Source organism: Phodopus roborovskii, unplaced genomic scaffold (assembly GCF_943737965.1).
Source record: "Phodopus roborovskii unplaced genomic scaffold, PHOROB, whole genome shotgun sequence".
Lineage (NCBI taxonomy): Eukaryota > Metazoa > Chordata > Mammalia > Rodentia > Cricetidae > Phodopus > Phodopus roborovskii.
This window is the reverse complement of record NW_026126549.1, coordinates 18338354-18410442: the sequence shown is the minus strand read 5'-3', so window position 1 is coordinate 18410442 and position 72089 is coordinate 18338354. Positions and strand designations below refer to the sequence as shown.

Below are 72089 nucleotides of genomic sequence, written 5' to 3'. Positions count from 1 at the left end.
TTGGGAAACTATGAGTCAGCATACTTCAGTACTTCCTACCTATAACTCAGTTAATCAAACAGCCACTAAATTGGTAGCCTGACTATTCCTATTTGCTGAAGAGGAAAACGACACAGAGCATCACATTACAACTCACTCAAGAGCAAATGACTGGTCAACAGCGGTGTCTGTTTCTAAGCTAAGAAACTGTGGCCTTCAAAGCGACCTGCTACTGGGGAAATATTAAAAAAAAGAATTAGTTTATATAGAGGAATTTCCATACAGTACACAAAAATAGAAGTCAACTGAAAAGAATTTCTACTTTAAACCATCCTCTGAGGACATGGAATTCCACTACTTCGCCATCATAAGCAGGCCTTCTTGTCCTATCACTGACTTGTATACAAAATCACTTCAAGTATAGGGCTGTTAGAGTAATTCAGGGGAAGTGTGTGTTGTATATATGATGTGTACTTGAGGTGTTTGCTGAACTAATGGACATTGAACCAATCCATCAAAAGTTTGCCATGTTTGAGTTGGCAACAGGCAGAGAATGAACCTTTCTAGCTATTTCTTATCAGCATTTGCTCATAAATACAAACACTTCTAGAAGAGTTTGGTAGGTTCTTGTTCCTCAATATCAGCCCTAGATCCATCCTAAAAAGGGTCTTCTAGACTACATGGCCTATGACACCAAACTTGTAAAATTCCTACCAGAAAGTCCACATCCTTTAAGCTAAGGAGCCCTAAGTCATTTGCTTCCTCAACCTTTGCCCAGTGCATCTTACTTCTTGCTAGGGCTAGACTAAGATTATTTCATCAAACATCTTGTGTCTGTCACTATATGCTGAGGGTTCTTGCTCAAGTGGATTTTCTAATGTGCTGATTCCAATGCCAGGATTTAATCTTCTAGAGCTGCCCTTCCCATTGTCCTCCTCTTCATTTGCATCTGGCAAAGTGAAGGAGAAAGAGCCCAGATGGAGCTAACACTTTTATCCACAAGTAGCACTCATAGTGCAGTGGTGAAAACACAGGGTCACGTCAAAAAACCAACAAGATGGCCTTGAAATCAGTTTAACTGTATGTCCCGAAATAAGCATCGATTTTTGATTTATTTACTATCTGTGCTGTCGAATCTTCAAAAGAAGTAAGCCTGAAAAATTCTGTAAGCTGGTAATGTATAGAATATTATACAGAAAACTTATAGATCTAGTACCAAGAGAACATAGGGTTCAGGAAGACAGGTTGCCTTAGGTTGGAATGCTGTCTGGCTTATATAGTGGGGTTCTTGAGATATTAGAAGTTATTTCCCCTTACAGTTCAAGTCTGTGAGGGAATCTGGTGAAGATTCACACATTCAGTAGAACACACTACAGCAATTGAAGGGCAAATTTTATACAATGCTACAGAAAATAGTTCTCAAATACAAATTTAAGACACAGGAAACATATAAAGAATACAAATTTAACCTGTTCTATACAAAAATTCGAGCAGCCATTTTTGTTTTTTCTCTTTTTTGTTTTATTTTTTTAAACAAATGGTTGTTTTACTATTTACCCCTTATTTTCATTCTGTTGCTTAAAGCCTTCTTTAAATAATAAAATATTGCAGATAAACTTAAAATCCTTTTTAAGATTACATCTGTTGTCCCAGAGAAAGCCAATTTTGAATTTATGTATATCCTCAGGCATTAAGCTCTACCTGTGTAAATACATTTACATAAAATATGATTATTTAGAATGTTTAAGATATTTTTATAGTAATCTTATTTAACTTCCCCATGAAATATTATACTCCCAATACATATGCGTACTCATTCTATAAGTCTATTTAGTCTGTTTAACAGTTCTTGACCATTTAATTGAATGACTTAATATAGTCCATTCATTCATTCATTCATTCAGGATATGGAAATTAATTGCAATTGTCTCCTAGTGCAGAGAATGTTACTGCAATAACTTTATGACTTCTAGTGACTTCTGTGACTGAATCCTTAGCTTTTCTATCAGAATTAAAATTTCTCCTTCATAGGAGAATATTGAAGTTGTTAAAATATTGCCAAATAAGCAATATAAGTTTGGAAAGAACGATGCCCAAATTCCCAAATATTGTCTATAAATGTTTGTTTTCATTTAAATGCAATATATATATATTGCAAGAGAGAGTAAGTATACCTTTTGTATCGAAGAGGCAGACATAAAAAAAGTTTAAATTAAAAAAAATCTTTGTTTTAAAAAGGATTTGTAAACAATGATAGTGGTGATGGTGTACACCTTTAATCCCAGTACTCTGGAGGTAGAGGCAGGAAAATCTGAGTTTGAGGCCAGCCTGGTCCATACAAAGAGCTCCAGGATATCCAGGGCTACAAGACAAACCCTGCCTCAAAAAACCATAAGTAAATAAGTAAATAAAATAAAACCTTTGTTTTTTTGGTCAACTATATGGCTTTAAATGATTTTTTCCCATGGTTTCAACTTTCTTCTCATTAACAAATTGTGAGATTAAACATTGCTCATATTTATTGAATGTTCAGATTTCATTTTATGTTAGTTGCATATAACCTTATTCATTGCTAAAACAATATCATCTATAGCATAATATATGGTCAGAACTAAATTCATTTTGAAATATAAATATTTCAATTGCCAGTGTTTATTTCAACATATTGCATAACAAAGAAAACTAAGCTAATATTTGGTAATTCTGATGGGAAACACTAATCTTTTTTCTAGATAATTTTTTTGTGACTAATACATGAGACTCTCCAAAGGGATTTCCAAGAGAAAATATCTAATCCACAGATCAAAGTATGACAAGCCACTAAGCCTCTGACAGTTCACCTTCCCTGCAGCTAAAGACAGCATGCTGCCAACTGTCCAGCTTTCATACTGCTCATGTAGGCTTAAATATCTGCTAATTCAGACAATGGCTACAGTCCATCAGTTAATAGTATTTACAACAAAAACATATGGCCAGTATTTGGAAGGCCAGTCATTAGCTAATATGACTCATTCCCAAATGACACAGAGATGATTCATGTTGTCAGTGCGAATTCTCTTTGAGTACCATGACATCTGCCAGAGTTGACCTTAAGAATAGATAGCAGTGGCTATTTATATGTTGATTACTTGGGAGCCCTGAATCATACTCACACATCATAAGTGCGAGGAAGAGGCATAGACTGAAACATACACCATAGCTCAAGGAGGTAATGTAGGTAAGAAATAGATAGGGAATCACAAAAAACTGGAAGTATAGAGACTGAACCAATTGTGCATGGCAGATATGGGGTTGCATTGCAATAAAATAGAGTCCATAATGGTAATTCTAATTATCCCGAATAGTAACTCAACATTTTTGGTTGCTTATATTATATATTCAGCCCAAGTCTTAAGATAATCTTGCCTAATACAGTTATTTGGAAGTAAAATAAGTATTAAGTGCACGACCATTTCGTGATTGTCCAAAACAAATCTCACATCTGCCTATAGTAATAAGAGGATTTAAAACTGAAAATCTTTGATGGTTTTACAGGAAAGAGGTGAATTGAAAATATTTAGAAAGTAGCACAGTGGCCCCAAAAATCATCATTATTTTCACAACATATTGGTACAATAGATCCACACTCTCAGTCCCATGCACTAAAGTGTCTTTCTTCATTCCAAGAAAGATTGCCCCAGAATCCAAGTCATGGAGATAAGCTTACTACATTGAACTACTGTGTTAAATTCATGACTTTTCAGTTTGTCATGCTACTTCTGACATGGAAACCTAGAAACAGCAATAAGAAAAGAAAACTACCTTCTGACACACACACACACGCACACGCACACACACACATATTCTCTATCTATCTATCTCTATCTCTCTCTCAATAACCATGACACATCTAACAGCAACAAGAGACTATATCAAAAATTTAAGACCTACCAAAAACTATTTAACCTTTGTTGTTGTCTGTTGTTCTGTAGCCTTATTAACGGATGGAGAATGCCTAGCATTTCATTCATCCTAAATTACATTTTGGTTAATACCCAGAAAAGGCAAACCCAACATCACCTTCTTCAAATGCCAAACTAACATGATGACTAATCCATGTAACATTCATTTAGTCAGTAGAATAGGAGAGCATTTACATTTATCTTACATTTGTTTACTGATAACTAGGTTTGCAAAAATTGAACCCTATCATGGATTTAGAATTTTGAACACTAAGATTTCTTCATCAAATGCATCTGTCTTCTCATCCCACCATAGTTTCTCCCTGACCTTCTGGGCTGCAGCTTGATAACTGTGATCCTGACACCAACTGAGAATTCTCTCTACAGAAAACCATTCTACAGAGTGAACAGAGACATTTTCACAGAGATGGAAAACCTTTTCTAGTAGCTAATAACTCAACTGCTGAAAAGTGACTCTAAATGAGAGAACATGGGTGGAGATCTTTTAATATGTTGATTATACATTAGAAGGAATAATATTAGAAAATAATGAACTAAGATAGGACATAGAACACTATACACCAAAGAGAATAAGCCACTGAAAAGAAACGTGCTGAAGGAATATTTAAACAGAAATGAGGTATGAACCTCCAAGTGCAGCCCGTGAGCCATTTGGGGAGTGCTGAGAATCCCGGTCCAGAAATTTATAGTCTTCATTTCGAGGACATCTTTTAGTACCTTCTGGGTGATAGAGTTTGAACATGTTGAGTTTGTACTTACTGAAAGTTATTTTTAAAGGGAAAAGTGTAGAGGCTGGGGAGATGGCTCAGCTGTAGAGTTCTTGCCACACAAACATGAGGAACTGAGTTCAGATCTCTAGCACTTGTTTGAAGATTCCAGTGTGATGTGCACCTGTAATTCCAGTGCTGAGGTTGGCAGGGGTGGGGACAGGGAGGGGTTGGATTGGAGGTGGGGCAGGGCAGAGACAGAGAGATCCCTGGGCTTGCTGACCAGACAGCTTTACAGAAGTGTCAATCTCCAGTTTCAGTGAGAGACGCTGTCTCTGAAAATATGGTGAAGAATGATCCAGAAGGACATCCAATGTTGAACTCTGGCTTTCATATGAGTATGCACATACATGTGTACTTACAAACATGTATATACACAGAAAGAAAAAATAGCATTGTTTACATAATTTTGCATGCTGAGTAGGGCACTTAACACACTGACAAATACATAACAATAGTCTTTTATTAGAGCTAAACAATATTATATTAGGAATACATGTGAAATAATGTACAATGTTATTGATAACATGAAGTTTTTATGACATGACAAAAGATTACCAAAAATATGATAAAATTAAATAAACACCTACCACTTGCATTCCTCTAACATGAATAGAGGAGTAATTATAAGCAAAAAAAAAAAACCATACAAGACATAATTTTTAAATTTTGTCATATGAAAACTTTTATATATTAAGGGTTACTGGGAAAATTTATCCAATTCTCCAAGTCTATAAAACTCATTAAGCACCACAATAGGAAATAGAATTTAGCTCTCCTGATAATAACCCTACATCATATTTAATAGCATTGAGAATTCAGTTTTCTAAAGATTAATTACAGTATATTTCATTTAAAATTGAAATAAGAATCAAGTAATGTTTGATTGATAGGAGTTTCATGTTCTTTTCAGTAGTGATTTAATAAGTAAAATTTTCCCATTATAATACCCCAGTTGATAAATCTGCAACCAACCACCAAACCTAAGGCTGAAAGTGATCCAGAATTATTTCAGTATGTTCATGATAAACTGCATTTCCACAAAAATGTGAAGTATGGGAAAGGCATTCATTAAATAAATGGCACCAGGAAAACTGGATATGCATACACAGACAAATTAAATGTACACTTTATCAAATCATAAAAAAAATCAACTCCCCAAAAGCATACATATAGGATGGAAAATTCTAAAGATTTTAGAATGCAAAAGAGAAGAAAAAATTTATGACAATGGCCCTAGAACAAAAAGTCATAGACATCAAGTCATTTACAAATAAAAGCAAACCCAAATGAATGAGATATAGCAATAAAACTGCTGGTAGTTAACCAACCCATGAAACAAAAAGTTTTGCAAACTGTGTATCTAAGTATCTATTGTGAGTGGCAGTCCTTCAGTTCAAGCAACTGGCATCTTGGGGAGTTTGTCTGTGTTCTCTTGCAAAAAGATCACACCAGCTAGGCTTGTTCAGTGTTTGCACTGGTTCATGGTTGGGGGGGGAGTCATGAGACCCTCACCTGAGTATCCAGCTGCTCCCTATCATCTGTTGCTGTAACTGCCATAATAGCATATGGCCTGAGATTCGGGCTAGAGTAGACCTGGGGAAGACCAGGAAAGACTCTCCATCTATGTGGCTACAGGGAAAAGGTGTGTGCCACCACTGCCTGGCCTCTATGGCTAACTAGTGTGGCTAGCTTTGCACTCTGATCTTCAGGCAAGCTTTATTTGTTAGATCATAAGCAAAATATCACTGTAGGGTCTGTTATGAAATAGCTGGATAGCTGGCAGCTGTCCTAGTATGCAGATATTGTTGATGTTAGAGGCTAGCATGACTATTCCTCTCCTCTCAGTTGTGCTTAGTTATTCTTGATCATGAAAACAGAACCAGATGGCAGCGCACACTGAGACCACTAGCAGAAATTAAATGGGTTCAGTCTTTAGTGACTCAAAGATGCTTTGCTTTGAATGAAAAACGTGTAGTCAAAAGATGTCAAAACTGAAAGAGATGGATGCAGTTATTTTAACACTTCAAGCTTTTTGGGTGCAGTTCTGTGTGGAATCTACTCAGAGTAGGGGCAGTCTCCTGATAAAGACAAAGATCTCTGTGGCTGTTGAATATGAAGAATGAAATTTATGGCATAGAGGTATGTTGAGGGAACATAATACAGGGATGTTCCAAAGGCCCCATCCGATTAGAAACTAAGGAGCTGATTTGAGTACTTAAAGAAAAAAAAAAACAACAAAACAAAACAAACAAACAAATCTAACAAAAGACAATGATGGCATCACTGTGATGAGAAATGTAGTCAGCTGAGAACTTGAGAGATTCTGGTATATGAGAAATATAATGGGAAAGGACTTTGAGATGAAAGAATCAAAAAAAGCAAATCAATCCTTCATCCCTCCCTCTGTTCCTCCCTCCTTCCCTCTCTTCCTCCATCCCTCACTCTCTTCTTCCCTCCCTCTCTTCCTTCCTTCTTCTCCTTTTTTTAGAAGATGATCAAAGATGCCAAGGTTAGTATGAGGACAGCTACAGGACAAAAATTCGTAATTGTTTCAGGGATACAAGTGTGAGAAGGAAATCTTCACAGAATATGTCTGGCCACCAGACTATGGGACATTTTAACCACAGAGAGTGGCAAAAGTTGGCTGTGTGAAAGAGGCACTATCAAACTTTTAATCTTACAAGATATCTTGATTCAGCTACCCTCTGAAAACTCAAAGTTGATTTTTAACTCAAACATAATTGATAAATTTCCATAGTCACCCACAATGAAGATAAAACTAAGATGAATTAATTTTTTAAACAAATTCAGCAAAATGAAAAGAACAGTACATTCAAGGTTGCTTAAATGATGGCTGGAGGTTAGGAAGTAGTTGTTAATGCTCCTCAACTGTGTGGTATGTCACTCAGACTTCAGGGACATTCAGGGTTTGGACTGAAGTGAAGGTAGTGACTGGGACAGGCTTAAGACCTTACATACTAGAAGTCAAAGACAAGGCTATCCCTGAATGTGTGATACAAAATTACAGGTGTGAAACAGCATCTGAGATAGACTCTAGGTTCATTGCCATTGGGAGTCCCAACTGCATTGTTCTTTATGGTTTAGACGGAGATTGTGTGCCCTTCTCTGTCTCACAATCACCCATTGTTCCAGTTCTAGAGGATTCAATACCTCTTCTGATCTCTTCAGGAACCAGACATGCATGTGGTCTCATAATACATGACAGAAAAACATTCATACACTCAAGTAAGTAGATCTTTTAAAAGTCTCTCCAGATTGGTGGGCAAGAGTTATCTCCATTGCCTGTTCAATAGAATGCATAGAATCATAAAATACTGTCTCTACTATAAAAAAAATTCTGGAATTATTTAACATAGAAGCAGAATAAAATGAAAATTCTAATTATAGATACAAGCTATTTTTATAGTGTGTATTTTTAAAAGTCATTCATTGCTATCATAAATTTAACTGCTGTTTAGTTAATCATCCTAGCTTTCATTTGTTGCTGACACCTTTAAATCAAAACCACAATATTATAAATGTCTTTACAGAACCACTAAATGTTTATTACACCTTGAAATAGCCATCCTGAGGGAAGTAGATTGAAGGAATCTTTTACTTGGCTGTAGAGAGTGGAAACAGATAAGCAAAGGATATGTATTATTCTCTGCATAGTCATGATTTAGAGGTAGAGATTCAAAACAATGACTCACACTTACCTTCCTATAGATATAGATGGACACATGTAAATACTTATTAATATGTGTTTATGCACAGGATAATCTCAGCATATACTACTGGCAACACAGACCTCTGATTCTTCCATTGCCCTGCAGAAGGGAACTGGAATGGATGATTGTTACACTGTTACACAAAGTGGCTAAAGTGCATAGCATGCCAAATCCTAAAGATCTTGTGGAGGCAAAGAAAAGTTACTAAAACCCCAAAGAATGGCTTTGGTCTGAACTACATAAAAATTCATGAAATGCACATTATCAAAATCATGTCCACGTTGCCACAGATTAAGAAGTAATAGGGACTGGGACCTTTCCTACTTTGCTGATTTTGTGTTTGGTGGGAGGCATGGCCTTTACCATGGTGGGCATGTAGAGAGTAGAAGACAATTTGCAGGAGTTGGTTCTTTACTTTTACCAACTGGGCTCCAGAGTTTGATCTCAGATCAGTAGGCTTGGTAACAAAACAACAAAAGTTCTTACCCACTGAACCATATCACTAAGACCCAGCAATGTTTTTCAAAGTACACTCTTACCTTAGAATGCCTTTAGATTTATTGAAAAGACAGTCCAACTAGACAGCTTCCCTGTACAGATATCAAGTCTCCACTATTGTAACATGAAACAGTGTGCTGTATTTGTTATAATTAAAGAATCAATGCTGATCATGTTATGGCTTACTGCTCCTTCCTTAGTAAATTTCCTTAACATTTATTTACCTAATTCCTCTTTGTGCTGCAGAGCCCTACCCAGGCTATCACATGACTTTAATATGTTCTGTTTAGTCACCTTGATGGTCTTCTACTGTGGTGTTTTTTTTTTTTTTTTTTTTTTCGTTTTGTTTTGTTGTTTGTTTTGTAGAATGTTCTCAGGACGTTTTTCTCACAAGAACAGGGTTAGCTCTGTGTTACTGTAGTCCACTGTCAGCAGAATAGACCACTTTGAAACCTTTTTGCTCTTGTTTTTCTCCTCTCAAGAAATTATTAAATGTTCACTCATTTTTCTGGCAACTCCGTCTCCAGCATGTACAGCATATGTTGTAATAATTCAGTCATACTATAAAATAAGTGTCATAAGAGTTTCAAGTACTTTCTCTTTGAATTTTAATAGACTGTATAAAAGAAGGAAAATAACAAACTAAGCTGCGTTGATGATGATTAAAAACAACTGACCATGATAGATTTTCCTTTTAAGCTTAATGATTTGACTTGCTCATTAATAACCAACATATTTGACATCCATCTCAGAGAACTAGTTATGACCATTGTCTATGCTGTGAACTAATGAATATGTGCTTCTCTTGAAGGAATTTCTATGTTAATATGGAAAAGTATTGCTATTGTTTTGAATAACTTTGATCTGAGAGGAATTTGTTCATTACATTATTACTTTTTTTTGGCAGGGCTTTCATGTGCCATTTTCAATATTTTAGTTTATTTGCATGAGAATATAATACTAGTCTGAACATTACAGCTATTAATATTTGGAACTATGGCTTTAATTTTCCATTATGTCACTGACAATTTAAAGAGTTCATGTCTGTAGAAACTGGTACTTCAGATATCTACTTATAAACACATTTTAGAAAACAAAGAATCTGGTGAAAATGATGACGTCCACTCCAAATTTAGAGGTACAAGTAAATATGCAACTTCATCATCTGCCCCTCCATTGGTCTAAGCTTTCTCTTCTCTCTCCTCAAGGACATTGGACATGGATGCTTTGCTGATTCAAGTCACAATTTTTAATTAATTGAAAAAGGAATATCTACCTTTCAGTTTGAGAGATCTGCCATGCATATCATATGAGAAGGCTCTCAGAAGTACAGCCAAGAGACAACCCCTGAGCATCAATCTACTAGAACCATTTTAGCAACATTTTTGTATGCTAAGAATGCAAGTTACCCTGCAGAGAATTTAAATTTGAGTCTGATTATAACTAGTTCAATTCTACTTCAAAGGTTCATAACAGGGCTTGATTTCAGACAATTATGGTTTTTCCTTCTCCTGAGCATCAGGTCTGAGTGCTCTAGAATACTACACTAAACACATTTGGAGAGAAGGAAGGGGTCAGACTTAATGCTATGCAACTTATCCAAAATAGTCATCACTATGTTTGATTCTCAGAGCTTCATAGTTTCAGCCACAGAAACGTCCCTCATTCAAAGTCACTAAACCTCTCCAAGCCCAATAGCTTTCTTACTAATGTTTCAGCCCAAACTAGAGTCATGGAGCTGTTCTGTTTCTGAAATGACCTCATGTCAATTTTCATGATACCCTCCTAGTGACAAAGGGACTGGCATAGTTGGAAGTTCCATTCTTCTATAAACTTTCCAGTCTAGTCTCCTAAGCATTGAAGATGTGTTTTACTTTTTGTTTGTTTGCTTTTTGTTGTTGTTTTAATTAAGATGGGGAAGGCTTTTCTGTGTGTTCTGTCCTGGTAAACTGGATCTTGAAAGAAAGTGTGTGTGTGTGTGTGTGTGTGTGTGTGTGTGTGTGTGTGTGTGGACAATGTGTGTGTGTGTGTGCGCTTGTGTGTGTGTTTGTGTGGACACAGCTGCATATGCATGAATTCATGTAGAAGCTAGAGGCCTTACTCTTTGTGTTTTTAGGCAGGGTCTCTCACACTGCTGGTTCACACTGGCTGTGCACTGAGCCTCATGGATCTACCTGCTCTGCTTTCCCAGCACTGGCAAGTGTCAGCACTGTAGGCTTTTGAAATCAAACACAGGTCCCCATGTTTGAATGACAAACACTTCATCACTCTACCTAATCTGGACTTGTTATTAATTTGCTTTCTCATGTTCTGTTCCTTACCCCTATGACCTCTCCCTCTATTCATAAGGCCCCTCCCCATGAGAGTAGGCAATAATATCTGAGAGTCCCTCTCAGAGGAGTAAAGCAAAACTATGAAAGGAAGGAAGGAAGGAAGGAAGGGAGGAAGGAAAGAAGGAAGGAAGAAAGGAAGAAAGGAAAGAAGGAAAGAAGGAAGGAAAGAAGGAAGGAAGGAAGGAAAGAAGGAAGGAAAGAAGGAAAGAAGGAAGGAAAGAAGGAAGAAAGGAAAGAAGGAAAGAAGGAAGGAAGGAAGGAAGGAAGGAAGGAAAGAAGGAAGGGAGGAAGGAAAGAAGGAAGGAAGAAAGGAAGAAAGGAAAGAAGGAAAGAAGGAAGGAAGGAAGGAAGGAAGGAAGGAAGGAAAGAAGGAAGGGAGGAAGGAAAGAAGGAAGGAAGAAAGGAAGAAAGGAAAGAAGGAAAGAAGGAAGGAAAGAAGGAAGGAAGGAAGGAAAGAAGGAAGGAAAGAAGGAAAGAAGGAAGGAAAGAAGGAAGAAAGGAAAGAAGGAAAGAAGGAAGGAAGGAAGGAAAGAAGGAAGGGAGGAAGGAAGGAAAGAAGGAAAGAAGGAAAGAAGGAAAGAAGGAAGGAAGGCTTGCAGACAAGACAAGCTACTGCCTGAATGGGGTTTAGACCAATTAAGGCACCTGGACAGGACACTCTCCAACCTGTTAAGCTGTGTGCAGGCTGTGCTGTATGCTCCTGGTTTCCTATCCTTTCTGAGCTGTCAGCCACGCCAGGTTGAGACTTGATGTTGTAGTTATTTTTGAGTCTTCATTTTGTAAATTTTTCCTTTTTTTCCTTTCGGGCATCACGGCATCTTGGCAGTTTGGAGCCAAGGAATACCACAATGTTGCACCATGCAACAAACCTCACACAAGATATTTATTGGAGAGAAGAACAGAATGGGAGCTTCCTCTGAACAAGAAGGAAGGGCACACTTTTATAGGATCTTCAGAGCATGCTCAGTTAGCTAGGGGAAAAGCAAGGCATGGTGGGAGGTATTGCTTGGCCATTAATGCTGAGCCATGGGGGTGGGGCTGTCCAAGTCTGCCGGTTGGGAATCAGGTCAGGGGCAGAGTAGTTTTCTTTTGGCCTGTTACCCTATACATTTCTCCTCTGTTAAGTAACTACCCCTCACCCTACTATAAACTCATTCTACCAATAAAACTCATTGGTTCACCAACTTGGAGTTGGGTGGTATCTGTACTTTGGTTTGTCACGGGCACCCTATCTGGGGAGAAGGCCTATGTATTGCTTCCCCCACAGAAAAGGTTTCGTCACACAACATAGTTGGCACCCAAACTGGGACATGGCAAAACCAAAGATCAGTTGGAGAGTCACTAGTTAGAGAGTGCATAGTCCTTTCTCTGGGTAGCAAGGCATGCAGTTGCTGAGAACCCTGAGGGGAGAGCATTGGTGGGTAGAATTCTGATATAGTTGTCTTTCCCTGTATGGTGTGTGCTTAATGTGCCTTTGTGCCGTGGCAACAGTTGTATGTTTCCTGCTATAGACAGTGAGTCATGCAACTAAGGCAGAACCATCAGGGTTAGGAGGGTCTGTGCGAGCAACCCAGCATGGAGGCAGTCTTCATCTATGTGGTAGGGAGTGGCATGTCTGCTTCGAGGAGTGGAGTGCTTGATGTGAATGAGGAAGATGCCCTAAAACAACCAGTAAGGTAGAGAGGAAAGTTTTCAGGGTGATGGCTGTCAGCAAGCAACAGCACAGGTTGCCTACCCTCTGTTGTGTGAAGTTAGAAATGCATCTGAGGCTGGGATGGCAGCCAGGCGGGAACTTGTTTGTATAAAGTAGCAATGGGAACAAGAAAGGGAAATGTGCTAACATCCTCCCTGTTAGCCTCTGCTTTGACAAGTTGGAAAAATGAGGGGATAAAAGAGAGGTGGTAAGAGATAGTCCTCAAGTCAGGCCTTTATTAGAAAAAGAGGAACGTTCTGTGATCCCAAGCACAGATGTGAACTTTACAGCAGTCAATCACAAGACATTAAGGTGATCAGCATTTAACTCCTGAAATTAGGGGAGGCTTTCAAGCAAGAAATGAAGAACAAACAAACAAACAAAAACAAAAACAAAAAACCTGTCATAGCCAGGCTTGTGAGGCTGTAGGACATGGGAGCAGATGGAATAATTCTGCTATGGAGGCAGGAAAACTGAGTAATAGCTAATGCAAAAACAAACAAAATTAAAAAAAACTACTTAGAGGCAGCAGCTACCTCAGATAGTAGGAAGAAAGCCAATCCCTGATGGACTGGCTCATCAGAGGCATTAGGGAACACTCATTTATTTCCATCTGATATCCTTACAGTTGCCTGGGGATGGAAGATCACAGATTAAGGAAGGCACAATTGATGAAACCAGGAATATAAGAAACAGTGCTTGAACTACAGTCCATTAGGACAGATAAAACTATGTATACAAAGGATTTTTAAGCCCTCTACATATACGTAACAGTTCTATAGCTTGGTCTACTTGTGGGACTCCTAGCAGGGGCCATCGCTGGTGCTTTGATAGGCTTTGGGGGAACCTGTTCCTCACACTGGGTTGTTGTACAAATTCTAATTGTTCTTGGCAACAAAAACTCGGAGTCAGCTATCGGGGGTGAAAGCTGAAGGATCAGAGAAGCACAATGGTCAGACTAGAGTTCTTACCTCTTCCAGTGCTCAGAACAAAGGGGTGATCCTGTCCCTGTGAACACTCAGAATGAATCCCACTTTACGAATCCCCAGACTGCATCCCTTGACTCAGACTGCACTGAGCTCCTGTCTCCTCCTGCCTCATATTCCTCTCGCTGCCCAGCATATCACTTCCGTCTTCATAATGCTGGGATTAAAGACATGTGATTCCAAGTGCTGGGATCACCTTTATGTGAGCGGCTTCTCTTTTGGACTGGATCAATTTCTTGTAGCTCAGGATGGCCTTGAACTCACAGAGATCCATCTGCTTCTGTCTCCCAAGTTCTGGGATTAAAGGTGTGTGCCACCACTGCCTGGCCTCTGTGGCTAAATAATGTGGCTAGCTTTGCACTCTGATCTTTGGGTAAGCTTTATTTGTTAGATCATAAACAAAGTATCACCCCACTGGATTGTCTTACCAAGACTTAATACAAGGGGAGGAGCTTATTCCTACCTCTACTCCTTATACCAAGCTTTGTTGACACTCTTTGGAGGCCTGCCCCTTTCTGAACAGAAACAGAGGAGGAGTGGATTGAGGTGAGGTGGTGGGAGGGGTGCAGGAGGGAGGGGAGGGGAGGGGAGAGGGTGAGAAGACAGGGGAGGGGAAACTGCAGTCAGGGTGTAAAACAAATGAAAAAATTTGATTAAAACAATGGTTGATTGAGCAGGGACCTGGAGACTGGTATGGATGGGACTTCATTGGTTTTGCTGAGCCCTTTGGTGGGCCAAGGCCTCTATAAAGTAGGAAAAGCTTTGACCGATCTCAATAACTTAGAGAACATGTACATAGTGTCCGTAACATGATGAGAGAACAACCTACAGGAGAATTTACTTTTAAAAAGATAAAACATAAAGAGATGCACCTGGGTTACTTGAAGAAAAATGTGGTAAGACTTGTGTTGAGCTGAACTGAAGAGCAGAGAAGATCAAAGGCCAAACTGTGCTTTGAGGAGATCATGGAAGGCCTAATGTCTGAGGAGAAGTTTACAAAGGACATTTGTGAGAAAACAACCCAGGTAAAGCTAAGCATGCCTGTCCCCAGACTATGGAGGGTACATTTCTGTCTAGCAGAAGGTTATGCTAGGTGTGGGAATGGTTTGTCCATCTAGGGTATGGGGAATGGAGAGGCAACAACTATGGCCAAAGCTACAGTGCCAAGCCAGAGTCAGTCTGACTCAGAGAGCCAGCTGGGACAGCAGGGAAGAGAGCAGGACTATGCTAAGCTTTGGCCCTGAATAGCTCTGAGCAGATTAAGTCAGGCCCACTGAGTTCATCAGTGGTGGATAACTATAGGGAGGCTTGACAAAAGAACTCCACAGTACAGAAAGATAATGGCTCAGAGAAAGCCACTGAGGTTTGCTGGGAGTCAATTGAGTTAGCACCTCCTAGCCGTGCTCGGTAGCCAACCTTGGCCTGTGGGAAGGCTAATTAATGCTAATAAATGGAACCTTTCCCTGCTGTATTAGACTTTGCTAATGTCTAGCTTTAGTATCTGTTTAGTTGTAAATCACTGGGATCACTGAACACTTGCTGAGAATAGGTAGCAGCAGACTTCAGAGTACTTCACCAAGGCCATCTTTGTAACCCCATTGCTTGTTATGAGATCATGATTTGCGATGTTGCTTTATCCTGCCCATCCTCTATGAAAGGATATATACATATATATTCATGATGCTAGCCTTGGGGTGTTTTACAAATTCAAAAAGCTATTGGGGAGAAAACCAGGTACCATGGTACTTCCATCTACTTATAACCCTCCTGGGACTGGTTTAATTTTTTAAAAATTCCAAAAGGTAACCTACATGGATTAAGAAGGACACTCCTAAAAGCCATAAGGGTATTAAATACAAACCCAGTGCTAGAGGTAGGCTGCATCCCTGTTAGCTGTTTGTAAGGAGACCCCTTGGGGTCCTGAAAATCATAAAGGCTACTGATACTGCTGTTGACTAAAAGTTAAAACTCTATTGCTAAAGACATTACATACACATGTTTTAACTCAGGGCATGGAGAAATTAAGTTGTGATTGAACTTGAAACTCCCACCAAGCTGGCTGGCTTTCAGAGTGCCAGAGGGGGCTATGTAGACTACTAATGGGCAACTGCCACCAACATGCCAGCTTGGCTATGGACCCTATATGCTAAAATACCAACATGCCAGGCAGGATGTGCCTGCTTGTACAATAGTGACTCAGTTATCATGGGTAAAACCCAGTCTTCTGTATGGATTTAAGACCCTCTCCTTAAGAGGGAGTTCAAGTCTGATACTATGAGCAAGGACAAAAACCTGTGGCTGTGGGAAGCTCATAGGTCCCAGTAGAAAAACAGCTTCTAGAGTTTTGCTAGACTGATATGATGTGCCTGTTAATTGTTCTCTAAACATATGTGTTTACCCTTATAGGTCACCCACCTTTGTTTGTTTTTCAACTCATAACCATTAGTAATGCTCAAGAGGCTGGTTGTGACTACACAGTGATGCTATGCTATACTCATCCCCTTGAAGGCTGGAGATCATTACAAAAGAATGGGCACACACACACACACACACACACACACACACACACGCACGCACGCACGCACGCACGCACACACACACACACACACACACGAGCTTGAAAAACAGGAGCTAGGAATGTTGTGTAATAGTTTCCTCCAAGACTGAAATATGTCCAGCAGGGAAGTTCATTATACATGATGGTAAACAACTCAAAATAGCTTCAGGAAGTCCCTAAAACAGATCAGATTCACTAGGACCCTCCCTGCCAGAGTAAGCAATAAAAACTGAAGGGAAAAGACTCTCAGACAAGCCAAGCTGTCATAAAGACTGAGACCAGACCTGCTGCCAGGAAAAGCAGAAACCAGCTGCTTGGAAGGGGTTTAGACAAAGATCACTTGGAAAGGACACTCTCCAACCTATTGATCGGCCTTCAGGCTTTATAGTATGCTCCACATTCTCAGTATGAGCTGTCACCCATGCTGGGGTAAGCTTTGGTTATACAGATGTCTTTGAATCATTTCTCCTCCTACAAGTCATCACTCACCCATACTCCTGTAAGTAACCCCAATGAAATTCATTGATTGACCAAGTTGGGCTTTGGTGGTATCAGTACTTTGGGCTGTTATTAGATGAGCAGATGTGGTGTGTGTGTGTGGGGGGGGGTGTCTGTGTGTTGGGTCACCTCGAGAAAAGTTTTGTCACATAATCCTGCTAGATCAGTGAAGATGTCTGATGTTTAACTTCTAGCCTAGGCATGTTCTTGAATCTAAAATAAGTTTATTACTGATGCCATTCAATGATGCCATTGAATCATGCATTTTTATGCATCTTCCACTTATATTTGAATTACACATTTGATAAATATATTTATATCATTGCTCTCTTATTGGTATTAGTATAATATTTTGGCTTTTTTTCTGTTACTTGCTTTGTACTTCATTGTTTGTTTTTTATTGTTTCTTTTGTTTTGTGCTGATGGGCTTTGATTCCTTTCTCTTTTTCTTTTGTGTAACATCTATAGATCTTATTTCTGTCAGTAATGCAATTTATGGAACACATACACACACACACAGTATTAGTAACACCCTCCTTTAACTGCTTGTATTCAGATATCCTATATTTACTTCTCACCCACACAATATGCTTTCAGTGTTACAAGTATACCTACTTAAATTGTGTCTCCATTAATAAAGATTAATGGCAACTATTTTTAATACTTGTGTCTTTTAAAGTCGATGCTAGAAGTGAAAGTACCTTGCCTATTACCATTTTATAATGTTGTCTTATGGAGTTATGTTTCCCACTGGATTTTGCACTTTTGTGTGTTCTTGAGGGAAGCATCCCTTCGCTGGAAATTCTCTTAGAAGGCAGATCTAATAGTGGTGAAGTTCCTTAGACACTGTTTGACTAAGAAAGAATCCCACTTCCATTTCAGTGCCCAGTACGGTGGTCTTGTTGAAAACTTTTCTTTCAGCCTTTTCAATACATCACCCTCCTTCCTTTTGGCCTGCAGTTTCTGCTGAAAAATAAGTCTGCTCACAGTCTTCAATAGCAGCACCCTTACTTAACTTTACAAAACATGAGTATTAAAACTAGCTGTCGTTAAGCTGTGTTATGGAGACACGATATAAGTACATTGTAACATTGAAAGCGTTTCATGTGGTGAGAGATGGAAGTATAGGGTGAACACAAGCAGTTAAAAGCACAGTGCTGTAGTATTAAATAGTTCCCTAGTAAGTCACTTTATCCCTAAGGCTTGCAAAATTCTTTGTCTGACCTTTGACAATTTAATGAGCACATGATCCACTGCATCTCTTTTATGTCCTTGGGGCTTCTTGGAACTGGATACTGATTTCTTCTGAGTTTGGCTGGTTTTCAGACATCATTTACTTAACTGAACTTTCTATGTGCTTTTCCTTTTTCTTATAGAACTCCCATAGCACAGAGGGTTGGTTCTGCAGGTAGCTTCACTCACTGGTCCTTTGAACGATTGTTTAATCACCTGTCTTTGAGTTCCCAAACCTTCCTTCTAGTGCTGGTGAAACTGTGCTCAGTATTAAACACACTTAATTAACTCTTGCTTTGTTCTCTGGCATTCCAATCCCCCCCCCCAAACAAAAACCCTGTAGGCCCTACCTGCTGTCAGAAACAGGTAAATCTCAAGCCAATACCCCAGGCTGCAGTTAGCAAACATGGAGTCTAAATGGGTGGCCCATGTTTTCCCAGGTAAAGGCTGTAGAGCTGCTCTCTCCTGACACAAGCTGGACAGTTTGAATGGCAGGTAAACCTGTGCTTCAAAGTAAAGAAACAGGATATAATACTAACCACAATTTAGAATTCTAGAGCGTGGTCACAAATTAATATTTATAAGACACTGAGTTCTGGATTCAATAAATCTGGTAAAACCCAGACACATGCTTTTTAAAAGTTGCAAACATGGCTTATTGCACCCTCTTGTTTTGAGAAATATCTGATGTTTGTTGAAGGCAGGGCCTTAAGATGATAAAGAGAGGCCAGGTGGTGGTGGCACACACCTTTAATCCCAGCATCCAGGAGGCAGAGGCAGTCGGATCTCTCTGAGTTTGAGGCCAGCCTGGTCTACAAGAGTTAGTTCCAGGGCAGCTTCCAAAGCCACAGAGGAACCCTGTCCCCAAAACAAAACAATAACAAAGATGACAAATATTTCAGTTGTTGTTGAAACCACAATTCCACAAAGAGTCATTGCTGTTTCCTAGGTCAGATCTGTCTGTCACCTAAGTCATTCAAGATTTCAGCCATTTCACCATATGGCTAAAGTGTGACATGGTGCAGCCAAGCCAGCAGCTGTCTCAGACCTATAAAAGGGTCAGAGTCCTGCAGTTTACAGAGGGAGGTGGCAGTTGCTCTAAACCAAGAAGCCAGTGTTCTGAATTAGGAAAGTAATGCAAGTTTATAACATAAACTCCACAGACAGTTTTAATACTGCGTTTTAATGCTGCTCTTTAATCTGCCAGTGATGATATTTGCCAGGGCTGCTTGGCATGGAGGCTGGAGGCATGGCACTAAAACCCCTCATTGGTGAAATAGTCACACTTCTGACAAGCTTGCAAAGAAGCAGTGTGTGTGTGTGTGTGTGTGTGTGTGTGAGAGAGAGAGAGAGAGAGAGAGAGAGAGAGAGAGAGAGAGAGAGAGAGAGAGAATGTGTATTCGAGGATATATAAGGGTGTTCATGTGTGTACAAGTTGGTGGATGCCCGCAGACAACCTTGGGTGTTGCTACTTAGGAGATGTATTACTGCTCTGAGGGGAAAGGTTCCCCCAGTGGAAGTGTTACAGCTCTAAACTGATAAGTACTCTGTCAAGGCAGTTTTGGGAGCCAGGGAATACCACAAACTGAAAATGCACAGCAAACCTCACACAAGAGACTTATTGAAAAAGATACTCGAGGGTAGTTGCCTCTGCTTGGGCAAGAAGCAACAGGGAACTGAAGTAGAGATGGGCTTATGTAGTTTCTTTGGAGAGCAGTTTTCTAAGGTGGAGATTTCCAGTGTGGGGATTGGTAGGATTTCAAACCAAGCCCAGGGATTGGTGGGATTTAATGCTCAGAAATTGTGGGTTTTCATGCTCAGGGATTGGTGAGTTCGGGTATGTTTTCAAACCTGGAAGTGGGCTTAGACCTATTACCCTACATTCCACATTTCTCTGTGTAACCTTGGCTGTCTTGGATCTTACTCTGTAGTCCAGGCTGGTCTTGAACTTATAGAGATCTGTGTGTCTCTGTCTCCATAGTGCGGTTACTAAAGGTGTTCAATAACATTGAGTTTTGAAGTGGGGTCTCTCATTGGCCTGGTGGCTTTGGGCTGGCTAGGGAGGGAACTATGGGAATCTGCCTGCCTTTCACCTCTCCATGGTTGAGATTACAGGCACTGTCACCTCAACCAGGCATTTTTACATGAGTTCTGGGAATTGAGCCCATCCCTCCCTGCTAAGAGCCGAGCACTTCACTGACTAAGCAGTCTCAACAACCCAGAAGCAGCATCTTCAATGTGATTAAATCACATTAAAAAATCTGACTTAAAGTTTTACTAAAATATGAAGAGAATTAAATGAGAATTGCGCCTTTCCTCAAGAAGTTGATGCTGATACTTAATATTTGCTTAAAAGTCAGATACAAAAATCTCTCCCTTTTGGTGCTCTTAAACCTTGGATATGTCAAAATCTGATGAATCTGTGTGAAAGTAAATTACTTTGAGAAAATTAATAACAATCTAAAGTTCATTTCTAGTGCACAATGATTTAAACTCTTAAATTTATCTCCAATAAGGTGCTTTATTCAACTTCTTGTGTTTGATAGTGATCTTGAAAACATAGTGAGCACCTTAAGCAGTCATAAAATTCAAATAGTACAAAAGGCTTTAAATTAAGAGAGTAAAAATCCACTTCTCAAATGAAAAATAATTATATATAACATGCATAAATTTTCATTACCAAAAGTGTAATATCAATTTAAAGCAAAGCAACTCAGCTTCCTTTCTTAATCCCTATTCTAACTGTATAGAAGTTCAAGATGTATAGACTTTTGGCCTGATTAATTTTTGTGTATGATATTTTTATTTATCTGCAAGGATTTTTTTTAAATAATAAAGTTTATAAAATAAAAAACTCACCTCTTCTCATCTAATATTATACTTACCTTTAATTTAACTAATTTAAAAAAATTCTTTCCAAATGTTTGCATTATCAATGTATTTTTTAAAAAGATACACCTATACTGTTTGAATTATTATTTTGTTAATTGTACATCAGTAGGCATTTGTGCCAATCAGCTTTCACTGCTATTCAAAATACCTGAGACAAATCATCTTAAAGGAGAAAAAGTTTACTTGGGGCTTATCGTTCCTGAGGTTTTAGTTTACTAGAACCATGGTCAACTGACTCTTGCTTTTGGGTCTATTGCTGGGCAGAACCCCATGGCTGGGAGTATTCCCTGGAACACAGGTTCATAAGTCTTGGAACTTGGGAAGCAAGGAGAGAGAGAGAGAGAGAGAGAGAGAGAGAGAGAGAGAGAGAGAGAGCGAGAGAGAGAGCGAGCTGTTATAAAATGCCCGAGTTGGGTGGATACTTACACACACACACACACACACACACACACACACACACACACACACACAAAGTTGTTTATTTACCTGACAGTTTGAGAGGCTGAAAGTTATAGATCACATGGCCATATCTGCTTGGCTTCTGGTGAGGGCCCCTAGTCTGCATCATTCTTTGTAAAAGCAGTGACAATAGAAAGAGGTTTGTTCAGGAGGAGCCAAGCACAGCAACTCAAGAGTGAACTGGAGTGTGAAGAAGCTATAAGTTCTTATGAATCCTTACCAAGTGTGGCCACCCCAATGGCTGAACTATTTTCCAGCAGACCATTGCCCCTGAAACATTGCCACCTCAACATTGTACACTGGAAGCCAGTGTACACAGGCAGCCTGGAGGTTGACACACTCCAACCACGACCAATCCTTGCCTCTTTTCCTGTGGATGACACTACTTCACCTTACCGAGATTAAACGCAGGTCCAAGTGCCCCCAGCTTGTGGCCAGCACACTGTCCCTCACAGAGTTCATGTGCCCCGTGTTTCAGGTGACTCCTCACATTCCTGTTCAGACTGGCTGTTATGTCTTTGACCTTGGTGGCAATTTCTGCTGTCCTGTGTCTCACTCTTGTGGTCCCTGCAGCCCTCCAGAAGTTTATCCCTAGTCTTCTTCCATTTCTACAGCTGCCCAGTAAGGGCATGGGCTCACCCAATCCCCTGCTCTGTGCAGTCTACACTTTCACATTGGTTTTGCCTCTTTAGTGTGGGGTTGAGAGAAAGGAGCTATGAGTATATACATATCTTCTGTCAGGTTATTTTTTTTTTCTTTTTTTAAGTTTACACTTAAAATCAACACAACAAAGACCCAAATCACTGTGCTAGAGAGATGGCCCTATAGATAAGAGCACTGGCTGTTCTTCCAGAGAATCTGGGGTTCAATTCCCAGCACCCACATGACAGCTCACAACCATCTAACTATAGTTCCAAGGAATCTGATGCCTTCTTCTAGGCTCTGTGGGCAGCAAAAACAAACAAGGTGCACAGACGTACATGCAGGCAAAACAACCACACACATAAAATAATAAAAAAGTTAAACATCCAAATCATATATTATTGAAGACGGTTTTATTGAGTTACAAGATAGAGCACATAAAAATGAACTGAGTAAACATTTTATTATTCATTGAAAACTAGAATCTTCACATATTAGAAAGTATTTTAAGTGACTGTTAACTACTTATGTAGTATTTGAAATCTTCACTATTAAGGCATTTGGTTATGTACTAAATCTTCAAATTAAACAAAACCAGCTAAAGTGTATATGAGATGAAGCAAATTCAAGCCTTATTAAACAAAAGGAACTTTTGCCTGTGAAGGAAATGTAGTACATGCTGAACACTACTCCCCCATCTGAGTCATGTAGTAATACTGTGGACTGTTTGGTTTTACTTCCCACATGCAACCAGAAAACATTGTACTTGTCATAGAGGTCTCCAGAAGGAGACCACATGCTATGCTGTATGCCACTTTCTGGTGATCCTGGGCAGCAACTGTGGGCAGCATCCCCGAGTCAGCCTCATGACCATAAGGTGAATCTCTCATATTTCATGGCTCACTGTGCTGAGACATATGGGCCTTGAAAGCTTAGTTATAGCAAATGCACTCTTCATGTATAATATTTTCAATTTATGATTGATTTATGAAAGGAACCCTCCCTGGCTGTCAATCAAGAAGCTCATGTGTCTTCCTTCGTCTTTCCCAGGAAGGAATCAAAGCCCCATAAATAGCATCCTAAAGTTTAAGCTCCTCTAACATTATCTGATTATAAATTTCTTTGGTCAATGGAACATAAGAGCTTTTCAAGTTATCCATGAAGTAAAGTGGGTCAGTGATCTTCAGTGGATGAAACCCTTCTTCCACCAATCGCATCTTCTGCAGCTTGAAAGTCTCTGTTGTTTCCATCTTATCCTAGGAGACAATTATAGATCTCAGTGGGACGTCATTAATATTCATGGAGGCTGCCTCAACTCCTTACCATATTTTGTATCTACTTAACTTCTTTATATTAATTTAACATTAGAAATAGAAAACTTTCATTCACCTGTAAGCTTTATTGAAATATTAGCTTACTGAATACACAATTATTAATGCAATCAATAAAATAAGCATGCTTGAAATACACATCCTATTTCATATCAACAGCAAAACAATATTATGAATGTTCAATATTGTAATAAGAGTTAGAGTTATAAAAGACAAAACTTATGATACAAGTTTTCTCAGGAGGTTCTGGTAATGTGTATCTCCGAGTGAAACAAAAGGACCAAGTTAGCTTTAATTCAGCCATATTGAGTGCTATCACATTTAAAATTTTTTGTTATGGGAAAAACTATCTTGTTAGGAATGTGACTTTAATTTTTCACAAAGCAGTTGTTTTATTCATATGGGCAGAAGTAAGTTTTAGTTCTGTGTTTTCTCACATTACTTATTACTATAATTAGTTTGTTCTATGTATTTTTTTTTGAGACAGGTGCTCACTATGTAGCCCTTCCTAGTCTTAAACTCATTATGTAGAACTCAGACAGCCACTTGCCCCTGTCTCTGACCCTCGGGTGCTAGGACTAAAGGTAATTGCAACCAACTTCTGCTGCATAAATATTTTGAGATTTGAATATGAAGCTTTAAATGTTAGGCTTTCTGTTAATTGTAGCAAATGAAATAAAATTCATAACTGTAATAACCAGTGTTTTGTTTGTAAAATTAATGATATTAAGAAAGTTTCTAAACACTGTCTTCAGAAGATATGTACAAGATACAGTTTTGACTTGCCACCCTTGGGGAGAGCATCTGTTTGTTCAGAGGTCCTGGCTAAAGAGGAAAAGAGCAGCTCTACAGAAAGGATAAAGATAAACCACAGCATCCTTATTCTTCTGACACAGCTTCAAGTCTAGCATCAAACAGCATCAACTTGATATCTTCCTGCTTTTCATTCTCAAAATTTACTAATACAAGTAAAATTTACACATTACTTAAAGGAGACAACAGTATTTTGCTACGACCCACTTTTGGGTTCTGGTTCTTACATTTGACAATAGATTTTGAAATTGTAAAATTACCTGAATTCTTAAGAATCTTGGACAGGCATAAGCTGGTAGAGATGTTACAACTTGGTCATACATCTTTTCTAAGTCTAAAGACTTGTTTGGCTTTAGAATAATAGAAGTCATTCCTGCTTTTCCTTCATAACCTTGGGGGAGGGTTGAAATAAAATCGATATTATTATGTGAATTTTCAGAATCAGCCCTGTCACACCCTCACTGCTACAGAGACACTTGGTCGGTTACAGAGGAAACAAAGCGGCTGTAACATAACTTGAGTCTGTGTCTTTCCCTGACATACATCTAATTGCTAGAAACAACTGAACAAAGGGAAGACCACACTTTGCCCTTGACTGTACTACAGAAATGAAACACAGTAGATTATGTATAATTTACATCCCACCAACACAAACATTAAGAAAGGACATATTTATTCAGAAGTAACTATAGCCCTGCACAGATGTACATTTTAATAATTAATGAAAAACAAAGGGAATATGTGAAGCTAAGAAAACTAGAAATGGGTTTCTGACTAAGGCACATTGCTTACTGACTGTCATGCCATCTGCAGACTGCAGAGGGCTGATGCATCTCTCCAGTCCTCAGGGTCAGTTTCTGAATCTGTCCCCTCTTTCCTCTGCTGCATCCCTGCCCTCCCCTCCACCCACAGGATAGCAGGAAACACTGCCCTGCCATTTGTACAAAAGGACACACTTCGATGACATTTAAACTAGAACGTGGTCCTGTTCAGCGAAATGCGCCAACAGATGCCATAACAAGAAAACTGAGATGATTACAAAGATCAGCTTCAACAACTTTCAAGCTGTAAGTCCCTGACCAGATTTTCTAGCTCCTGCCTAAAGACAGGCAAAAACAGGAAAATTTCTCTATATCCTGCCTCTAATGTGTCCATAAGGTTTCTTAGTTTACTCAGGGGCATTGCTTGCCAAGACAAGATGAAAACATTTTAGAATATTAATTTTAATATGCACAATTTTAAGTATTGATTAGGAAAGTAACGAGACCTAAAGAGGACATGTGTGCTCTCTTCTACAATTCTCAGAGTCATCAACATCCACATACCTGGCACAGGCACACCATACACATTTGCTTCCTGTATGAAGTCCAACCTGCCGATCACATCAGCGACCTCTGTGGTTGCAACGTTTTCTCCTTTCCACCTAAAAGACAGGCATTTCCAAGTGAGAGCACAAGCATATGAAGAGCCGGTTCCCACTTAGGGTTTCAGTGACTTGCATTTGGAGCTGTGAAGCAGCACCTAGTGGCCAAAAATAACTAGTTTCCAAGTAAAAGCCATGTCTACAAAAGCATTTTGTTCAGAGTTCGATAAAATCAGCAGCTGTGGCTTGGTTAAAATAACTTAGAGTTTTATTGGTATAAATTGTTCATCGTTAAATATTTTTTTAAAAAGCCATAAAAATAAATGGAGATAAGGAGGATATATCTGTACAAAAATCGCTATTTTGCGCAATAATAAAAATTAAGTTTAAAACTGTATTTTTTGTAGTAGTAGTTGAAAGAAATACTACACTTACCTCAGTACTTTAACTCACTTTAATTTCTAGGTATTGACTCTCTCAGTTCTGTCTTTTTAATGAAGACAATTCTAAAATTTATTCCCTAGTTGTCTATTCATTCACGCCCTTGTTAAGTACCTACTCTATGCTCTTGACTAGTCTATAGTCATTGCACAACAAAGTAAAATAAAATTTTTAGGCAGGCTAAGACAAGCTTGAGAAATTAGAACATAACATGTAAAGACAAGAGGGTGGCAGTCTCAGTTTCAAAATCTTTTCATTCCATCATAAATAATTTCAGGACTGGTGAGACACTTCTGTGAATGGAGGCACTTGTCTCCAAACCAGAATTCAATCCCTGAAACAGGCATGGCGGGAGGAGAGAAATGACTCCCCAAAGTCACATGCATGTGTGGCATGTACTCTCCCCACCAAGACCAAATGGAGACATAAGGGATAAGAAATGAATGAATGAAAAAAAAGAGAAATGAGTGAATGAATGAACGCTCTTACAGCTTTTCTGATTAATCCTCTCACCATTACACAGAGTACTTCTTTTTTACCCTAATTCTAGTTTCACATGTCACTTCTGTTTTTTATAGCCTACTGATTTGGTACAGGCTGATTAGTTTAAAACAATTATGGAGTTTGATATCAAGACTCAACTCATAGAAACAGATGGTAAGTGAATCTTTGAGTGGGGAATCAGGACTCCGTATGTCCTGTAGTAACATCAAGGTCTCAGCACTTTCCACACAAGAGGGGTTCACAGGCACAGGACCAGTGGACACCTAGAGTCATTCCTACCTGAAAGTGTCTCCAATACGGTCCCAAAAATAAAGGAAGTTCTCATGATCTTGGACCATTAGGTCTCCTGTATTGAAGTAAACATCTCCCTTCTTAAAAACATCAAAAAGCAGCTTGCTTTTTGTGTGCTTGTAACAGCCAGCATAGCCAAAGAAGGGATTTTTCGTATGTACACGAGAAATAAGAAGTCCAGGTTCTCCTGCAAGAGAAAGGGTCATTTTTTTGCAGCCATCTGATCTGACAATTATCATTACAGACACTGCACTGAATCAAGTTATAGCAGAGAAACCCAGCTATTATGGTTCTTATCTTTCTTTGTACTTGTTTCCATCCTACTTAATGCCATTCATTCTTTGTGCTTATATCCTTCCACAAACAGCTTTGCAAAAGTCAATGACAAAAGAATTATATGAAAAGGAAATGTGAATTTAATTCTTCTTATATTCTGGGTTGACAGACTAAAGATAATGTCTCTTGGAATTGCACATATTTTTAGCTCAATTAATACTGAGAACAAATAACTCTATAAATTTAGTAAGCTAATAATAGCAGTACATATTAGTGACCATGTCAGCTCCACAATTACAATTGTATTTAATTTTATTAGCAATTGTTTGAACTGTTATTACAATTCTTATTTCACTGACAAAAGAACTAATGCCAAGAAGGATCATGTCAGCTTCAAAATCGGAAAAAGAAGTAGATGTAGAACTCAAAATGAAGGCTTTATGGTTTTGGATCAAAGAGTCCATGAAGCAGGCTGACCCAATTAACACAGGAGTAGAGTGTTTAGTCCTCTAGGATGTTATTCTGGAAACACTTGACAGGGAAAGGAAGGGCATTGAAAGATTTCCCATCTCATGACCCTTATTAAGGCCACTCACTCTTAGACACTTATCTGAAATCATTATTCCAGTCAAACCTATTTAATCAAAGCTGTGCTTGCTGATCCGCAAGATGAGATTACATTTGAAATAAAGGAAAGCAGCTTCCACAGCAGCAGCCTTCAAGGCTGTTGCTACCTCCTTCTGGACTAGCTGCAGTGGTGTGAAGCATCCCATAGGGCTCTTAGCAAGGTTTGCACCATACCTCTCTGGATGAAGGCGTATGCTCAGCTCCCACAGATCTCCACTGACTCATTCTCGTCATTTACTTCCCACTAGCACCATCCATACCAGCATCGTCACCATAGTCATACTGCACACTCCATCCAACATCACTGTTCTTACAGCATTGCCCGTCTATCCATCCCCTTCTATTCACAAACCCCTAAGAAAGGTCTTGGTTACATTTTCTTTTCACCAATGCAGAAAGGAAGGCAGACATAGCAATGTGCCCAGTGTCATGCAGCTGTAGAAGTCACACACACATAAAAGTGGCGTGTACGCTTCAGGACAAGGCCCATCCCTTTAAAGCCTCACATATATTGTATAGTCAGTCTCTCAGGCTACACTTAATATTACAGAATTTAAAAAAAAAAAATCTTTTGTCTTCTTCAAAGTTTATACTGTTTGTTTCTACTTCTGAGAATGTAGATATTACTCTTTTTTTCTGCAAATTATTGTAAATGCTTGCATAGGTCATGGTGTTTTCATGTCTTTCCTGATGAGGCATAATTTACACAATGATACAATGTTATAATATAAAGTAAAATGCAGTGGCTCATCATGAGGATTCCAAAGTGGAGTCAGTCAGCATATTTAGAAATGGTGGAATTATGCAAGCATGTTCCCAAGGCTCAAGTTCCAGTTTCAGATTTCATGGTGATTATGAACAAACACACTACAAAGGACCTCAGGTTCTCCAAATCTTTTCCTCTTGGACAGTGTCTGTGGCATTGAATGAAAAGACATTTAGAAATGTTTGCTTTATTATTTGTGTGTGTGTGTGTGTGTGTGTGGAGTGTGTGAGTGTGTGTGTTTGTGTGGTGTGTGTGTGTATTTGTGGAGTGTGTGTGGTGTGTGTGTATGTATGTGTGTGGTGTATGTGTGTGTGGAGTATGTGTATATGTGTATGTGTGGAGTGTGTGTGTTTGTGTGGAGTGTGTGAGTGTGTGTGTGTTTGTGTGGTGTGTGTTTGTGGAGTGTGTGTGTGGTGTGTGTTTGTGGAGTGTGTGTGTGGTGTGTGTGTGTGGAGTGTGTGTGTGAATATGTGTGTGGAGTGTGTGTGTGGAGTGTGTGTGGAGTGTGTGTGGAGTATGTGTGTGTGTGTGTAGTGTGTGTGGAGTGTGTGTGTGGAGTGTGTGTGTGGTGTGTGTGTGGAGTGTGTGTGTGTGAGTGTGTGGAGTGTGTGTGTGGAGTGTGTGTGTGTGAGTGTGTGGAGTGTGTGAGTGTGTGTGTGGAGTGTGTGTGTGTGTGAGTGTGTGTGTGTGTGAGTGCAATCGAGTGCAGGTGCTCTCACAGGCCAGACATTCATATCTCTTGGGACTGGAGTTGCTGGCAGTTGTGAGCTGCCTGACGCAGGTGCTAGGAATTAGAGCAAACCTCTGTCTGTACCATTTCTCCAATCACTAAGATTTTTTTTAAGTAAACAATACCTTCTTTTGCAATCTTTCCAGTACCGGTAAGAGAAACAGAACAACTTGTTTTATCACACTGAAGTAAGATCTAGGAAGTCACCTCTGGTAGAGTGCAAGGCAGCCTGAGGGACTGCCTCATACTGGGATGTTGCTCACATCTACATAGACAGCACCTCTAAACAATTCTAAGTGCACATCTATATTTTTGTTTTTAATGATGACATGGAGGTAATTGGGACCTTTGTTTTCAGCATCATTTCTAAACTGAAATGTTTAGATAGTCCACCTTGAGAGAGGGATAAAATCGAGGAGAGTAGGAGGCAAGGAGTCATGAAGGTTTGTGTACACCATTTATTTGTCAACATGAGGCTGGTGAAATAAATAATGTCACTTCTGATTTACATATGGAAATGAGCCTCACATCAGCTAATTTGCCCACAGTTCCTAAGTGTCAAAACCCAAATTTAAATCAGAGGTGGCCTGACTTCTCCTTCTACCTAGGATGACAAATTAATTTAATATTATTAGTAATATGTGATATAGACATTTGCCATGATTACTGTTAGGGGATATTTAATCACAGTGTTAACCCCGAGTTTGCACTTGCGTTGATTAAATGCAATTAACCTTGGATCAGGAGGCTAAGTTAGTAACTAGCTGACAGGAAGTAATCATAGAACATCAGAGGGCACCTAGGGATGGAAGGACACAGGAAGTGGTAGGGAGGGATTTGGAATGGCACAGCCTTTTCTGGTTTGGTGGAGCAGAAAGGTCAAAGGTTTAGCTAGTTGCTGCTCAGATTCTCTGGGATGGCACAAATTTTCACCCAGCCTTTGAATCTTGAGTCTTATTTATAAATAGAACGATAGAGGTTTAGTTAAAGCTACCTTTAGTGGCAGAGACAGGGCCTGTGCCAGTGGGAACAGAATTCCCCTGGGTTGTAGTCTGAGTAGCCAGGCTGCTGCTAGAGGTGCAGGTCCTTAACTGCAGAGTCAAAGTTGCTGGCTGTAACAGCAATAGGTTAAGGCCCAGCCACTGTGCCAAAATTAAAGCAACAGACTACAAACTAGATGTGTATATAAACATAAATAAAAACCAAAAAGATGCCACTTTACAGTTTAACAATTTGGCACTTACACAGCCTAACGAGGGCTCTGCAGCCAGCAGGTAAGCCAGTCCGCCTGCGCTATGACTCAAGGTCACTTCCATCCCAAGCAGCCTTTCTTCCTTTCCTGAACTCAGCAACAGTCATGTGTGAATTCAGGTTCTTTGCTTAAAATGACATATTCATGATTCGTCTTACCCGTTCTCACATGGTGACACCAGCCTTCATCGTTCCTCATTGGTTCATCTTTTTGAAAGTCGTATGTTACCAACTCAAAAGCAAAAAACAGCTGCAAACCGAAAGGAAGCAAAAAACACATGAACATTGGTCTGTTTTTGCAACAACAGGAACTGCCAGTGTATTCCATGCTCAATTTAAATGAGGGAATTTAACTGGCAAAAAATTAAATAACGATTTGAAGTTGAAATGGAAGGCATTTGTAAGCAGGCCCCCTACCTGGCATTCGTTTTTTTCCCTTTGTGCTTTGCTTCACCTGAGCATTTTAGGCTTCACCACAGGGAATGAAAGAAGCTGCAGAAGGTACCCAGAACTGGTTTCCTCATCCTCCTCGCCATGCACAGGAGGACCTGTTTCTAAGCCTTTGAAAACATCTCCTCTAAAAGGAAATTTTAAACAGAACTAAACGATGAGCTCTGAATTATCAGGGTTTCTGTTGGTGGTGGTGTTTTCCTCCAGGAAAGTGACCAACTGCCTAAGAACTAGAGTAACTTGACAACTGTTTGGCTTTACTCTGGGTCTTTCAAGTCAACTCCTCTAGACTAATGTGTAGGAGTTTGCCTACCATTGTGGCATGAGAAGATGTGTTTGGTAGAATGTCCTACTCACTCAAAAGCCAAGCTAAAGGATGTCCATCTCTCTCATCTTCAAATGGTTCTAGCTGCCCCTGTGATGGTTACATCACAGTGTCATACTGAACACACCCATTCTATCAAGTCTGACCTGCCAGTGAACTAAAAATTGTTCACTCCAACTGCCTCATTATATTTATAAGGAAAGAGAGGTTTTATTTTATTGGCCATTTAAACATGTAACCTTATTAAACGGAATTAGAAAACAGATTTAACATGGAAGGAATGAAATGGGGTGAGATTAATTATAAGGTCAGGTAAATGAGGAGGAAAAAATGAGGAGGGGGTGATAAAAATGCACAATTAGAACAAGTAAATTTAAAAAATAAAAAGAATCACTAAGATAGATATAATAGTAATATCAAAATATAAGTAAAGCAATATCTGGTGCTTAATATTAGTAAAAATAGCTTGTAATCAGATCCACAATTCACTATCCAATAGTTTTTAAAATTATACTTAGTTATTTACTGTGAGCGTGTATTTGTAAATGTGTATGGGCACATGTGTGCCATCATACGGTGTGTGTGTGTGTGTGTGTGTGTAAGGGAGGGGGGTCAGAGTTGATTCTTTCCTTCTGCTATGTGGTTCCCAGGATAGACACCTTTATCCAATGAGCTCTCTCACCATCCCACAAGTCATCATTTTAATTCAGTTAAATGACAGCATCTAAGGAACAATGGCTCTGGGAGTACCTGCTACAACTACACCCATTTCTATCATCAGCTGCATAGATATCTATGTTGTTAAGGAACCAAAAAATTCTTTTCCTCAGTTAATACATGAAGAACTTGAAAAAAGGCACCTAGGTTATAAAGTTCAATAGCAGTTGAGCTGCACTGAAACTGGCTCTCTGTGTCTGTAGCTGAGAATTTTGCCTTGAAAATGATACCTGCCCCCTCCCTCAACTTCTTTTTCATTGTCTCCAAGAGCTTGCAGTGCTGTTCTTGTTAGGGATGTGCTCATTTGTCTCAGCAATCAGATAGTAACAACTGGACTTTTGAATGGGGTTTCTAAGCCCGTGCCAACAAAGCTGTGGCTGGGCTTTGGGTTACACAGTTGCTGCATCCCAAGAGCAGGAGGAAATGGAGGTCAGTCATGTGGGCTGCAGAGGTTTTCTGATTCTAGGAGATAAGACACATAGCCTTGTCCTTGATACTCTCCTGGGTTCGGACCATGAGCTGTTCCCTTGGCTGGATTTAGACTGTCCTTTACCTGTGATAAGCTGTCACCTAGAGTGTAACAGCTTCCAGTCAGCTGATCCCTTGTCATCTTCAATCCCAAGGGTGGCCTTGAGGCTCCTGGATTTGCAAATGATGTCAGAAATGTAGTCAGAAATGTGCACTGACTGCATTTGGTGAATTTTGCTCATGGTGGAGAGATGATTAGTTTACATTTAAGATGATTAAACAGCTTGCAAAAGTGTTAGGAAATGAGCTTTTTAATAATCTCACATTTTATCTTCATAGTATATCCTAGGATATGCTTTATGGAAGAAATACCACCTGCACTTCCTCCCTATTATCTCCTGTATATGTTGATAATACATACATTTTTTGTTTTCAGATTATGTTTCCACCCCATTTAGTGGCATAACGTGGATCTATTCAATCTTCCGTATTTAAATGGATTTATTGCTGGCCATAGAACTTTTTAAATTGAAGGTGACATTTTCTAGGTTTTGTTTTATTTTCAGGTGGACTAGATGTTTTCATGGAACATATTTTTTCCAGAGAAGTACGTCATTCTTAACACACACACACACACACACACACACACACACACACACTTCTCGGATTATGTGTAAAACTTAGAAAACTCCTATGTTGCCCTCATAGTGGGAGAGCAATTTAACATTTAATAAAATCCCTAGGTGAAAGACGAAGATATTTCTCATTTTTTGCATTCTGCTTGCATTTTTGATAGCTTCCTATGCCATGTCTCATCGTTAACTAAGCTATGTTTTGTACATCCCACAGTTCTTTTTTTTATTTTTTAGGTTTTGTTTTGTTTTTTGCTTCAGCATCACCTGTTATTTACATTTTGTTCACTGATTTCACTAGTGCACATTTCCCCTGTTATTCTACACCATACATCATTTCCTAGAACATTTTATGTGATATTCACTTCTATAGATATTCATTCTTCTTTATTTATTTCTTTGAGATGAGCATGTCTAGTTTTTAATTAGTTTGTTGATCTATGTTGCCCCTGAAACTTCCTCTTTTCAATTTTTGAAGAGAATCCCATTGTGATCTTTTCTTGAATTTATAGAAAAAAAGTATGTTTGCAAGCGTTTCTTGATCACTTTGCAGAACTTACTTTTTTGATGTGATTTGTATTTCATAGGCTGACTTTTGTTTATGTTCAGGGTTTCCTTTGTTTCAGGCTTGGCCTTCCATAAATTTCATGTTTAGCCTTCACAAATTATTTCCCTAGATTAGCACCAGAAAGATCATAATTTTGAGTTTGTTTCACACATATATTGTTTCTGGATTTCTATTTTGTTTACACTGGGTACATTTACTGGATGTAGTCTCTTTAAAGAGCACAGATTACAGCTGTACACATATTAGGGTTGCAGGAACCCACACTGCTATCTACTTCCTCCCTCCCCTGTAACGTTCTCTCTCTAGTTGGAAGCTGATTCCCCTAAACATTTAGATTTTAAGTTTTTGTTTTTGCTTGTTTGTTTGGCTTGAGAAAGGGTCTACAGGGCCCAGACTGTGTAGACTGTGTAGACTAGGCTGTCCTCAAACTCAGATCCAGCTGCCTCTTCCCTCAAATGCTTGTATTAAAAGAATGCACCACAATGCTAAGCAAGGTTTCAAGTTTTAAGAGACATACTTAAAAATCACCTTTGTCAGGGGTCAAGACCAGGTTACAGAAACCCATAGAGACAGCTGACCTGAATGAGGGGGAGCTCATGGACTCCAGACTGATAGCTATTAAAAAGGATCAGTAATTATAATGCTTCATTTAAAAATTCTCCAAAAGATGGCATATAAGTTAGTGAAAAACCAGCATTGGACCGACTCAGACTTCCTGAACATGGGTCTCAGTTAGAAGGCCTAGGCAGTCTATGGGACCTCTGACAGTGGAACCAGGATGTATCCCTGGTGCACAAAAGGACTTCGGGAGCACATTCCTCGGGCAGGGATGCTCCCTTAACCTAGAGGCAGGTGGCCTAGTGCCTACTCCAAATTACTTGACGGATTTTGATGATCCCTCCTAGAAGGCTTCACACTCCTTGGGGAATGGAAGGGAAATGGGACAGGGTGGGGACATGGGAGGATAGGAGGATGAGGGAACTAGGATTCATATGTAAAATAAAAAAAGATAATAATAATAATAATAGTCTCCTTTGCCTAATTACATAATAATCATTGCTTTTTTATTACTAGCAATATAAACAGACAACATGTAGCTGAAATGATAAAAAGACAAACTAGAATTCACACAGTATCAGATACAACTTTAAAAAGAAACCATACTATGAACAACTGAACTAAATTAATTTAAAATCAGTATTTTTCTGAAAAGTATGGAGACAATGTGGTGTTTTTTTATTATTGTCATTGCAAGTCTCTCGGGGGTAAACTATAATGAAGTCAACCCAGCAACACAAAACACCGTCATCTTCATTATACTCTTGGGGGCTTCATATGAATGCAATTTCTAAAAATTTCCTAAGTGGTCCAATAATTTCTTTTAATGTTTCCAAAATGCTTGAAAATAAAGGGTATTATGTATTTAACAGATACAAGTCCCACATACATCACTTAATTTAAGTACCTTGTTTATTGTATTATTCAAATATCCTACATTATTGCAATTTTGTTTATTTCTCCTTGAGGTGTTTTTTTAACGATTTTAAGATTGTGTCAACAAAGCTTTCACCTTTCTTGAGAATTTTTTAAAATAATCTTTATTTACATGTATGTGCACATGTGTTTTGTAAGTGCACCTCCTGGGTGTGCAGGTGCCTGAAGTGGCCAGAAGAGGGCATTAGATCCCAGGGAGCTGAGTTAGAAGGTGGCTGGGAGAAGCTGCCTGAGAGGGTGCTCATGGTCTCTGTGTCCTAACCATTGATGGAGCTCTCCAGACCTTGCATTCATTTTCATTCTTAAAAATATGTATATTATTGCTGTGTACTAGGAACTTTTATTTTGCATAAATGATAAAAGGTAATGAGAAGTGGGAGAAAAATACTCAACAGGAATGAAAAGAGACTTGCTCAGGATTTGTGCTCTAGTCTTAAACACTGAACTTGAAACCGAGCAAAAGTGAACAGTTATCATGCTGCCGAGGGAGCATGTGGCACAGGACTGAAGTTTGCCGAGCCCACAGCATTGCAGTTCACCCTTTGCAAATGACCTCAGCTTCAAAAAATGTGATGAAATCTTTTTACAACATAGAAACTTAAGCTCCAGACAAGAGTTTGTAGACCCCAAAGCATTTCCTATAGAGAAAGGGCTATTCTTACCTTGTAAAAGAAGTTTGCTCTCCCTACTGATCCGATCTTCCCGGTGTGGTTCATGAAACATATGTTTCCTTCTGTAGCGCCGTAAAATTCGCACATTTTAATATTTCCGAATCTGTCTAAAAACTGTCTCCACACATCGCTGCTCATGCCGTTTCCAACCGCCAAACGCACCTGATGGTCCTTATCCCCTTCTCTCTTTTAAAAGAAAAGAGTTCACTTGTAAATAACTCAAGCTTCTCTCTCTCCTTTATTGGTGCTGTTTCTATGGCAACTGTCATAACGTTAACAGGGTATGTGCAACAGCAGACGAGATGCAAACACAAGAAGAAAGCCAGAGTTTTGTTGGAGAATCGTGTCCAGCAGCTAACAAATAACGCTGGGCTGTATCTTGTTCCTTTTTATATATGGAGGGGCATTCTGTTCAAACTATAAATGACAAATACTCTTTTGGGGAATAGATACTAAGAAGGAAGTATATTTCAGGATGGGCAAAATTTTTAAAGGCTTATGAACCAAAGTTTATTTTCATAGACCTAACATTTATTACCTATATAATTTTGATATTGATTCCCTGATTCCCACACTGATTCTGCTTATTCATATTTTTAAGATAGTACATGCATAATGCAGCTTACTGGCAACTCTCAAGTATCAACATAGGAGGTAACAGTTAATTAAACCCTTAGAACCAATGTAATAGTCAACTGAAAATGAGACAATGGGATGTAACTCATGGCTTAGAATGCACGAACTTGGCCCATGTTTGTTTGTTTGGTTTTTAATTAAAGAAGAAAGGTATTTTCTTCTATGTTCAAGAAACAATGTCAGTTAATGTGGGTAATGCACATTTAAGTTCAAGTAAGACTATGTTATCATTATAATCATTGTAAATTGATAATTTGCTCAGAACTACTTCTGGGTAACATATGACTATTTGATCACGATATGTTTCAACCTCTTCACTAAACACCACCAAGTGGTTTTAAATAAGACATTTTAATCTATGTATGCTTAAGAATAAATAGAAATGAATGAGAAGTGATTGGGAACCTGAAATGTAAACAGATAATAAGACATGACTAAGGATGGGTGAGGTGGATACACAGTCTATATGTGGGACCCAACAAATACTCCTCAATGTCAAGAAAGTGTGGAATGGGGAAGCTATAAAGCTTGCCTGCTCCTTGTTGCCTAAATGCTAGGGAAGTTACTCTCTGAATTCCAGATATAAAGAAACTCAGTTTGTGCTGAGATGTTAGTGAAACAGGAGAGTTTAAATGAAAGCACATTTCAGGTGAGGGAATCATCCTATACTGATAGCATTTTCTGTGACTCAGTGATTATGGACAAGAGCAGCAAACTCTTGAGTTATCAGATAAATTACTTAAGAGAAAACACATCAATTTCTAGAAGTGCTTCAAAGAAATGACTTGATCTCTCCCCAGTCATCTTAGAATCTGAACTTTGGGGTTCCAAATACTGTACATCTTAACTAGATTTTTTCAAATGCCATTTTGAAATATTATTAAGCATCCATTTTTAAAGGATGAAGCCTATGTATAATATGTGTGGGCTGCCTTGAAAACTGTCATAGAGAAAATTGTATATACCTGCAGAAAAAAAAAATAAAATTAACAGCAATTTCTAAAAGGGATGGGAGGCTATCAAGCTATGTATTCAAGGTCAAAATTTTTAAAATAATAAATATCAGGGTAGTACTTGAAGATTTTCTGGTAAAGGGGAAGAGTGAGAGAGACAGAGAGAGATGGTAGAGAGGCAGAGACAGAGAGAGACAGAGAGACAGAGACAAAGAGAGATCATTTTTAAAGGAGCAGTGAAACTATTTTTGGCTATTTTATATTCTATGAATGTATTGTGTAAAACTTTAAAAATAGAACATGTCTTCAGAGAACTTAAAATTAAACAATGTGAGCTGGAGTTGGAGAGAGGAGTCAGTGGTTAAGTGTACTTGCTGTTCTTGTGGGGCACCTGAGTTCTGCTGCAGAGGAACTGAGTTCAGGCCCCAGCAACTATGCCAGTCTCCAAACCACCTGTAACTTCAGCTCCTGGGGTTCAGAGGACACCTACACGTATGTAGCATACTCAACAGAAACATACACATTCACATAAATAAATAAAAATTTTATAGAGATATGTAAAACTAAACATGTATCTTTAGTAGACAGGAACTAAATAGAACACAAAGGATGCTGCCAACCTAAATAAGAGAGTATCACAGATAGAACAATGAATAAACAAACAGCAGAAAGGAATGAAAGGGTCTAGAAAATGGAGTATATATGTGTATGAGTGAATGGACATTTACTCTTGAATGTCACTAATGTTTATAGTGCATTACATGTGCACAGAGCAGATAACTAAGACATTCAAGGTATCGAATGAATTAAAATTTTATAAAATCACTGCACTGTCATTTATGTGGGAAAATATTATCTTATGACAGCACACGACAAATCAAGGATCAGTGTTATATTCTTTAAAGTAATTAAATTACTCACGGGACTAAAAGGAAAGTGTTCAAGTTCTAAATTAAGTATGTGTGTGTATGTGCACACACATGTGTTTTTCAATGAGTCTCAATGATACTTGAAACTCTAAACATCCAAATACATTCACTTCTGAAAGTAAAACATGAAAATTTATTTTCCTGGGTGATATAATGTTATTATTGCACAGGTCATTGAGATATTGGAAGTTACTGATTTCATTATTCACAGTTTTATTTCCTTGATTCAAGTTGCTAATACAGCTAATAATTCACACCACCAGAGGAACTAGGGTACAAGGTGTATTCTAAGAGATTCATATAAAGTCCCTCACAGAACTGGTAAGGGACAAGTCCCCCCAGAGATCAGGGGAAGTGGGGGGGCAGTGAATGGAGAGAGAAGTAGGAGAAAACGAAGGGGAGGAAAGGAAAACATGTGCAACCAGGAAGATTGAGCCTGGTTAGGAATAGAAGACAGGAAAGAGAGAGAGAGAGAGAGAGAGAGAGAGAGAGAGAGAGAGAGAGAGAGAACATAAAAGAGGGAGCCAATATTGGTTTGAAGATAAAATTGAACACAAAGAAAGGTCTAGAGAACTACAAGACTGCTGCCAAATAACAATTTGAGCTTCCGTGGAAAGGCTACCATAAATGCCCTTCCCGGAGAGTGAGATCAACAACTAACTTATCCATGGAGCCCTCAACTAATGCCTGTTGGAAACAGGAGCAAACACCCATACATAAACACTGAGTCAAAGTAGAACTCAGATGCAGATGGAGAGGATAAGACAAAGCGGCAGAAACACATAGAGACAACTTACCTGAACAAGGAGGCGCTAACGGGCCACCAGACTGATAGCTGGGAAGCCAGCATGGGCTGACTCAGGCCCTCCTGAATATGGGTCTCAGCCAGAAGGACTGAGCAGTCTAAGGGACCTCAGACAGTGGAGCCAGGATGTATCCCTGGTGCACAAAAGGTCCTTGCGAACACATCCCCCATGGAGGGATAACTGCCTTAATCTAGAGACAGGAGAGAAGCCCTAGTCCCTACTTCACATGACCTGTCAGATCTACATGACCCCAACTGGATGGCATTCCCCTACATATGGAATTGGGGTGGAGGTATGGGAGGGTAGGGTGGTTAGAGTGCATGTGAGAGGGCAGAGAGGGTAAAAGGGAGGAAAGGAGGGAGGGAGAAAGGGAGGGAGGGAGAGGGAACTGGGATCGACATGTAAAATAATAAATTAAATTAAAAAAATTCTTTGACTTCAAAATTTAAGTTCAAGGACAAGTTACTGGGGAAAAGGATTTCTATTTTTATTTCCACAGAAAATGAAAAGCTGTGGATTCCTTCCAGACTAATGTGGTTTGATCAAGCCAGACTGCCTGAAACAGAGTACCAGGTGTTCCTACATTCAAAACAGCTGGACAAAGCAGCCTTACAGACTACAGCCAGGATTTCTGCATCTTCTTAGAATCCCCCATGACAGCGCCCCTTATCAGCAGGAAGTAGTTTGAAAAGAACGACGCCCAAATTCCCAATATTGTCTATAAATGTTTGTTTTCATTTAAATGGACTTGGTTATATAAAATAAATAAATAAAGAAAAAAAAAGAAATATGTGCATATAATTGAAAATAATTTGCTTACAACAATAAAAATTTAACATCACAAATCCCTATATCAAGCCCAAAAGTTAATCTTTCTGGTGCATACGCTTATGCATACAACCACTCTTATACATATGTTCATATATGGAGGGAGGGAAAGAAACAAAAGGAGATTTAAAAGTCTTATTTTACATGAACATAAATTTTGCTTTGCACAGTGTCTAATATTATCATGAAGTCTAAATCAAGCTTTGACAAACTACTGCCTTCAAGGAGCATATGTGGCCCACCTGTGTGTTCCTACCAATCCAATAATGCACAGTCATGCCTGTTTATTAGGAGATGATCTATGATAGATGTAGATGAGATTTTGAATATGGATTTTGTATCTAGAAAAGCAATACAAATTCTTTTGATAGTCTTTTCTATAGTATTTTTTCTCTGACATTTACATACTTTCTTAATTTGCGTAGACATACTTGACTAAGTCACAAAAATCCATACTTTATTTTATTAAGACTATCTCAATAGTTTCAGTAATGAAAGGCTACACAAACATGAGCTTCTAATGCAGCTTTTCTCTTAATATTTCTGGAAAAGCATACAGAATCCTTTACAACTTTACTTCCAGGTGTTTATATAGTCATATCCTCACATACACACACATGAGGGATAGAGATAGATGATGGATGGATAGAGAGATGATAGATAGACAGACAGATATATGGTAGATAGATACATAGATAAGCTATTATCTAAACCACAGAAAATACTCGTTTATTCTTCCACCATTTAAAGTCCCTTATAACAGCTAAACAGATTTCTGACAGTTAGAACTTCTATCCCAGATATCCTATGGGCTTTGTTCTCAGTAGACATGTCCATCTGGGTTTCAGTACAAAGATCAAGACTGGTATGATGGCATTCATGAAGAAGTCACACCAACATTGAAACTCTGGTTTCTTTTAAAAATCTTCTTGTTCAGCTACTATCTGGTGTTACAGGAACTGAAGGGAAGTTACCTACTACCAGATCATCAATTCTTTCTCAGAAAGTCTCTTTCTTCTATCCAACTTTGGGAAAACCTAACACAACCAGGCCGAAGACTCTCTCTAGACGCCTACAAAACTGAAACTCCACAGTTTCTCTTTAAATGCAGAAAACTCTACATAACTTTAAGTTTTAAGGAAATGAGAATGTTAGTTGCTACATAGAGAAGCAGAAGTGAGATACACTGAAAACAAAATCAAATAACTACTTCCTCCAGCCCAGCATGGATGGCTGTTTACTGCAGAAAGCAGGATTTCATCCTCAATCATCTAAAGCTCAGACAGCAGATGGTAGGAAAGTTTGGTCCCTCCACTATGACTCTAGGTAAGACCTCTTGGTTCTGAAGTCTTCTGATAATCATGGATGCATGCATATGCCTGCCATGCATATTTAAGAACAATCATGTGTTGTTGGCTTTCCTTGCAATAATACATTGAATTAGTACAGGCATCAAGTTGTGTACTGAGTATCGCATAGATCATAGTTTAAAACCCCATGTACATATTTTTATTTTAAAATAACGATAAGGAAGGATATGGAAACTACATGTTCCTTAAATAAATCGAGATTTGCTGACAAAAAATTTTTAGACAGCTTGTAACAAGAGGAGGTTGGGTAGACGAGGTCTTCCCATGGTGGACTCCAAAATCACAAATAAAAGCATCCTGTAGATCAGGCTCTCCAAGTTCACATTCTTTTCTATGTTAATCTGTCCTGTGCAATCCTAAATACTCAATGAAGTTTTATTGAGGGATCCCGGCCTAGTCTCACTGGGATTGGAAATAATTTGTGGAGGAAAAAGTAGTGTTAATATTCTAACCAGGAAAGAGATGTCCTAGTCTATCATCCTTGGCAGACATGCTGAGTGAGGGAACTTAGGCCAGGAGGTGTAGCTCAGAGCCATAGCTCCACTGTCCGTCCTCAAGGAGCATAGTATGCTCCCTAACATTTCTGGAAGGGGTTGATGCTGAATTGATTCAAGGAAAAATAATCACTTCTTTGCTGTGTTTGCTGTCGAGGGTGTTTAGAAAGTCAGAAAGCCTTCCTTCCTTCCTTCCTTCCTTCCTTCCTTCCTTCCTTCCTTCCTTCCTTCCTTCCTTTCTTTCTTTCTTTCTTTCTTTCTTTCTTTCTTTCTTTCTTTCTTTCTAAGCATTTGGAAAGATAAATGAGACCAGAGCAAAGACAAGGACAGAAAAAGCAAATAAGCCACAGAGACACACTCCAGACTCTGACAAATCTCTGTGCCTACCTATTTCTCATGCAGTGACAACTGAAAAAAAGGATGTCAGTTCCACTTTTGGGGGTTGAGGGATAAGTACAAATAAAGTTTCCTTTTAACACTAAAACACATTAACAGGAATGCACCCACTATAATCATTTATTCAAAAGAAAAATGGAAGAGTATTATCGGTGTCATTTTTAAAGTCCAGAGTTTTAAAGCATTTTCGACTTTAAACTTGGAGTTATTTTTCTGCAAACACCATATGCACCTAATTTCATAATAAAATCAATTAGCCTGGACTTGAAGTGCACTAGAATATGGCTCTGTGTTATTCTGCTACAGAGCAAAGCATACATTTTACTGGATGGTCTGCCTCTTATTTTGTTGGGTTTTTATACTTACTTTATCTTGTATACTATAAGCATGTATGTGTTTCTGATAGATTATGCTCTGGAGGACTGTGGAGTGAAAGCAAAGAAACCAAATTCCGCCACTCTGGCCCTTACTCCCAGTGCAATCTTCAGCATCTCCAGCAACGGTTTCTTACCTGAGGCTGTTTGCACAGATAACGGCAAAGTTCTCCAATGTACTGAAACACAGTCACATTATATTTCTTGCAATCATTCCAAAACTGGCTGGCAGAAAATTTCTTCTTTAGCACACATGTGGCACCTGCAAGAAGAAATAAAAATAGGCACTAAGTCACCACAAGGCACAGATGATCCTGTTGTCTTAATAGTTTCACCCACCTACAGGGCCTTCACAACTCATCCTCAGTCATTGGCATTGAGTTCATTTGGAACTATTACCTTTATAGAACAATAACCGTTTAGTGTAGTCATGTGGTAACTATGGTTTTTCTACTGCAAATGTGCTTTTTGCAGTTTGCAGAAAGGAAGTACTTTCAAAATCAGAAAGAATTACATGCACACTATCACTAGCATTGGAATTACATGTATACTACCACAAGCATTTGAAGTTTATGTATACTACCACAGTGTTAGAAGTACATGGATACTACCACAAGTGTTGGAATTGTATGTACACTACCACAAGCACTGGGAAAGACATCCATCCTTCTCAGAGATGAATGATATTGACTCATTTTATCCTTGCACAATAACATGCAGTTTGTTCTGAAGACTTTAAAGCAGATTTGTCATATGCCAAAGTTGAGATTTAAGAAGGTATATTAAAATTTCACCAACAAAGTTCACTAATAGATATAGTACCTAGCTTTAATAACATGGTGTCATATATTTAACTGGGATATAATTCATGTACCAAATAATTCACAATTTAATTTATATGCATACAAACCAGTGGTTTTCCTTATAGATACAAGTCATCATCTACTTCTAGGTCTTTGTTTTTATTACCCCAAAGGAACTTTATCACCTTAACAATCATTTCAATTTCTAACTCCCCTTACCCTTAGCAGCCATTTATGTACATCTACCTCTTAATAGGTTGGTTGTAGACTAATATGTCATATAATGTCTGGTCCTTTCATTTACTATAAAATGTGATTTGGGTTTGTTATTTTGTAACATGTGTCAATATTTCATCCTCTTTATGTTTTAGTATATTCATGGATATGCACTATTTTATTTATAAGTCATTGATAATATGTACTTGGGTTAGTCCTTTTTTGACAATAAACAATAATGGTTAAGGCACACTCATGACTGAGTGTGGCTGCATGTTTTAGTTCCCTTGGGCAGAGATCCATGAGTAGAATCACTTGGTCATGTGACTACCCTATGTTTTACTGGCTCTGAGTTCTAACACAAATACCCTCACAGTGGATGGAATCTTGATTCCACCTCTGCTCCTAGCTGTTCAAGAAGAGGTGCTGGGGCAGTTAGTAAAGCAGCCTAAGGCATCTCTATAGCTCAAAGCAGCCTAAGGCATCTCTACAGCTCAGTCCATAAGAGTATTGGTGTGTGGGTGGGATCCCTGGAGCTCTGGCTGGCAGTTGATTCTGTCATGGAGGGTTTGGTACTAGGCTTCAAGAACAGATCAAGGTCTAATACCTCTCTTCCACAGAGGCTCTCTCTCTCTCTCTTCTCTTTCTCTCTCCTCTCTCTCTCCTCCCTCTCTCTAATAAGCTGCTTAAAGTTACTTAAAGGACAACATGGTGACAGCTCCTTCCCTTGTGGTTTGTTCCGCATGCCCTTTCATTTTGCTATACTAAAATCAGGTGCTCTGGCCTGTCACCCCGTTTCCTTAGTTCCCACAAGGCAATCTCTATGTTTATGTACAAATGATCATCTTGCTGTGTCTGTGGAGAAGTGACTATGATCCTACACTCATTCCTAATAATCCAATAACAGGAATGGATGTCTCTGTACAGTATCTTACAGACACTTTTAATGACTGACACTTATTATCTCTGAATGATGAACACACTCTAAATAAGCTACAATCATATATCAGGCATACACAAGAAGTAGTGAATGAGCTCTATTATTTCTGAACTAGTTTATTAAACATCATCTTGAATATCTACAAACGAAATCTCCTGAACCATCAGCTCTATTACAAAAGTTCTGAGGTGTTTGGGACAGGCTGTGGGGAGAAGAGAAACTGGCCTTACCAATTCCTTCCCCTCACTTGTATGTGTAGCATCAATTTGTTCTCCTTGCCTGGAAGAGGTGGAGTCCATTTTCCCACTGTTCCTATCTTGATGCTTTGTCTGAGCTGTGATTTGTTTTGCACAGCAGAATGCTGCTGAAACCACCTTTGTTCTTTTGGGGAGTTAGCTCGAAACAATTATGTAGCTGACATATTTACTCCCTGTGACTGACTGCCTGGGGATAGCTGGGCTAGTCTCTTAGAGAATGAGCAACTGCAAGGAAAAAAGGAGTCTGCAAATGCCCAGGACTTTGGCTTTTGCAGTTCATGAATGTGCTATGACATGAAAATGTGCCCTTGCCACAAATATTACATTGTAATTGTGCAAAATCCATGTAGTTCCTCAGAATTCTATGAATACTTTTAAGTTCTAATGAATATAAGTACTGTTTAAGCATTCTGATGATGTATCAAAAAGAAAAGAAACTTACCCAACTCTACACACCCACCAATTCCGAGGAGAGCCCCTGAACTATGGTACAGAGGGAGGGTTATATAAATAATGTCGTCAGCTGTGCAACCAAAAGCCCACAGCCCAAAAGATCCCTTCAACACCTGTAACTGACTAATCACAGCTGCTTTGGGTAGACCTGGAAGAGAAGAAAAACACAAACAAAAAATTAACCCACACATATTCTCTGAGGGATTATTGAGTTCTCTGAGGGACCCCCATCCATGTTAAAGGTCATACAAATTGATGGCAGCAAAGTACAGTATCATAATTATGGGGGGTGGAATATAGGTGAAGAACCAAAATTATCTTTGGATAGCTTATAATCTTTAGAAAATGGCTACTTATGTTTAACCTTTGTGTGAGAGCTAATTTTCTCATGACCATTGGGTAAAATTTTTTGAATGTGTTACTAAGATTAGCAGGATTCTAGCCTCCACCAACCTATAGCTAAGAATGCTTTCAAGTAATATCTGAAACTTATTGAAAAAAAATTCCCACTTTGCTATAACTGGGTTATCTAATGCCACTGCCATATTCACTGAATAAATTGATTTATACTTGTCTTTGCTCTGTAGCTACAGAAGTTCACGAAACCCTTTCAATGGCAGAACATGTATATATCCCATAACATATAGATCTATGAAAGAAAGATTATTCTGACACCAACAACACAAAGAATTGAGACAAAAATATATCACATTATTCTACATGCATGGCAGGAAATGTGCAATGGGAATTGTTGGTGTGATGAAGTTCTACATTCTTTAATCTATTCAAAAGAAGTCAAAATTACACAATCAAAGTACAGTGTCTGCCAGAAACTAATGCGACAAATGCTAACATCTGCAAATATACACCCCCCCAAAATGAGAGGAGTCATAACAGAAACCTAAATTACATTTACATTACAAAGTAGGGCTTTTCCAGAGAGCAATTCCATCAAGTAGGACTCTCACTGTGGACCATTCACGTCATGTTTAAACATGTCTTGTCATATGATCCTTTAAAAATGCAAGGTTCATGAAATATGTTGGAATGATTCCATGCATTTCATGAGTCAAACAGTTTCCTTCTCTGTCTATCATTCTTTTACACATAGTTTCTTATGAAAACATACAGTTGTAAGTAATATATGAAATATTTACATTTTGCATAGTGCCTTGGTACTGGCATCTACTGGCAGATATTTGCCTTATTGTTTTGGGATTTGCTATTGTTATAGAAGATTATAATGTCAGTGTAAGAAATTCATCCATGACCTGATAGGTTAACCCATATGACATTGTATGATCATGGTTGAATGCCAGCACTTTTATGCCTTTCCAGCTATATATGTCTCCATCATGGAATATAACTTGTCTTCCTAGTGATTGATATCATCACTTCAATTAATTCATTTAGATTGTATCCTATTCTTCTTGAGTGTAAATGGTCTTAGTTTTTCAAGTGATTTCCTATACAGGCCTCCATTTTGAACTTATCTCATTGTGTCTTGAAATGGGGTTCAGGGGTAAAGGGCTTGTCCAGTCAGAATTAGAGAGCATGGAGACCTGAATTCCATCCCCAGAGCCACAAACACTAACAAATCTATTTCATTAATAAACTGGTTGTCATAAAATGCTAAGGGGATGAGGCCCAAGCAGGGGTTTTTCATGGATACAGGAAGAGAAGCAAAGCCTGAGGGACCACAGGAGGCATCCAAGGAAGGGTCACAGTCCACAGAGACTTCAAATGCCCTCCAGGAAGTCTCCATTGGACCTTCTTCTATATCAGTCCTCACAGACTTTGTGTCTTATTTCATTAATAGAATCAGACTTGACCTCATATATGAAGTTGGGATAATATTTACCACTATATTAAAGTCATATACTTTCTTAAAAAGAATCCTTTCTAACTCTTCCTAATGGCTTAGACATTTACACCCTATAATGAGAATTTCTCGAAGTCTTTCCCCAAAAACTACATGTAAATATATGAAGTGAGACTAGCTTTAGTCATGATTATAAAAATAGCTTTCTGTTCCTCATGCAGAGGAGCAAATATTGTTGCTTTTTCTGCTACAGAGAAGCTCTGTGCCTCAGTCACCACATTATTCATTCTATGGAGTGTCCCTGCAAGACACAGAGAACCAGCTCTTCAATTAAATGCTTGTCCTGGAGAGGCTGGTTCAGAACCTGATACACTACATCCAATGCTCCTGTCACCTTTCAAGGCACTTTAGCAAATTTTTTGAGCCTGTTACCCTTACTAGTTTAGTTATTTTTCGGTATATAATAAACTCATGAACTTACCTGAAAAAAAAGGAAGATGCTTAGTAAATTTTTTGATAAAGAAGACAAGAGATAGGAACTTATCAAGAAAAAAAAAGATCAAAAGTTGATAAGGTTTGGCTTTGAATAAAGAAAATAAGCAGGAGTATAAATCAAACCTGATTAGATCTTGTTAACACATTATGCTCAAGCAAAAAGCTAACACATTGATGAGCTTAAGATTCAAGGAGCATAGAAATTTTGAAACAGACATCAGTGATATTTCTCAAACTAATGTAGTCATAAAGCCCTTATTTGCATCTTTCTTGGTGAACTTTTTCATGAGAGGCATTACCTTGGGTGGGCTCTACAGTTTTTGACACCTTTAAACTTTTCTGAATCCTGACACTGGAACTCTACAAATGTAGTCCGTGTTGAAAGGTTCACTTGAGATAGGGCCCAGGAAGAAGTGAGGAGTTAGAATCTGTCTGGTGACTGTAGAGCTAGGACAAGGGTAGGAAAGGCTAGCACATGCCCAAAGAGAGCCAATTTCAAGAGAAGGACAGTGTGGGAACTAACTGTGAAGCTTGGCTCTGATATTAGACAAAATGAGGAGGGATCCATAAAGATGTATATAAATGGGTAACTCTATATGATAACAACAGACACAGGAAACAAGCTGGGGCTTGGTTTCTTCCTGGGACTTACAGCAATATTTGAATATATTGCTGCCCTATTCAGGTCGAGGTGGCCTTGTTATAGATTCCTGATTCAGTCTCTTCAAGTCTATCTAGTATCTACAGACTAGATTGAACATATTAGCAGATCCTTCACACAAAAGAGACAGACCGAAGATAGCAGCTACAAAGTTTCATTAAAGAGATGAGAGTGCAGTGAGTCATGGCATGCATCTAATAAAACCAGACTTAGGGGGAAGCCAAAGGAAAGCTGGTTTGTCTCTAAAGAACCCCAGAAAGGCTCATAAATAGGGAGTAGAAGATAAAGGTGTGACCATAAATAGGCTGCTGTGTGGGAAGTTCTGCTTGCCAAACAATTCTAGCCATGAGCTCATGAGCTGTCCCGTCTACCCTGTAGATAGCTGAGGGTTTTTTTTCTTTAAAAAAATACAGGCTAAAACAGGGAGATAAGAGGAAGTGTACAAACATTCCTAGCTTCCCACTCCCCCTTTAAAATTTGCTGTTTTTCTTTTTGAAAATTCTTTTCTGAGACATCTGAATAGTTCACAGAAAAAGACAAGCAATCAAGTGTATTTTGCTACACACACACACACACACACACACACACACACACACACGATAAAGATAAGAAATCAGTGGTACCCTGCTTCACATACATACAAGGTCATAATGGAGACAAGCTTCACACACACACACACACACACACACACACACACACACACACACGATAAAGATAAGAAATCAGTGGTACCCTGCTTCACATACATACAAGGTCATAATGGAGACAAGCTTCACACACACACACACACACACACACACACACACACACAGAGAGAGAGAGAGAGAGAGAGAGAGAGAGAGAGAGAGAGAGAGTCAGAGAGACAGAGAGACAGAGCGACAGAGAGCAAAGCCTAGGTGACAAAATCATCTGTAAATAAATCCAACCCAGGCATGCTGAACTTCTACTCGTGAGGTGATTTGCTTTGGGGTTTATTACCTAAACTTTTAAGTATGACCTGCCAGTCAATAGAAGCCCCAAAAGAAAATTCACTAGCATAAAAGAAAGTAATAAAACTATAACATAAAAAGGACAAGAAAAACAGACAAGATAAAGATATTTGAAAGGTATGAGACAATAAATTATCAAGACAAGGGTAGGAAAGGCTAGCACATGCCCAAAGAGAGCCGATTTCAAGAGAAGGACAGTGTGGAAATGTACAATAATACATTTCTAAACAGAATAAAAATAATAAAATACATGATTATGAAATATCTCAAAAAGTAAATCAAAAACTAAGAGAAGGGAAATAGAAAAACAAAACAAAACAGGGAATTGATGACTTAGTTTAAAAGACTCAATTTTTAAAACTAGAAAGGCTCCAAAGATCAGAGAACAACAACAACAACAAAAAATATCAAAGAGGAAATAAAGGTGTATTATTTTTGAATTTCAAATGCACATAGGACTATAAGACATTAATGTCTAGACTGAAAATAGCCTTAGCTTCCCAGAAAATGACTAAACAAGACCAGTGCCGATGTTAGTCACCAGAATGCTGTGAGCTCCTGAAGATTCAAGGACAAGAAGCACAAAAATAAAGACTTCTTAGCATGTACACGGAAAATCCAAAGTCAAAATCCTGAATAAAAAGATCCAATGTACAATTCGACAGAAAAGAAAGTTGTTTGGGATATGTAAGGATTTGTAGAAGTGTTCCCATCCATGTGTCCCTTATCAAGACACTGCAGAGAACAGGGCAGAGAGAGAGACACCAAAGAGTGACATAGCTGAGGCTCTAGTGAGAAGGACCAAGAACAGAAAATGTTGAAGGAATTCCCAGGATGATGGTGAAGAACAAACATAAGACAATAGTAACTGGACATGGGTATTCAAACATTGACATATCTACTGCTACATTTCCTCACTGAGGAAGAGCTAGCATCACAAATTAGCTCAACATCATTGTTATGTCAGGATCCATGTTGTTGGAAACCAAGTTATCCCTTTCAGCTATGAGAACTTTCTATCACCACACAAGACTGTGCTACAGTAACATGTCCCCCATGTCACTGACCCATACCCTCACAACCCATAGATTTTGACCATGACAAACCCAGTGCTCAACACCAGAGCCGTGTATAATTCTTTCTTCATGAGTATTCTCTTTAATCTAGTCCATTCATGATCCCTATACAGTAATCTAAGGGACAGTGCCTCTGGGCTGAATTCAATAAGCCTCCATCCACTGGCTTTTCTCCCACACAGCACTTGAGGTAAAGTCCCACATTGCCTCTTGACCTTCTACAGGCATCCTTAAGCTTTCTAGACTTGTGTGTAGTCCATTTCTTTTCTTTGCTCTCTTTTGTTTTCATCCTTCTTCATGTCTCACCTACCACACATAAGCAATCCTCCCTCCAACCAACAGTTCCCTGAAGCTAACCATCTTAGCTTCCCAAGGATAGTAAGAGAGGGCCTTCAAAACTTAAGTTACGAAAGAAAACAAACTGAAGTTGGAAACTACAACCTTTTATATAAAACAGTTCTAGGTGGATAGAAAATTCTGCTATCAAGCAAACAAACCAAAAGAATAATTACTTCCAGATTTAGAGGAGTTTAACCTGAAAGAAAACAAACAATAGTATGGGTCCAAAGTTAGAACACCAATCAGACAGCATTTGGAAGATCTAAGTATGGTAGGAAGAGAAAGTGGCTGCATCTCAAAGGGTGGAGGGTGGGATGCAGATGAACAGAGAACCAGTAGTAGGTGATGTTTGTGCCTGGGTCTAAGTGTCTGCTAGGTTACCTGTTCTTTCTAGACCTAGAGAAGCATTTTGTTGTTGTTAGAAAAAAGGGGGGGGGTGGCTCATATTTGCTGCCTTTGAAGCAGCTTTTCTCTCACATATCTACAACTTTTTTCCCAATTCTGTGCCATATAATTGTACTATAATAACTGCAAAATGAGTGGTGCTTTCTCTCTCAGCCAGTTGTGCAACTGCACCAAATACCTCAGCTTTGACCTTGAAGATGAAATAAATAAATGTCTGCTACAATCTACTCCAGTTTGTTCTCATGGGAGTGGACATGTAGAGACTGTCTTTAAGTCATGACCAACTTGTTATCCGAACACATCCACAAAGATGACAAACTGGCTAAGCATCTTCTTCTGCTGGGATATAAAGAAATCCACTTCCAAAAGTTATTCTTTTTCACAAACCAATGTCCAAATAAATTTATGCTGAGAAACTTGTATGTGAGGGCATTTTTTGAGTTTATTTATTCTAATCCTATTTTAAAGCATATTTAAAATATAGTCTGCTTTCTAAAGGACTACGAGAGATAAGATGCACAAAATGATTGACTGGTAAGTTTTTTTTTAATTATTGTGCACTAGTAGTTATGCTTCCAATAGGGCACACATATAGCTTATAGCAATATTGAAACAGGGAAACAAAATCCCAACATTAAACTGATCACAGAATCTCTTTGGCCTGTCATTCACAGCTCTCCATGCTTCCTAAAAGTCAGAGAATTCTTGTGAAGTCTCAAACAGTTCATTATTGTGTTTTGGTTATCACCATTTAACCCTTCTTCCCAGTAAAGGGAGCTAAGCTACTTGAGCCCATTTTGTTTCTTCCTCTGGATTCACAAAACCTTTGACTCTTCCAGTGAATCACAAGACTCAATTATTCTGGGAGTTAGGAAAGCTACCACCTGCACGAAAACTCAAGACTAGGAAGAACTGTACTAGAGTCCATTACCAAGGTTTATAAACACAGAAGGCAAATGAAAAAGAGAACAAAAAAGGAAAGGAACATGACTCCTAGGTATGATGGAGGAGAAATTTTATTTATATTTATAAAAGGGAGAGCATAGTCAGACACCAGAACATCTGAGAGAGATCAGAGTGGACAACATGATGAGGCTGAGCAGGGTCATGTGGGGAGGAAGGGGGGGAAGGAGAAAGGAGAGAGGCAAACAAGCTGCAGAAGCTAGAAGGCAAGTGTACAAAAGGGCCGGTAATCAAAATGGTCGCATTATGTAGGGAAGAGCCTTGGTGGGAAGGGCAGAACTGGGCTGGAGAGGTAGAGGGCAGGGTACTTCAGCCATGCTGTATAGCAGGTAGAGATTGAGGGATGCTGGGTGAACCTGGCAGCCAGGTTCACTTGATATGTTAAATAGGCACCTCAGCCTTTTGTCCAGAATTGAAACTGAAGGTTATCTAGCAACTACCTAAACTATTCTCTTCATTATTAGGTAAGTGAATCTGAGGACCAGAAACATAGCAAAAATCTTGTCAAAGAAATTGGCTGAGCTGATGTCATCAGTCCTTTGACTCTCCAACCCTAAGGAAATCTCCTGAGGTTAAGGCTAATGAGCATGAGGATTTACCAAACTTGAAACAATTCACCTTTTAAAGTCAAAGCAATTAACTTTCCAGCCTGCATTTGAAAGTTCCTGGACATGAGATCCTTAGGTCTTCTTTCAGGCTTGCTTTCTCAGATGTTAATTTGTTACAAATGACTGGAAAATATAGTGTTGCTTTTCAGACAGGGTCTCGCTATGTTTCTCTGTTTGGCCTGGAACTCATTCTGTAGACTGGGCTATCCTTGAACTCATAATAGAGTACTGCTTGCCTCTGCCTCCCAAGTGCTGGGATCATGAATGAAAATAACACTGCAGGATTTAGTGGAGTAGGTTTATTGTAGATACGAGGGAGAGAAGCATCTAGAAGAGTCCAGACTGGCTAAGGCTATGAGAGGAGTGGGGGGGGGGGGTGAGGAAAGGAAGGGAGGAAGGGAAGAGAGAGGGAGGCAAAAGAGGATCCAAGGACCAAGAGACCTGGCCAAAATGGCCAGGGAAGGGTAGGGTGTCAGTCAGGATGACTCTGTAACAGGTACTGAGATACTGAGTGAATCTGGTGGCCAGGTCCATTCTGATATGTTGAATAGACTCCTCAGCCATTAGTCCTGAGTTTGAGACCAAACACATCAGACCTAAGATTTTATTATTTTTAATTATTTGTATGTGCATGTCTGTGTAGTACCTGTAATACCAGCATTGGACACACACACACACACACACACACACACACACACACACACACACCAGGTGGACCAAAGAGCTGGCTATCCAGTCAACCTAGAAAACAACAACAACAATCTAATGAGAGCCCTTTCTGAAGCTACATAGTAGAGAGCAATGGAGGTCACCTGACAACCTATTCTGGCCTCCACATATGCACATATGCATGCAGAGGTACACACACAAACACACACACACACACACACACACAGAGAGAGAGAGAGAGAGAGAGAGAGAGAGAGAGAGAGAGAGAGAGAGAGAGAGAACATACCTGTTGTTCCAGAGGTAAAAATATAGAGGCAAGTAGACTTGAGGCTTGAGGTGACATGATGACTTGTTGGCACTGGCTCATCAGAGGCGAGGCTCAACTTTTCTTTGAGGGAAACTATACCCTGTGGGACAGAATCCTTCATTCCCCAAACACTAATGTGCTTGGGGAGGCTGGGAAGGATTTCTTCTATACTTCCAAGCAGATCTGAAAATCAAGCAATTACAAATAAGCAAAAAACTCAAATCTCAAATTTCTTCTTCTGTAGACATTTTGGCCATCCACACACTTGCCTCCTTGCCATGGATAAAAATGACCTTGGTCTCATCTAAGATCAGATTAAGCTTCTCTTCCTTCCTGCCTTCTCTTTACAAGTGTCTTAAATAGTCTAATAGATAATATTACTAAAATTATTATATTTTCCCAATTTTTAAATAAAACTACTTCCTAGATTCTCTTCAAATTTAAATTTAGAATACTGCAGTAGACATCTTCTTCTACAGCTTGGAAGTTAATTATTCCAGGAGAATCTGAGTGCTAAAATGCTCAACCTTGATGAAACAAGTCTGAGGGAAACCCCTTGGCTGCTTTGGAGTCATAACATCTCTGTGGTTTCAAGGCCATTTTGAAGCCAAAGGTTAATGAATTCAGAGGGAGGCCTGTTCTCTCAGCACCATGATAAATAAAGTTGCAAACCCCCGGAGCAGAGGGGGCAGAAAGAATGCTTTTCAGAACAGAAGAAGGTCCTCTATGTGAGACAATGTAACATGGGCAGCTGAGTGTGATAGGCAGAGGCTCCAGCTGCAGTCTGGGATCTCAAGGCCAAGGACAGAAGGGAAGTCACACAGACAAAAGGGGCAATTGCTATTGAGAGCTGAGTTTCCACACTGAAAATCTTTGGAGTGCAGTTAGTTCAAGGGTCCGAGTATTACGGAATGGAAAAGCAACCAGGATACTAATTTTAAGAAACTAAAGGCAATGCTGAGTAGAGGTGGGACTAAGTTATTTGAAACTCTCCCCTGGCCACTAACATGGTATAAGACACCATTCTCTAAAGAAGGTCCTTGATGGGGACGAAGGGTAATGAGAAGATGGTGAGCCTCTTGTGAGGAAGCGTTAGATATTAAGGCACTCAGTACATAGTACACCTACAGTACACAAAAGAAACAAAAATCTACCCGTCCTAAAAACCCTTTCTCCAAAATATAGAAAGAACTATGTTTGTCACATTCTTTTTGCTATAATTCTGCCTTAGTTTAACATGGCTCTCTGAAAGTAAAGTAAAATTTTTACATTTATGATAATTGTTAGTTTTTTTCCACCATGTTTCTATGATATGCTATTCTTTCCAAGGTGTGAGGGACTTCTGATTGCTGGATAGTGTATTTTAACTAGAGATCTACACTAGCATCTTTGATGACACCCACTGGCAATTTGTAATTTATGTAAACAGGAACAAGGATTACTGACAACCCCCAGAGACTGAGTAAAGGCAAAGAAAAATTCTTTCTTCCTGGGCAGTGTTGGCTTGCCTTTAATCCCAGCACTTGGGAGGCAGAGACAGGTGAATCTCTGTGAGTTCGAGGTCAGCCTGGTCTTCAGAGTGAGTTCCAGGACAGGCTCCCAAGAGTCTTTATTACACATTTCTGTGAATATGATCTTGCAACTCCTTCGCTTTAGACTGTTAGCCTCCAGAACTAGGCAAAATATACTTCCCTTACTTTAAGCACCCAGTGTAGGGTATTTTATCACGTCAGCTCTAGGAAGATAATAAGCCAAGTTCTCAAAATGATGCCTAATGAGCAATCAAAATGAAATTAAGTAATTCTAAAACTACATATGCCTCATAAGAAACCAGTGACTTGGACTGGAGAGTTGGAGCTCAGAGGTAAGAATGTGTGTTGTTCCTGCAGTGGACTTGAGTTCAGTGTCCAGCACCAATACCAGGCAGCTCACAATGGCCTATAATCCGGTTCCTGTGGTCAGATGCCCTCTTCTGGTATCTTTGGGCACCTGTACTCAAGTACACATATCCCCCACAAATACCTTTACAATAGCCTCAGGCAAAAAAAATAAATAAATACAAAGTAACATCCTTTAATCAAGCAAATAAGAGACTTGAATAAGAAAAAATTTAAGGCATTGAAGGACCTGAAAAAGACACCAGAAGAGGGAAAGATCTGTTTCCTCTTTTATGTATATGTTAGTTTTCAACATGTATGCTTTAATCTAAATAACCACAGAGGTTAGGTACATGCTATGGGACTGGAGTGGAGGAAAAGATCTCTCAAGGAATATAAAATAAAATTAGTGCTATGGAGAGACAAAGGGAATCTAGAATAGGAGGATTGAATAGAGAGGAGGATGGGAGTGCAGGGCAAACAAAGGAATATGGGGAGGGACAACTAACACTAAAGGCCATTTGAAAAAAATGATATGGAAATCTATCACTATAGAAGATTCCTAAAATACATACATACACGAAACAAATCTAAGTGGAGTTACCAAATAATAGGGGAACCAATACCCTAATTAGATATCTTAAGCTATCAGATGAAAACTCCAGAGGCAGAAATTGGTTATGTCTTGTTGAGTCAGTGGCCAAAGGGACACCATAGGAATCCCCAAATATCACAAGCTATTGCCATTGTTATTCTTTGATCTCCAAAGGCCCTATTGCTGAACACTTATGTATGTCCTCAAACACGGTAGCTGTCAAACAGGTGCCTACCTAGAAGCTTCAGTCTTAATGACTAGCATCCATGGTACACCAGTGTCACCCAGCTACAAACCCTGTGACCAACAACAGTGACCTAGCTGCAAGGATACTGGTGGAATAGTGGCACAAAGTGGAGGAGGTGGAAAGACTATAAAAGCCAGAGGTGATGGTTGACTCCAAGCAAAAAGTGTCTTCCTGGCACAATACGACTGATGTACATATTGGACTTACAGATACAGTGATAGCATGCATGCACAGGACCTATGCAGGTTCAGTCACAAGGGGTCCCAGCACTGAGACTGGGAGAGACACAGGGTTCCATGCCAAACCAGTTGCTCTCTGCTGGAAAAGGGAAGGTCAGTTTTCTCCAATGGAGTCTCACTGGGTGTGTCAACAACACTTCAGGGCAGGCGCTATGACCAGGAATCTTTTTAATTTCATTTGCTTTTTTTTTTTTTTTTTTAGCTTTTGCTTGTTTTTGTTTGTTTGTTTTTTAATTTTCTATTTTGTGTGTGAAACCTGTGTGTGTGTGTGTGTGTGTGTGTGTGTGTGTGTTGTTTGAGAGAGAACATAAAGGTGGGTGGGTAGGCAAATCAGGAGGATCTGAGGGAAGGGAGAAAACATGATCAAAATGTATTGTTTGAGAAATTCTTTCTTCAATAAAATTAATTAATATAATTAAATGAATCAAAACTCATAAATAGAACCTGTAAGAAACTCAAAACAAAAACATAAATGAGGCATTACATTGCCAGGGAGCATGGGGTTAGGTCTTAAAATGTCTTATTAATCTTTATTTCTACCACAAATACAAATTAAGCAAAATTTACAGTTCTGGTGAATGTGTGCAGTTATGCAGTATTCTGACTCGGTTCTGGTGAGTGTATATGCTATGCAGTTATGCAGTATCCTGATTCTCAGTTCTGGTGAGTGTGTGCAGTTATGCAGTATCCTGACTCTCGGTTCTGGTGAGTGTATATGCTATGCAGTTATGCAGTATCCTGATTCTCAGTTCTGGTGAGTGTATGCAGTTATGCAGTGTCCTGACTCTCAGTTCTGGTGAGTGTATGCAGTTATGTAGTATCCTGCTGTGTTCAGGCTGCTTTGGCAAGGAATGAAAACCCACAAGGATGACTGAAAGGAAAGACAAGACATAAATAGAAAGACAGCACAAAGGATCTAGTTTTTCAAAACAACAGTTCTAGATTTTGTTTAAATGATTCTTTCTGGATTTTTTTAACTTAACAATACTGTCAACTACTTATTGTAGTTATCATGATTTCAAATTGGCCATCTGGAATTATAAACCAACGGCTAAGTTTCCATAACTTCTTAATGAATTGGGATAGAAGTACAATGTTGCAATATGACTGTGGCCTGAATCCTTGTTGAAATTGCAAAGTCTAGGGAATAGTGAGGATTTACAAAGGGTGGCAATGTTTACGAGAATGAAGGAAATGGGCAAAAGTCAAAGGAAACATAATTTCGTATCCTTCAAATTCAGCTGAGGTAGAATTTTCAAATATAATCCTTTCAATAATGTTTGAAAATGACAGTGGGTATTGTAATGAACGTTTGAAACATCAGCGTGAGAATACAGGGACTGGAGGATGACTCAATGGTAAGAGCATTTCCTGTTCTAGAGGACCAGAATTCAGTTCCCAGTACCCACATGGCATGTCCAGCTCCAAAAGGTCTGACATCCTCTTTCTATTCTCTGAAGGTGCTCATATGCACGTGGGTTTCACCAACCCCTAGCCTGAAGTAAAAGAGAAAATACTTGTTATAAAAAAGGATAAGGAAACACTAGTTACTTATCATTATCAGTTTCAACAACATGAAAAAGGCTTCCTTCATTTTAAAAGAAAAATCAGAATATGGATGTGGCTTAAAATAATACTGTTTAATTATACACACACACACACACACACACACATATATATATATATATATTATAATTATTTGTGATGGCATTTTGCCTGCATGTATGTGTCTTCACACCATGTACACCTTTGGTGTCTGTGGAGACCAAATTAAGTCTTTTCAGATCCACTGGAATTAGAGTTGTCGACAAGGCTGTGAGCCCCATGTGTGTGCTGAAAATCAAACCCTGGTCCTCTGGAGAAACAGCTAAGGCTGTTAAATAATACTCTTTAAACACATTAATGAAACTCAACTCATTAAGATTTTCTCCTCAAAGAAATGTACAAACCATTGATCGCTGCAGAGCAGCAGACACTTCAAGAGTGCCAAATGCCCTAGCCAGTCTGCTGCTTACCACACCTGCCACACACACCACACCATTCTGGCTAGATTTCTGGTTAAAGCAGCTGGGATCTGTGCTTGGGAGACTACAATAGATGCAGTTGGGTAGTAAAATGTGTGAGTACATGAGTCAGATGGATTTCCTATGATATTTAATGGTGTCCATTGCAGAAGATGACTCAATGCATTTGGATTTGTTTCTTTTGTTTGTTGTTTTTTTTCTAAAATCGGTTCTTTCAAGAAACATGTAAAAAAAATTCCCCCACATTTAAGGCATAGCATTAGGTGGAATCCCAAGTTTAAAAAACCAGTAAGTGATAACCCTGTGTGCAAGCACTCAGCACCCTTAGTACAAAACCATTTCTTGTCCTTACATCATCATTGCGCCTCTTAATCACATTTTGAGACTACAAAATGTGGACATACATGGACATAAAGAGATATTAATGTCTATAATGTCAAATGTGGGGAAATGGAATCAAGTGATTACAGCTCTCAATAGACTGGTAAACAGTTTACCTTTAAATTTTTAGATGACTCAGGGTGTAGGTTCATGATAGCATGCTTGTCTGATATTTCTGGGCTCCTTGGTTTGATTTCCAGCACCAAAAACATTATAAACTCAATATGAAAGCCAACTCCAAATGCATGATCTGATTTCTCTATAGTGCAAGAAAATGTTCACAAAGAAGTTGGGATGAAATTGTAACCAACACTCTCCTGTGTAGAACGGCTCAGTAGTTAGGCTCTGGTTTTTAAGAAAGTGATGCCTAAGCAAGCAGTGTGCTAAAGAACTATTCAGGCATAATGATACCAGTGCTTCCTAATAGGCACAGAAACCCAGCCTTGAATAAACAGTGCTCCAACTAATTTTACTAACACTGTTTATTACAAATCATGGAACACTTAGGAAGTTTGTGCTATTTCTGTGAATTTATGCTCATCATTATATATTATCTATTATGCTATGTATTTATATTTTTATGAAAACTGTTTATAACAAATCATAGAACATTTAAGAATTGTCCACTATTTCCTTTCTTGGGAACAAAGCAGAAGGTATCTGAAAACAAAAGAAAATCTAAAAGGTAATAGCTTGTCCAAGCTAATGAGCTTGTTTTTAATTCAGGTGCAATGAACTTCAAAATCTATACCCCACCCCAATTAACATCCATTCTATATTCCTATTCATTATAATTATTTTCAGAATTGGCAGTCTTCACATGACTTGTTAAGTAATTTTCCCTTTTTCATTGCAAGAGGTGATATGTCTAAGCCATTCTGTTTCATTCCATTCTCTGTCTAGGTCTTTTTCTTTTTTCTTTTATTTTATAACCAAGTCCATTTAAATGAAAACAAACATTTATAGACAATATTTGTGAATTTGGGCGTCGTTCTTTCCAAACTACTTCCTGCTGGTAAGGGGTGCTGTCATTGTTTTTCAAGACAATGTTTCTCCAAGTAGCCTTGGCTGTTCTGGGACTGGGCTTATTGTGAAGACAAGGCTGGCCTTGAACTCACAGAGATTTGCCTGCCATTTCCTCCTTAGTAATGGAATTAAAGGTGTGTGTCACTACCTCCTGGCTCAATATTTTTAAATTAATAAAATAAATTCTTTTCTTCTGTATCAAGGTAACTTTCTTGACTCTGATGAATCTAATATGGGAAAGATATGATACAGCCATTCTAATAAATACATGAAAAAAATTATCAATGTCCTAAAAATGGCCATAGATCCTGTGTAAGGGTATCTATTATAGAACACAAGGTAGATATTAAAGTTCCCAGGAGCCCTTTTTTACTGTATCTCCATACATATCACTTACAGTAAAACTTAAAGGGACTTTATTTTTCCTGTCTTCCTGTTGAGCGTTAAGAAGCAGTTGCTTTTATTGCTAAAGGGTATTTGCAGGGTTGCAAAGGTTGAGTTGTTAACCTGAACATTTTCTCTGCAGTCTCAGGGCAACTGCTCATAAAAATAGGGCCAGGCTGTTCAGGTTAGCATTTGTACTGCAAACACCAGTAGTTATTTCTCCTGAAGAGAAATCTGCAGCCTTTTAAAATTCATACACAAAATGCTATCACATCGAAGGTAGAGGAGATCAGGGTAACATGTGATTTTTTTTAAAAAAGTTATCTGTTTATAATGATTTAAATGTGGTTCATCAAGAAAGTAAAACACATACATTCTAGTAACAGGAACACTGTGGACATCTGGTTGACCCAACACACTTCTTTTCTTTTAGAAGCAGTGTTTCCTCTTTCTTAATAAAAGCTTTCTTTACCAATAAATTCTGTCAGATGTGTGAAGAATTTCCAGGCTGTCACTTTTTCTGCCTGAGATTTGTCCTGACTCTTCATTTTAATTTTTGACTGCCAGGGAACCTGATCCAGACCCTAGATAGATAAGAGACCCTTTTGCAAGTACACATGAGTCTTCATGTGTTGGATAGAATAGTATCATACACATTTTTCTAAATAGCATGTATTAAAATTCTGATATCTTGATATTGCTGTCTTGGAATGTTTTCTTATAATATAACCAGAACACACACTTTTTCATCACTCTACTTAAGTATAACCTTACAAGACTGGATGATGATTAGATCACAATCACACACCAGAAGCTAGGATTTGAATGGCAGTTCTGCAAGCCACTAAAATGAGTTACTCAACCTAAGTTACTTGATTTCTTTTCATATCATCACTACATCTGCCTTTCAGAGACCCTGGGGATGCCTCACAGGAAACAGACTTGAGAAATGATAACAGTTGGCATCAGTGTTACTGATAATGATAAGAATAATGTTAGATAGTGGTTTAATTGATATCTTTCCTTCTGTTGCCTCCTGAATATGGTTACAAGATCAGTAAGCCAAGGTGAAATTGTACCTATCACCAAGGACATTATCTTACCTGACCCATAAAACTTGTTTAAAAATGTATATTACTTCTGGGACTACAGAGAGATCTCTATAGTTAACCAAGTGTTTACCTTAGAAGTACAAAGTCTGAGTTTATCTCCAAGTATCCATTTTCAAATAAGTTATTATATTGCACACTTTTGATTCCAGCATTGGGAGACAGAGACACAAGGAGAAACCTGGTGTTTAGTGGCTGACCAGGCTAGTATATTTGATGATTTCCAGGCCAATGAGAGATACTCTATTTCCTAAGGAAAATGGAGGACAACAAAAGAACTGCTTTGAAAGTTGTTCTGTGGCCTCCACATGCACACACATATATGTGCACTCGGACCCAAGCACAAATACAAATTTGAACACACACACACACAACCAAAAAAAAAAGAACCTGGACATAACTTATAATAGGTATTTTTCTAAAACGTCATTTCAAGCCAGCTGGGTACTATTCTTTTGGGTGTAGGATGTCTTCATAAGCACAGCATGAATTCTTTACAATCACTGAGCATTGAGCTATTTACTACCTAACAGGCACTTGGCCACTTCACAAAAGCCAGATAATTTAATCCTCAAAACTGTGCTGTGAAGTAGATGGCATTATCCATATTTTGGAGGTTAATATAGTGACTCTCACAGAGAGATTCCAGCAGCTACAAAGTGGCTAGCTATACTCGAACTAGGTCTGCCTGCCTGCTCTGCACAAACCACTTGTCTTTCCACTTCTGTATCCCCATTAAGAAAAACTGGTCAGAGTCTGTGGATTCTGGGGTTTAAAAATCCAATCATTATGAATATGGTGTTCACCAACACAGCTTAAAATACCAAGAATACAGTATCCCAGGATAAAAACATACAATTCACTAAGATCTAGGCCGTTCTTAACCAAATAACCTATTCATTAATTAAAATATAATTATCACATCTTTAAAAATTCATGTAATTTGTGTTTTGAGATATGTTAAAGTGAATGATTAATGTAACTTAAGCTTAACTTTACCAGTTAACTCTTCTTCTGATAAACTATGCTAAATAGAATTGACTTAAAACTCCAATAACCCAAAGTAGTAGTCGTGTGTGTGTGTCTGTCTGTCTGTCTGTCTGTCCACATGTTTGAATGCATGTGTGTGCATGTGTATGTAAAAGCACATGTGTGTAAATGTTTATGTGTGTGAATGCATATGTGTTTTCATGTATGTATGTGAGTGCATGTGTGTGTGTAGGAATATATGTATCTGTGTGTGTTTTGTGTATGAATATGTGTGAAAGTACATCGTATGGTCTTATGTGGAGGTCAGAGTCAGCTTTCTGTATTCCTCTATTGAACTACAACTTACTGTTTTTGAGATAGAGTTTCTTATTGGCCTGGAATTCAGAAAATAGGCTAGACTAAATGGATGGACTCTTCCTTGAGATTACCACACACACAGAAAAAAATATATATATATATATATATACATACATACATACATACATACATATATATATATATGTATGTATGTATTCTTCTGGAGATCAAACTTAGGCATTTGTGTTTGTATGGTTCCTTACTGGACTTAGCAATGTTCCCAGTCTCCATAGCTTTTATGTACTAAAAAGGATGTGGAGGATGCTGGGATGTTGGCATTGAAATGGGAAAACTAGGAAACACTGCAATTAGTTGCTGGAGAGTGAAGTCAAAGCTAGAACAAGTAAACTGTAACACTAATTGAACATAATTAAGCAACTCCTCACATACAGCCAAGTTTGTGTAACAGCTTGAAAGGTACCCAGCACTGTGCCCCTTAGGAAGACGCCTTAGTAATTTGCTTTGGGAAGCTTCTCAGCATAATAGCCACAAAGACCTTTTCAGGGGTGCTGTAGCCCTCTGAGTTTGCTCTTATGAAGGGAAGTAATGTTTTCTAGCATAATTTGGATTTTAAATTTGCAGCGATGTAAGCTATGGGATAAAATGTCATAGTGTGAACAGCACAGCAAATGGTGCTTATTTTCTGCTACAGTCACTGCTGTAGTAATTGAAGAATACTGTTTCACCACACTGTCAAGATTCAACACAACTCATTGATTCTACTTGTCACCACAGGTCACTGAAACCCCAGTACACAAACAGGTCTCTTTACAAACTGAAGTATTAGACAGGACTGTGAAAATTGCCAGACCTACTCAAGGCACACGTTTGGCTTCCCCACTCCTATGGCCCTAAACTATCTGAAGCCAGTGCTTTACAATAAACATTTCCTGACTTGATTGGACCACAAGATAAGCAAGAAGGACACAGAAATGTGGGAAGTGTGACAGTGTTGAGGGCCTTCTTATAGCTCATTTTCACCATGTGTGAATATGTGAGCAAAGAGAACTGGAAGGATCTACTTTTTAGTCAACAACGAAGCAGAAATTCCATTCTGTTCCATACTCTTACAGATTGTACATATGAAGAACTCATGTATTAATTAATCTAAAATATATAAGTATTTCTACCCAAAGTCTTTGTTTTGGACACCATCATGACCTTTAGCCCCATACATGAAGAAATTGTCTAAATCCTTCCTTTAGGTTGTACCAAATAAGTGCCATGCTTCCTATTTCCATTTATTGAGCTATCCCCTTCTTCACAACTATGTTAATTACACATTAAACCAAAGATTTATCCCCATCACTCAGTGTGAATATATGTAACCATAGCTATCTTAACTCACATCAGGGAAAGAAGAAGGTTAACAGAAAGAAAATGATGGAGAGGAGTAAAACAAGGGAGAGAACTCTTGTCTGCCAAGAGCCTGCCCTGGCTGACATGGGTAGTTCAACCTTGCTCTGTCAAGCCTAGCTTGCAGAGTGCAAAGTAAGTGCAGGAATGATAAGAATGTATGAATTTCACTTTTAAATTTTCTGCTATCCAAATGCACTCATTCTTGATAACTTCACTAATTGGTAGCTTTCTTATTCATGAAACTTTTTTTGTCAGGGCTGATAAATTAACTGACCTGACCCTGTGTCCCTTGAGTTCTTGCAGGGACTGAAGTTACTAGTTGCCCTTCTCAACATGGCAGGAAGCAGAGATTTCATCGAAAATATTTTTTCATTGTATTGCTATTTACTAATCTACAACAAAGTAAATGACTGATGAGGAGTGGGAGGATCTAAGCCACTGGCTGTGGGATGGAAGAACCATTGCTTATGTATAATTTATACACCTTATCACCTACCTCAAAGTATCAGACATGAAGGATGGTTAAAAAAGGGGAAAAGGGGGGGCAGGGAAATAGGTTGGTTCTCTTTGTGCATAGCAGACCACAACCAATACTCTACCTCTGCCAACCACCACGGCTGTGGGTTCACAGGTGCAGATGCAGTGTAGGAGGGAATTGAAGCGAATGTTGGAGTTGAGGAAAGCCACCACACAGCCCAGCTTAGCCAGGCCGAACCACACGTGAATAAAGTCGGGCTCATTGCTCATCAACAAAGCCACAACATCCCCCCTTTTCAGTGAGGAGTGGTCCAGGAAGGCATGGGCCACTCTGTTGCTTCTCTTGTCTACATCCTCATAGGTGTAGACATCCCCCTCATAAATAAGGAAGGCTTTCTGCGGTTGTCTCCTGGCATGGCTCTGGAACTTATCCAGCACAGTGAAGACCTCCCCTCTCAGTTTGTATATCTCCATCTGAATGCCATAGCGCACCACCTTCAGCAGGAACCACAAATCGTCCCAGAAATACGGGAACAGAAGTTTCTGCACTAAGTGCAGGAAGAGCAGTCCAGTCCCAAATCCTGTGAGCCAAGACAGAAGCATGAGCTCCCCGGCCACCAGCTGACCCAATGGGTCCTCTCTCAGTGTCTTTCTTTTCCAAAGGCTTCACCTCTTTTGCTCTGGAGACCCCTGTCCTGAAAGCTCAGGGCTGGCATACAGGCTTTCTGTGTGTACCCTGCAAAAGAAATCAATATTTCACTCAGAAGGGCTACAGAATGCTGGCTGATAAGGCTTTGGACACTGGACAGGGGAGCGGTGGAGCAGAGCCCTGAGTCTTCTTATAGAAAAACAAACAAACAAACAAACAAAACCTCAAAACAATACCAAACCAAAAATAAAACCCCACAAAACAACAATAACAACAAAACCTGAAAAACTGCTTGCATACAGCACTCAGGGGCTGGAAATGAGCCCAGAGTTCCCACCCCTGTGCTGCTGACAGAGTGGGCTGGTTGCAGGAGACTTTGGGCTTCAGGCTGAGGTCTTTGTCACCTCTTGTTCCTTGTAAGAACTATGCTATGCTGGGATGTACCTCTTCAGACAGATGTGCCCCTTCCGCAGCCAGGATCTGGAGGCTGAATTAGAGCTGCTGTGGCAGAGAAAGGCAGTGGTTTCCTGCTGGCTCCTGCCCGGCTCTCATGCAGGGGCTCAGCCACACCTCACAGTCACTAAGCAGACACAGCAGCCAAAGCCACCCTCATCCAGCCACCCTCGCCCCGCCCAGGGCAAGGATCTCCTTTCCCTCCCACACAAGCTCTGTCTATAGGCCAGAGTGTCTGCTGGAAGGAACTGCTGGGCACAGAGGCTAGGGATCTTCTTCCCAGTGTCCTTGAAGCTGGGATAGTCACCCTCCTGCCTCCCCCAGCCCTTGAGCCAACTTTGCAGTGACTTCCTGGACTCTGTCAGGCATCAGGCTGAGCAAATAGGCCACCTCTCCAAGTGGGAATGTGGTGGCCAGCTCACATGTTAAGCCCAGCCTCAGGCAGGATGTCCCACAGTTTTGTTTAGAGTAACACATCTCCTGGCATTGGGTCAGGGATGATGAGTGGCCTCTGGAGAGACTGGTGAGGTGAGAGAATGTTGACTCAGGGGGTCATTAGTAGATTAAGAAAATTATTGATGAGGTTTTAGGTAGAGGCTCCAAATAAACAAAGCAATACCTGCTCAAAGCAAAAGAGAGGTGAGTGCCCATCTATGAATTAATTAGGTCCAAAAGCGGTTATTTTTTGAGAAAAGGTGTAATGCTTGAACCCATTCGTGAAAACTCACGTTTACTCCTTTTCCAATAGGCAAAAATTTAAGTCTGTGGCTAAATCAGTGTTGGCCTGTCCATTACAACACTATCCCTAGAGTGACAATCTCAAAAACAAAATGAAACAACAACAAAAATGATTTAGTATCTGAACTTATGCCATATTTTATTTTATTATTTTATTTCACATATCGATCCCAGTTCCCTCTACCTCCCTCACTCCCTCCCTACGTTCCTCCCTCCAACTTTCCCTCTCTCCCCCTTTCCCTCCCATCCTTCCCTCACTCCACATGTAGGGTGATGCCATCCAGGAGGGGTCAACAAAATCTGTAAAGTCATTTGGAGTAGGGACTAGGACTTCTCTCCTGTCTCTAGGTTAAGGGAATATCCCTCCATGGGGAATGTGCTCCCAAAGTCCTTTTGTGCACAAGGGATACATCCTGGTTCCACTGTCTGAGGTCCCTTAGCCTGTTCAGGGGTTCTGAGTCAGTCCCATGCTGGATTCCCAGCTATCAGTCTGGGGGGCCCATAAGCTCCCCCTTGTTCAGGTCAGCTGTCTCTGTGGGTTTCTGTAGCCTGGTCTTGTCCTCATTCTCTGAATCTGGAATCCAGTTCAGCTCAGTGTTTAGTTGTGGGTGTTTGCTTCTGTTTCCAACAGATACTAGATGAGGGCTCTATGATGGTGGATAAGTTAGCCATTGATCTTATTATCAGGGAAGGGCATTTATGGTAGCCTTTCCACTGTTGCTCAAATTGTTAGTTGGAGTCAGTATTGTAGGTCTCTGAACATTTCTTTAGGTTCAGTTTTCTCTTAGAATCCACCTTGTATCCTAGTTCCTCTGGCGGTGTGAATTATAGGCTGGTGATCCTTTGCTTTAGGAGTAAAATCCATATATGAGCGAGTACATACCATGTTCCTCTTTTTGTGACTGGGCTACCTCATTCAGGATGGTTTCAAGTTCCATCCACTTGCCTGTGAATTTCAAGATTCCATTATTTTTTTCTGCAGAGTAGTATTCCATTGTGTAGATGCGCCACATATTCTTTTATCCATTCTTCAGTTGAGGGGCATCTAGGTTGCTTCCAGGTTCTTGCTATTATAAATAATGCTGCTATGAACATAGCTGAACTCACGTCTTTGTTGCATGGATGTGAATCCTTTAGGTATATGCCTAAGAGGGGGATTGCTGGGTCCTGTGGTAAACTGATTCCCATTTTCCTGAGGATCTGCCATACTGATCTCCAAAATGGCTGTATGAGTTTGCACTCCCACCAGCAGTGGAGGAGTGTTCCCTTTTCTCCACATCCTCTCCAACATGATTCATCATTGGTGTTTCTAATTTTAGCCATTCTGGCAGGAGTAAGATGGTATCTCAAAGTTGTTTTGATTTGCATTTCCCTGATAGCTAAGGATGTTGAGCACTTTCATAAGTGCCTTTCAGTCTTTTTTGATGTCCTCTATTGAGAATTCTCTCTTCAGTTCCATACCCCATTTTTAAATAGGGTTATTTGGTGTTTTGTTGACTAGTTTCTTGAGTTCTTCATATATTTTGGAGATCAACCCTTTGTCAGATGTAGGATTGGTGAAAATCCTTTCCCAGTCTGTGGGATGCCGTTTGGTCTTGTCCACTGTGTCCTTTGCCTTACAGAAGCTTCTAAGTTTGAGGAGGTCCCATTTATTAATTGTTGCTCTTGGTGTTTGTGCTACTAGAGTTATGTTCAGGAAGCAGTCTCCTACACCAATTTATTCAAGGGTACCTCCCATTTTCTCTTCTAAGAGGTTCAGTGTGGCTGGACTTATGTTCAGGTCTTCGATCCATTTGAACTTCAGTTTTGTGTGTGGAGATAGACATGGGTCTATCTGCAGTCTTCTACACACCATCATCCAATTGTACCAACACCATTTGTTGAAGATGCTTTCCTCCCCACATTGTATACTTTTAGCTGTTTTGTCAAAAATCAGGTGTTTGTAGGTGTGTGGGTTAATATCAGGATTTTTTATTTGATTCCATTAGTCTACTTGTCTATTTTTGTGCCAATACCAAGCTGTTTTCAGTACTATAGCTCTGTAGTAGAGCTTAAAGTCAGGAATGGTGATGCCTCCTGAAGTTCTTTTATTGTACAAGGTTGTTTTGGCTATCCTGGGTCTTTTGTTTTTTCATATAAATTATTGTCCTTTCAAGGTCAGTGAAGAATTGTGGTGGGATTTTAATAGGGATTGCATTGAATCTGTAGATTGCTTTTGGCAAGATTGCCATTTTTACTATGTTTATCCTATCTATCCAAGAGCATGGGAGATCTTTCCATTTTCTGGTATCTTCCTTAATTTCTTTCTTTAAATACACTAAGTTTTTATTATATAGGTTTTTCACTTGTTTGGTAAGCATTACCCCAAGGTAATTTATGTTGTTTGTGGCTTTTGTAAAGGGTGATGTTTCTCTGATTTCTTTCTCAGTCCCTTTTTCATCTGAGTAAAGTAGGGCTACTGATTTTTTTTTTTAGTTTATCTTATATCCTGCTAGTTTGCTGAAGGTATTTATCTGCTGTAGAAGTTCCCTGGTAGAGTTTTTTTTTTTTTGGGGGGTCACTTATGTAAACTATCATATCATCTGCAAATAGAGAAAGTTTGACTTCTTCCTTTCTAATTTGGATCTCCTTGATCTCATTTTGTTGTCTTATTGTTTTAGTTAGAACTCCAAGTACAATATTGAAGAGATATGGAGAGAGAGGTCAGCCTTGTCTTGTTCCTGATTTTAGAGGAATCGCCTTAAGCTTCTCTCCATTCAGTTTGATATTGGCTGTTAGTTTACTGTATATTGCTCTTATCATGTTTATGTTTGTTCCTGTTATCTCTGATCTCTCCAACACCTTTATGATGTAAGTGTGTTGAATTTTGTTGAAGGCTTTTTCAGCATCTAGGGAGATGATCGTGTGGTTCTTTTTCAGTTTGTTTATATGGTGGATCACATTGATAGATTTTCGTATGTTAAAACATCCCAGCAACCCATGGTCATACTGGATGATTTCTCTGATGTTTTCTTGGATTTGGTTAGCCAATATATTATTGAGTATTTTTGCATCAATGTTCATCAGGGATATTGGTCTGTAGTTTTCTTTGTTAGTTGTGTCTTTGTGTGGCTTGGGTTTCAAGGTGACTGTGGCCTCATAAAAAGAGTTTGGTAAAGAACCTTCTGTTTCTATGGTGTGGAACAATTTCAAGAGTATTGGTATTAGCTCTTCCTTGAATTTCTGGTAGAATTCTGCACAGAAGCCATCTGGCCCTGGGCTTTTTTTTGGTTGGAAGGCTTTTGATGACTGCTTCTATTTCGTTAGGGGTTATAGGTCTATTTAAGTTGTTTGTCTGTTCTTGATTTAATTTTGGTAAGTGATAGTTATCCAGAAATTTGTCCATTTCCTTTGAATTTTCAAATTTTGTGGAGTACAGGTTTTCAATGTATGAACTGAAAATTGTCTGGATTTCCTCTGTGTCCGTTGTTATGTCCCCCCTTTCATTTATGATTTTGTTAATTTGCATGTTCTCTCTCTGCTTTTTTATTAGTTTGGATGAAGATTTGTTTATCTTGTTGATTTTCTCAAAAACCCAACTCTTTGTTGCATTGATTTTTTTTTGGTATTGTTTTCCTGGTTTCTATTTTATTGATTTCAGCCCTCAAATTGATTATTTCCTGGTATCTACTCCTCCTGGGTGAGTTTGATTCTTTTTGTTCTAAGGCTTTCAGTGGTGCTTTTAATTGTCCAATGTGACCAACTTCTGTTTTCTTCATATGGGCACTTAGTGCAATGAACTTCCCTTGTAACACTGCTTTCAAGGTGTCCATTCTCATTGAATTTTAAGAAGTCCTTAATTTTTTTATTTCTTCTTTGACCCAGGTATGGTGCATTTGCACATTGTTCAGTTTACATGAGTTTGTAGGTTTTCTGAGATTTGTGTTGTTGAATTCTAATGTTAAATCATGGTGGTCTGATAAGATATAGGGGACTATTCCAATTTTTTTTTTAATATCTGTTGAGGTTTGTTCTGTCACCTAGTATGTGGTCAATTTTAGAGAAGGTTCCATGTGGAACAGAAGGTATATTCTTCTGTGTTTGGATGCAATGTTCTATAGATGTCTTTTAAACCCAATTGAGACATAACTTCTGTTAGTTCTTTTGTTCCTTTGTTAAGTTTCTGATTTGTGGTCCTGTCTAGTGGTGAGAGTGGCATGTTGAAGTCTCCCACTATAAGTGTGTGAGGTTTTATGTGAGGTTTGAGTTTTAGTAGCATTGAAATTTGTGCTGATGGATTTCACCTGCAATGAATAGGAAATGACAGTCTTCATCTCTTTTGATTAATTTTGGTTTGAAGTATAACTTGTAAGATATTAGGATAGCCATACCTGCTTGCTTCTTGGGTCCATTTGATTGGAAGATCTTTCCCCAACCCTTTACTCTGAGGTAATGTCTATCTTTGATGCTTAGATGTGTTTCTTGTATGCAGCAAAAGGATAGATTCTGTCTTCGTATCCATTCTGTTAGCCTGTGTATTTTTATAAGCGAGTTAAGACCATTAATGTTGAGGGATAGTAAGTACCATTGATTGTTAATGCTTGTTTGTTTTATATTTGTTGTTGGCAGTGGTATTGTGAATATATTTGTCCTGCTTTACCCTTGGGTTCTGGTGAAGTGGGATTATCTATTGCCCATATCTTTGTGAGTGTAGTTAACTTCCTTGGGTTGGAGTTTTCCTTCTAGAACTTTCTGTAGGGCTGGATTTGTAGATATGTATTGTGAAAATCTGGCTTTGTCATTAAATACCTTGTTTTCTCCGTCTATAGTGATTGAGAGTTTTGCTGGGTATAGTAGCCAGGGCTGGCATCCATGGACTCTTAGTACTTGTAGAACATCTATCCAGGACCTTCTGGCCTTGAGAGTTTCCATGGAAAATTTGGGTGTAATTTTGTTCACAACAATAGTTTTGCTCCTGTTATGAATAATAATGTAATATTTTTAGAGACAGAAGTTTGCCAAAAAGAGCCATAGTTTGCCACTGAACTATATTAAAAGAGTACTTTTTTTTTATGAAATGAGAGAATTTTACACAGAAGAATGTTTAATTGTATATTCTTATTTTGTGTGTTTTCAGATGTAAATTTTATTTATAATTATATATATATATATTTACAAGTATATAAGTATATATGTTTTCATGTATGTACACATGCAAGTGTAACATTGCTATGAAGGCCATAAGTTGATGTCTGTCATCTTCATATATCATTCTCCATATTATAGTCTTATTATTATTATAATGATGATGAGACAGGCTCTCTTACTGACCCTGGTGAAATGAATAAAATTGACTGGCCAACAAGCCTGAGTAGTGGGGTGGGCTGTAGTCTCTGGTTCTCCAATGGTGAGACAGCAAGCTTGTGTCACCTGGCCTGGTATTTTACATGCATGCTGGGGATACA

General features: G+C 39.0%; 1 protein-coding gene across 1 annotated transcript; it reads right to left on the bottom strand.

The window, feature by feature from the left end:
- Positions 1-23045: 23045 nt before the first annotated feature.
- Slc27a6 (solute carrier family 27 member 6) lies at positions 23046-65521 on the bottom strand. Its single transcript, XM_051200995.1, has 10 exons — positions 64928-65521; positions 53720-53923; positions 45396-45554; positions 42875-42999; positions 35943-36137; positions 30786-30876; positions 26965-27163; positions 25703-25800; positions 24638-24768; positions 23046-23489 (listed from the first exon to the last, which is right to left on the bottom strand). The coding sequence occupies exons 1-10, from the start codon at positions 65406-65408 to the stop codon at positions 23313-23315; spliced, it is 1860 nt and encodes a 619-aa protein (XP_051056952.1). The 5' UTR covers positions 65409-65521; the 3' UTR covers positions 23046-23312.
- Between the last annotated feature and the right edge of the window lie 6568 nt (positions 65522-72089).

What these genes read in the sequence shown, in the direction of transcription:
- Slc27a6 (XM_051200995.1), bottom strand. Translation starts at nt 65,408, where the DNA reads ATGCTTCTGTCTTGGCTCACAGGATTTGGGACTGGACTGCTCTTCCTG. An exon ending in ATCTGTGCAAACAGCCTCAG is followed by an intron (nt 36,138 to 42,874) that starts GTAAGAAACCGT and finishes TTCTTTTAAAAG; the next exon opens with AGAGAAGGGGATAAGGACCA. An exon ending in CAAGATTCTTAAGAATTCAG is followed by an intron (nt 23,490 to 24,637) that starts GTAATTTTACAA and finishes ATTGTCTCCTAG; the next exon opens with GATAAGATGGAAACAACAGA.